Source organism: Dermochelys coriacea, chromosome 10 (assembly GCF_009764565.3).
Source record: "Dermochelys coriacea isolate rDerCor1 chromosome 10, rDerCor1.pri.v4, whole genome shotgun sequence".
NCBI classification, from domain to species: domain Eukaryota; kingdom Metazoa; phylum Chordata; order Testudines; family Dermochelyidae; genus Dermochelys; species Dermochelys coriacea.
In genome coordinates, this window is record NC_050077.1 from 40053690 (window position 1) to 40111310 (window position 57621).

Sequence of the window (57621 nt, forward strand, 5' to 3'; positions counted from 1 at the left end):
TTCTAAGTGAACGTTATAGTCGTGCTTGGGACCATGACTGGCTTGTAGCCAATGCAGCACCATCTGCCTGAGTCTGCAGGTAGCTGGGAGGGGTAAACTCCTCTGTGCAACTCTTTAGGGTGTTAACAGCTTCTGGGGCATGGCAGTGAAGGGACTCCTTTTGCTGCCCTGGCTCTCCTGAAGGGAGTGTGGGGAACCATCACTCCAAGTGGGGGGTGGAGTCCAAGGGGGCCTAGGGCCCCAGCTTGTTTTCATGTGTCCCTGGTGGCACACGCAAAGGGTGAGGGGTCAGCATGCTCTTCTGGCAGGGTTAGTAGGCCCTGAACAATCACCCCTCCCCCTGGGACACCCATGGCCCCTCAGACCCAGAAGGCAAGTGGGGGTGGGGCTGATGACTGCCCTCCCCATGGAGCCCCGGGGTGTGATGTTTTCCCCTTCTCCCCGACTCCTCTGTTGCATAGTGAGGGAGTGGCGACAGCCCAGGATACTTCCCTTCAGCCTCAGCCATCACACCTGAATCGAGAATTCCCTGTTTATTCCATAAGCCATGGCTGGGTATTTTCCCATGGGACCTCTCCAAGGGATGTCAGATCCACCCCACCTCACACTTTAACTGTAGCCTGCAGCTGGTAATTCATGGCGGTGTCAGGATTTCAGTCAGCTTTACTGCTGCCAAGGGGGCGGATCCTGCTCTCATGTCCACCAGCCGAGGGTGTGCTGTCCTTAGCGCTCTCATCCTCACCCCCTGAGCCACAGCCAGAGGGAAGGGTCATTTTAGAGAGATCTTTATTGTACTCTGTATGTTTCAGTAACTTAGTTCTGAAAATAATAATGTGAGGTGGATACAGCGATATTGCTCTAGCTCCTATGGTGATAGTGTTAGAAAAACACACTGGGAAAGAGATCTTTAAGTATCTGAGAAACAGCTGTACAGTACCCTGACCTTTCCCTGTAGAACAGCTGGATTGTTCTTAGATGCCTGGGACACCAGGGGCTATCGCCTATATCCTGGTCCGCCCGTGCCCCCAGTACATGTGACAAAGCTCTGATGTCACATCCATGGCAGTACAGCTCAGTTACTCACTCTCCCTCATCTTATCTTCCCATCTCTCTTCCTCCCCATGCACTGTGGGGGGGGTCTCTGCTTTGCCCCATTTGGACATGAGCATGAAGAGAAGATTGAGGGTCTGGGCTGTGATTTTCCTCTTACTTTTACAGTGGTGTAACTCAGTGGGGCAGGTTCTCAGCTGATGCTAGATCTCCACAGAGCTTTGACAATTTACACCAGCTAAGGATCTGGCCCATTGACTTCAGTGGAAAAAGTGAGTCAAGGATCAGTCAGTTACATGGATAATTGAGGCATCATGTGTAGGACAGGAGGATAATTGTGATTGAAGGGCCCAGTCCTGCAAAGTGCTGAGCACTCCCTGCAATACACTGAGCATCCTTGACTCAGATTCTAGCAGGATTGGGCCTTTTGGGGAAACAAAAGGACTAGAAGTGTGGAAAAGCTTTGGAATACTCATGCATGCACCTCGATCTAAAGGTCAGTGCTGGAAGCCCAGCCTCTGCCTCAGCTCAACCATACGCTCATCCTCTGCCACCTACAAAGCATAGAATCATAGAATATCAGGGTTGGAAGAGCCCTCAGGAGGTCATCTAGTCCAACCCCCTGCTCAAAGCAGGACCAACCCCAACTAAATCATCCCTGCTGGGACTTTGTCATGTCTGCCTCTGAGTCACCATCTAGTGGTGTGAACTGCACCAGATACCCCTGTCCCTTGTGCAATCCAAAGAGATCATCAGAATGAAGTCTCAGGGCAGCAAAAAGGGGATAGAACACTAGCTGAGGACCAGCTAAAGGAGTTTGCTGTGGGTGGGTCCATCCTTCCTTTCCCTTTTCCCATAGATCATGATCATCTATTTATAGTCATCTCAGCTGGCTGCTCCCCCAGGGACTAGCATGGTTCTCCATTCAGCCATTCACCCTTAGGTTCTTATTTATTAATATGAAGATGGTTTTCTAGAATCATAGGAATGTAGGGCTGGAGCAGACCTTGCGGTCATTAAGTCCAACCCCTTGCACTGAGATCAAGTAAACCTAGACCATCCCTGACAGGGTTTGTCCAACCTGAGCTTAAAAACCTCCAATGATGGGAATTCCACAACCTCCCTTGGAAGCCTGTTCCAGAACTTAACTCCCCTTATAGCTAAAAGTCTTCCCTTATGTCTAACCTAAATCTCCCTTGCTGCAGATTAAGCCCATTGCTTACTGCCCTACCTTCCGAAGACATGGAGAACAATTGATCATCATCCTCTTTATAACAGCTCTTAACCTATTTGAAAGGCCCTGCTTTGAGCAGGGAGTTGGACTAGATGACCTCCTGAGGTCTCTTCCAACCCTTATATTCTATGATTCTATGAAAACTGTTATCAATTCTCACCCCCGCTCAATATTTTTTTCTCATGCCCAGGTTTTTTTACCTTTCTGCATAGGGTAGGTTTGCTAAACCTTTGATCATTTTAGTTGCTCTGCTCTGGACTCTCCAATTTGTCCGCATCTTTCCTAAAGTGTGGTGTCCAGAACTGGACACAGTGCTCCAGCTGTGGCCTCCCCAGTGCTGAGTAGAGCAGGGCAATTACCTCTCGTGCCTTGCACATGACACTCCTGTTTGTCCACCCCAGAATGATGTTAGACTTTTCACAACTGCATCACACTGTTGACTCATATTCAATTTGTGATCCACTATAACTCCCAGACCCTTTTCAGCAATATGACTGTCTAGCTAGTTATTCCCCACTTTGTAGTTGTGCATTCGATTTTTCCTTCCTAAGTGAAGTACTTTGCACTTGTTTTTATTGAATTTCATCTTGTTGATTTCAGGACATTTCTCTAATTTTTCAAGGTAGTTTTGAATTCTAACCCTGCCTTCCCAAATGCTTGCAACATCTCTGAGCTTTGTTTCATCTGCAGATTTTATAAGTGTCCTCTTCACTCCCATTATCCATCACTAATGAAAATATTGAATAGTAGTGAATCCAAGACTGGCCTCTGCAAGACTGACCACTGCAGGGGCGTCACTAAACATGCTGCCCAGTTTGACAGTGAACCATTGATAATTCCTCTTTGAGAATGATCTTTCAACCAGTTGTGCACCCCCCATATAGTAATTTTATCTAGACCATATTTGGTTATGAGAATGTCACGTGGGATGGTGTCAAAAGCCGAACTAAAATCAAGATATATCATGTCTACTGCTCCCCCATCCATCTACTAGGCCAGTAACCCTCTTAAAGAATGAAATTAGGTTGGTTTGGCATGATTTGTTCTTGGTGAAACCATGAGGGCTATTCCTTACAATCATATTATCTTCTAGGAGCTAACAAAATGATTGGGTAATAATTTGAAAGGAAGAACCTGATTGGCTGGTGAAGGTGCCAGCTGTTCAGCCATCTGGTATTACCATTCAGAGGTGGACTTAGCTGCCCTAATGAAGGTAGATGAAAGGATGCTTTTGGCTTCTATCTGAACCAAACCTCTGGATCTGTTCCAGGGTTCACCCATCATTGCACACTGGACAGCTAATAAAAAATAGAGGGTCTTTTTAGTTTAAAGCTGGGGTCATGCCAGATATGGGTTATTGCACCAGTGTTGCCATTAATCCTGAAACTGCACATTCATACCAAAGATGAATTGAAATCAACCCCTGCCTACAGATCTAAACACCTTAGACTTGGAGGTGGGATTGGGATCCTGGATCAGGTTTCCCAGCTTGCTTGTTTAATACAGTTGAACCAAACACTTGTTTCTGAATGCCACCAAACTAGGGGTGAAGGAAGGTTTGAAAGTCAAACCTGGCTTCTGCATCTCAGCCCCAGCTTTGATTAGTGCCTCAGACAGCTCCCAGCAGCTCAGTGCATGCGTGACACTATGTCAATATAAATGATACAGAAATACAGAGAAACCCTTTGGCATTTTCCTTAACAATAAAGGAAAACAACTAAACAGAGCATGCAAGCCCAGAGACGTGACTCCACAAGAGTGTCTCCATCACTGCTCCCCATCCCTGCAGGAACACGGTAAATGATCACAAGCTTTTCTCCAGCCTGGGAGGAATTGGCTTGGGCTTCCTTGATGCAGTGTTTGGCTCCAAGCTTGCTGGTTGCGAGGTTGTTTCTGAGCAGATCTTCTGCTGGGTTTTCTGAATTGGCCAATGCCACGTTGACTGAGACCTTGCGAGTACCAACCTCATTGGTGGCCAGGCAGGTGTAGGTCCCTTCCTCGCGCTTGCTCAGGTGGGGAATGACCAGGGTGCCGTTCGCGTAGACCAGGAAGCGCTCTGCACTCTGCTTGGAGCCCCCAGCAGACAGGTCATTCCTATCTCTTTCCACATTGGGCCCATTTATCTCTGTTCCTTGGATGGAGGTCTGGATCTCCCACCTAATCTCTGGTTGGGGGTTGCCTGTGACGCTGCAGTGCAGCATGAGCAGGAGCCCATCATACAGTATGGTGTTGTCCAGGTTGGGGTGGTAGGTCAGCTGTACAGAGGGAGGTGCGCACTGAAGGTTAGTGATCCTCCCCAGGGGGACACCTCTGAGGCTTTCCGGGGCTGCACAGCTGATGGAGTCCCTTTTGGGGATGGAGATCAGGGTGTTCTCAGCCCAGCTCTTCAGCCACAGAAGCCTGCAGGTGCAGTTCAATGGGTTGTTGTAGATCTGCAACTGAGACAGTGAACTCATGGCATCAAAAGTGCCCTGGGCAATGGTGGTGAACTTGTTGTCATTGATCCACAGGGACCTCAGGTCTTTCAGGGTGTGGAAGGCCTCCCAGGGCAGATTCACAAGCTGGTTGTTATTCATCTTCAGCAGCTGCAGAGTGCTGAGGTTGTACAGATCCCCCCAGGGGAAGTCTGCAAGCTGGTTATGGCTGAGGTCTATGTTTTTCAAATGCAGCAGCCTGGTGAAGGTGCCTTCCTCAATGGCGCAGATTTCGTTGTGCGCCAGCCACAGCGACTGTACCTGGGTGATCTCCAAAAAGGAGCTCTGCTGTAGGGAGGTGATCTTGTTGGCCGACAGGGTGAGGGTGGTCACGTTGGAGGGCAGCCCCGTGGGGACCCCCTGCAGATCTCTGTAAGCACATTCTGCTAGTTGGCGGCCATATTTTTTTTCTACACAAGTGCAGGGCTCCGGGCAGCCCTGGCTCATCCCAAAGAAAGTTGCAATCCATAGGCAGAGAAATGGACCCATCATTTCTTCTGTGGATAAAGAGACCAAGATTGGCACAAATTATTTTGCTTGCATCTTTTCTCTGAGACATCACTGCTTCTGTCCTCTGGGCTGCAGCTTGGTTTTTATTTAGCCAATCAACCCAAGGAACAGCAGATGATTACAGTACCACACATGGCTAGTTATAATGTTTAAATGATAAATGTGATGAAAAGAAGATTTAAATCTGATCTGAATAAGATATTTACATTCTAACAATAATAGAGCCTTAGAAGCCAATGACAGATCCTTAGAATCCATACATACTGTAGCTCCTAAGTAACTTTGAAGATGTGAGCCTTTATGTTGGCACAGCCCTAACACAAGGGGGCCTGGATCTCAGCTAGTCCCCTAGCTGCCACTGAAGTACAAATAGTTAATAATACATAGAGCAAAATCAGCTCAGATTTCCCTCTTCTCCAGTTTCGCAAGCAGACTCAGATCTTTTTATCTACAGGCAGTTTTAGCAGCTACCTTCTTTCCCTCTCCCTATCATTTAAAAGCAGATTTTTGTGGGCAATATGCAATGTCATGATTACTGTAAGGTTTGCAAAATAATGTTGGACAATGCAAAAGATAGGGCCAATTTGCCAAACTGTGAGACAGCATGAAACCAAGAAAGCATAAGATTCAATGGGTATTATCACAAGATGGGTGCGAGGACTTTGGCTTCAGTCTGGCTGTCTCTGTCTGTCAGAGAGAGAAACGTGAAAGAACAGTAAAGATTTCACACTAATCTGATGGCATTTTTTGCTCTAGTCGATGCGATTCTGAGCCTGGCAGAAGGTCTGGATGCAGAGGCTCTGACTACAGTAGGAACTAGGCTGTGACTCTTCCCCACATACACACTCTCATGCTAGCTCTCATGGAGCTAGCACAAGTATAAATAACAGCGTCGCCATGGTGGCACAGGTAGCAGATATGGAAGCATGGCTTAGCCGCACTGAATACGTACCCACCAGTTTCAGTCAGGTTTGTACCTGGCATGGCTCAACCCGTGGCTCTGCTGCCACTCCCCATGCTACCGCACTCTGCTGCTATTTCTACTCATGCCAGCTAGATGAGTGCCAGTGTGAGCATGACTACACAAGTAGGGGAATCCCACCATTAGCTGGTTGTGTACATGTTGCAGCGCCCCAGCTAACCGAAGTGCCCCTACATAATGAAGTGAAATTTCTACCAGAGATGGGCAGAAAATTTTTCTCAAAACAGTTTTTCCATGAAAATTGTCCTTTTTATCTAAATGTATATATTTAAAAAAAGGGATTTTGATGACATTTGTTTAGGAAAATCCCCAAAACAAAACATTTTGATGAAGCTCTTACATAGCACTTTTCATCAGTAGGTCTCAAAGTGCTTTACAAAGGAGGTCAGTGTTATTATCCCCATTTTGCAGCTGGGAAAACTGAGGCATGGGGAGGGGCCATGACTTGCCCAAGGTCAACCTGCAGGCTTGGAGCATGTTACAACACTTTCAGTATGAAATGTTTTGATTTTTCATTCAAAATTACTTTTTGACATTAGAGTCTTGTTTTTTTGTATAAAATAACATTTTAAACAGTTGAAATTGGAATGAAATGACTTTGGTATGAGTCATTTCATAGGAAATTTCTTCTATTAGGGTTTTTTTATTCCATTTCAGAAGGGAAAAGATTTCGACATTGTGGAATTTCCCACAAAATGGAAAACCCAGTCCTTCCCCTCCTCCCCACCACTGGTTACACACTGGTAACTAACTGGTAACTAAAATATGAAAGACAATTAAACTAGCAAGGCTCTGTAGCAGTACAAGCCGTTGCCATTTTGAATCATTTCTTTAAAAATAAAAACACTGCCTGAACAAAAATCAGCACTAAATGCGTCATTTTACTATACACAGCAACCGCTAATCAGGGCCACACCAGGGTCCATGAGCAGAAGAGACTTGTGAATGGGTGTTCTGCCATTGCTGGCTTATGGACTCCTTGGGTCACCTTCTGCACACAAGCATTAGGGTACTCAGGCCAGAACTGCTGCAGTAACAAAGTAGCAGATGCAATGATCTTCTGCTCAAACACCCTGCTCCCCCGCACAGTGTGATTTAGTCCCAGTGAATCTGTGCCGGGTGTGGCCCCTCCACTCTCCAGGGCGCTGCATACCAGCACAGAGAGTTAGCGTGGAGCTCCCTACATAGCCTCTCCTCTATCTGACCCCCCTGCAGTGGCCTTTCATGCCATGAGGTCTATGTTTTTCAAATGCAGCAGCCTGGTGAAGGTGCCTTCCTCAATGGCGCAGATTTCGTTGTGCGCCAGCCACAGCGACTGTACCTGGGTGATCTCCAGAAAGGAGCTCTGCTGTAGGGAGGTGATCTTGTTGGCCGACAGGGTGATGGTGGTCACGTTGGAGGGCAGCCCCGTGGGGACCCCCTGGAGATCTCCAGGACTGACCCTTTAATTTCTGGTCAACAAAGGGCCCAATCCTGTAGCCTTTTCTGGAACAAAATTAATGTGCACTTCGGCGGGACTGTGGCCTAAGGAAGAATTGTTGGTTCAGGCCTGACTGGGATTCCAAGTCACATGTTCACATATGATAACTAACCTGCCTGTAAATGCTGGTGGGGCTAGGCAGTCTGTTGCGAGGTGTATGTTAGCTCAGGCTGAAGCGCTGCTCAGTTTCTCAGGCTTGGGCTAAGAGTACAACTGGTCACAAACGTTTGTGTTCTGTCTTTGCTTGACTGTCCAGTGTTAGACAGTATATTGCAATCTGCCTAAGAACCTACTAAGTGGGGATGTTCCCAGAGTGTGTGTGGGGTGGGGAGGAGGGGATTGGAAGCAATATTTGGAACATGGCTGCATTGCTTCAAAACCTGGCTTTTGTCTGCTTCCCATTTCCCATCCCCCTTTCCTCTTCCTAGCCTCCCACAGCTCAAGCCTTATGCTTTGCTCAGCTGTTATTAAGAATTGTCTGGATGTTACTGTTGGCATTTGCCTCTGCATTTTTTCTCAGCCCCCTCCCAGCTGCTTGGGCCAAGAAGAATGCTTTCTTCTAACATTCAGTGCATCCACTCCTCTTGCCAGGACATCCTGAGGAGTTTGCTGGTACTTGATAGCAATACAGGTCTCCACCCCACTCAAACACAGATCTGTGCTTTCCTCCCATCAGGTTTTGACAAACATGACTTTTTTTTTTTTTTAATTGAAACATCCATGGCTTCAGTTTCCAGTAAATAAAATCTCCCTGTTCTGCAGGAGAGTCAGAGACCTGGCTTTAAAGCCACAAGGACAATTGATTTCAGGCTATTGTCTGGCCCACATATCGGCTTATCAAAGAGTTCTCAGCTACGCTTGGGCCTCTACCAACATTCCAGCATCAGCCCAAGCAATGTTGCTCAGCAAGTCCCGTGTGTACCACTCGGAAACGATTTTGGAAGCAAGATTTTTCTGCAGATAAATGGGCCAGTGTTGCAGATGATTACCTGGGAAAATAAGGTTAAATGCTAATACTCTTATTTAAATTTAAAGGCTCCCATATTGATCACTCAAAAGGCAGACCGTTACCTCTTTTTGCTGCTTCTCCTTCTGGCTTCCAGAGCAAATCAGTTCAAGGCAAACTCTGTAAACATTGTTCTGGGTCCTGTCAGAGTCATGCAGTCCAAAAATGTTAATAAAAAAAACCCACACAATTCTGCCCTTGCAAAAAAGCGCCGAACAAAGCACAATCACCTTTTGCGGGTTGCATGCCTCAGGGAGAATTGATATTCTTTGCTATTGGTCCTAAAACAGTTGTACCATTATTCCTGGTGTATTTACAAACAACAGAGTTTATTTGCCCAGTGTTGTCTTTGTGGGTATATGGGCAGAGAGGCCTAAAAGCACCTTTAAATGGAAGTGATGTCCTGTGAACCAGTTGAATTCCTGCTCCTCAATTGATTTTTCCTGCAGCTTATGGTGTATAATATTTCAGTGTTCCACCAGGCTCATCCTGAAGACGTAACTGACAACTTATTTGCAGCAGCAAGGACCTGCCTTTCGTAAGTGTCTCTAGAAACTTAAATGGAAAAAGATGCCAAATTATTTTTTTCCCCTCCTCTTCTCTTGTGATACAGCTAGGAATCTCTTAAAGAAACAGTAAATGGCAAAAACAGCTTGTTATGAGAATTCAGGACTCTGAGCCTTTGAGCTGCAATTCCCATTTCCAGGGAGATTTTCAGTTGATTTCTCTCTCTTTCTCTCCCCCTCCCCCACTTTTTTAACAGCACGAACCCCCTTAAAAATCTCTATTTTCCTTGCTCCATGCTCTGCGATCTGAAGGAAAAATAACTCCAGAACTTTTTTTAATAATAACTGATGAAGCAAAACTCTGTTAAATGGTCCATTCCCCTCTCTGAATTCCTAGTGCTAAATAGCTAGTACGGTTCTGCTATGAAATATATAAATTCTCCTCAATGCTTCTGCTACTGATTTAGTGGCCAAAATACCTGAGTCTGAGCCATACTGTCAGCCAGAGGGTAACCCCTTTTCAGATCAGTAGCCAAGAACTCTATACATTAATTTTGAAGAGCTGATGATGTCCATGGAGAAATCTTAGACATGCAGGGTCAAATTTCATGATCTGGCACAATGTAAGTTACATTTCCCTGCAGTGGCTGAGCTCTTTGCACTGAGTGCTGGATTTGCCCTGAAAAAAACCAAGTTGTGGTTCCAACTTCAATCTCCCTTGGGTTTCTTGCCATAGTGTGAGCAATTTTAACTCCCTCTGGGACCCACTTTCATGGAGACAATAAATCAGTGTGCTATCTCAGTTATCCTGTAGAACTCATCACCAAAAGTTATCACTGAGTCCCAAAGTCTGTCAGAATTAAAAAAAAAAAAAGAGTTGGGACATTTTGCATAAGTAGTAATGGGAACAATTGTTAGCTAGGATAAAAATATAAGGGATATAAACCCTCATTCGTCAGTGCATCAGCCAACTATTAACAGCTAGGAGTCAGGAAGAAAGTCCCTCTATGGGCAGGTTATTTCATAATTGTCCACTATGGGTTTTGTTCACCTTCCTTTGAATCATCTGGAAATGATGAAAGACTGGTAATTCACAGATTTTAGCGATTGAAAAGATCTGCTAAATTGCATTCATTCCCAGGAAAGGACAGATTAAAGTCCCATTTTCCTGACTGGAACAGGTCTGAAGTGAAAATGAATCTATGCTGAACTTACACATGACGCTGTACAGCCAAGGTAATAAAAATGTCTCTAATGTACAAAATTCTAGCAAGCAGCCAGGTACAATAAATAAATAATAGCTAGGAGCTTCCATGAGCAATGATGTGTACACCAAAATGGCTGCTATGGCATCACCATGATGTAATTGTTGCAGACAACATAGAAATTCAACAGAGCAGTTAGGGACCCAGTCTTTGTATAACACTCTACCCAGGGTGTAGCAGATAAACATACAAACCCTCCAACATACATCATACTGTGGTGGGGGTGGTGAAACCTTCCTGACCTCAGCCCATTGTTTGCTGTATGCCCTGAAGCATGAGAATTGCTATTTCAATCCTAGCTAATGCAGCCTCAGACACTATTCTTCGTTGAATCAATGTTTAATGTGCCAGAAACCCTTCTGTAACTTTACAGCAAGCCCAAGTCCTACCAGTGTACAAACAAACTGCACTAGAAATGAAGAGGCTTCTTTGAGCCAAAAGCCTCTGTGAAGTCACTGTAACTATAGGAACCAGGGATGTAGAACAAGCAGTAAGGCTTTGGCCAATTTTTGTTTTCACTAGCCAGAGTTGTAGGACTTCGTGGAACAATGCAGCTATTCTGATTGCTGATCCACTTAGGGCCAGATTTGGGCACAGGTCTGGTGTAAACGAAAGGCAAACTTGGCCCATGCTTTCTCAGGTAAACAAGCATATACACAAGCCTCAACAATATACATACATATAAGCTTCAACAATGTTGAAGTTAATCATGTGCTTAAATGCTTTGCTGGATCCGGGCTTAAAACTAGTGCCCATCCACTACTTCATGTGTCCTGATGGAACAAGTGCAGAGACATTGTCTTTAGTGGAGTCAGGCCTATTTACCCCAAGGCTGAATTTGGTTGTTTGAATTTATTGGTGCATAGGACAACAGTAGGTGTAACAAAACTCATCTCTTACACAGCACTTCCCAGCCAACAGTTTCAAATTGCTTAATTACCAGGCTTGAAAGGATTAGATTTTCACTGGTAAATATCAGTAAAAGTCAACTTCACTGTACACACACACACAAATTGAGGAAAAAATGTTTCTATCCACAGTAATCGAAATTTACAGGGAGGCAAAGTATGAAAAATGCTGCATGAGCACTTATTCAAGTTTGATTTAAGGCTATTGACTTTGTATATTTTGACAAGTGATGGTGACAATTTGTGTTTTAACAGTTATGAAGGTTTAACTTTTTGAATCTCTATGTCTATGGTCCTTAAATAATTACTGTATGACCCCCCCATTAGCTTATCCTCCCATAATTTCCTGCAACAGTGAAACTTTAAATTGATAAAAATTGAAAAAAATGCTTAAAAGGCATAATTTTGTGAAAATCTTGACAACTGAAATTGATAAATATGTTTAAAGTTGCACATTGATTTTATCCATCAAATTGATAAAAAAAAAAGTTTACTTCTGCCAAGCCTATTTACACCTGTGGTCCAGGCTAGCCTCCCAATGCAAGTGATGTGGAAAAGGATTTGTATCAAGCTGGCAGAAGGGTAAACTGAGGGAGAGGGCGGTGAAGGGACTTCCCAGAGGTCATACATGGCCTAATTCTGTTCTTAGTTACATCGATGTGAATTGTGAGCGATGCCAGTGCAACCAGTGGAGGGACCAGAGATAGGCCCATTAGTTTACCTTTCTGTTCAAGCCATGACGCTGCTGTGATGATACATGTGAATCACAGCTGAGCTCACAACTGACTCCTTAATCACTGGCCAGGCCAATGGTTGCAGGCTGCGCTGTGAGACATCCCTCTGAAATGAGCCTGCTCCTGATGCAATAGCCATGGGACAGCTCTAGTCTGAGATACTGACTCTGACAGAGGCCTTGTCTATACTAGACAGGGTTTAATGGCATTGCTATCCCAGCAAACCCTCCTAATAAAGCCAAAGCTTATCCAAAAAAGAGGACTTGTGCCAGTGCAGCTTATACACAGGGGCAGTGATGTTGGGGTGGGGAAAGGTAGTCCACTGAAGTGGAAATATTGGGAGGGCTGACATATGTTTCCAGGCCCCCTTGGTGTTTTTTGCACCCATAATGTCTCCCAGACGTGAGAGCAGGACCTGGAGGAGGGGCTGCAGCAGCCACTATGGTGGATGAGTTTGGCATGGCTGCTAGGGAGCAGATAGCAATGTTCTACTTTCCCCACCTTCTAGCCACCACAGGCCCTGGTGGAAACACTTGGCCTGTGGGAGGGAGGGGCAGAAGCACGTGCACCAGCTGCTGGGGTGAGGGACAGGGCAGTAGTTCTTGGGCGAGGGGCAGGGGGCATTAGTGCATAAGGGACCAGTAGCTGAATGTGGGTGGGGAGAGCACAGGGCACTGGGCACCAGCTAGAGAGGAATGGCAATAGGGAATGCCAGGACGCCCCTTCCCAGCCTGGAGCTGGCTGCCAGTCTCAGGAGCTCTCTGTGCTCCCTTAGCCACCCCTCCAGCCTCCCCCATCCCATTCACAGCGAGCTTCCACCTCCCCTTAATGAAATGAGCTGTACCAAGGAAGAGACATTATTGCCTAAATGGTGACCGGGAGCTTGTGATTATTCCACACTCCTAACCAACATGCTGGCAAAACTTTTACATGCAACCCAGGCCATCAGCACTAAGATCTAGTCTGCACTAGAAAGCTGTTCTGCTTTAACTCTCCTGGCACAGTTAAAGGGATGTGCTCCATTCCAGCTGCTCCAGTATAGGGCACTGGAGTGGTGGGGCGAGGGGACGGGAATGGGAACCGGATATAAACGCCCACTCACAGGGACAGGGTTAACAGGAGCCAACTAGCCCATTCTACCACCTGGAGTTGCGGCAGGTGATTAAGGATATGAAACTTCAGAACCAGCCTGTTAAAGGAAGCCTGGAATAGGGAGTTTATACTCTGGGCCTGGCCCCACAAGGAAGAGGGGTGAAGGGCTCCAGGGGGCAGCCAGAAAGGCTGGGGAGCCTCTGAAAGTTAGAGCATTCTGCAGCAGACTAGGGAGATGCTGGACCTCTAGGAGGACAGGATCCTTGGGCCTCCGTCTGAGACACAGCCTGCAGTAGGAAGCAAGTTAAGGAAACAATGCGGGTTTGGAAGGGGTTGATTCCAGCCAATTTATGCAGGTCTTCTGACCTGGCACGTGGAGGAGCAGGTGGGCCTGGCCTCCCCGACTGACCCAGCATGGGGTAGGAAACCTCCCTGAGACAGAGGGAGCAAGGAAAATAGACACTGGGATTTCTACACTACCCAGAAAGAGGTGAGATTCTGACTAGCCAGGCTAGAGTCACAAACCCAAACCACTGTCTGAAGGGGGAAACAGACAGAATCACTGCCCTGTCACACTTGGCTATGGCTGATGAGTTTGCTATGTTATAGGCACTTTGCTACTGGGTGTCACTGCACCCACGCTATGCTAGGTGTTGCACTGGTATACTGATACCAATTTAAACAAACCACCTTGCTAAGTGATAGCGCTAGAGTGGCACAAAAGCTGTGTGTCGCGTAGGCCTCAGACATGTCCTCTAGAGAGCCCTTAGCTAGCTAGGGCCTAATGCTCCTTGTACAGTTGACCCATCAGTGTGAAGTGAGTGCAGAAGCTACTGACTCTGAATGGGGCATTTTACCCCCTCTGCTCTGGTTAGGATGACTAGATATCCCGATTTTATAGGGACAGTCACAATTTTTGGGTCTTTTTCTTATATAGGCTCCTATTACCCCCACTTACCCCATCCCGATTTTTCACACTTGCCGTCTGGTCACCCCAGCTCTGGTACAATTGACACATGAGGGGCAGGGAAGTGGTGTTGCTCTGATGTTCATTTTTAAAACATTCTGAAAATGAGCTACTCCTCCACTATCAATAATCTTCATGTAATAAATAAGAGCTGTTGACTCCCACCTCTGATCGTCCTGCGCTGCAGCCTCCTTTGCCCACTTGTTACATTGCCAAACAAAGGCCGTTCACCATCACCCTGCACCTTTGTGCATTTCCTCACGTTCATCCCCAGCTAGTGTCAGACACCCAGGAGCTGACAGGGCCTGATTCTCATTTTCACTACAGCCCCTTTACAGGAACATGGAAGTCTGGAGGGTCCTTAATTTTCACTCACTGTCTGACCCCCTTTTCTCTGATAGAGCTGTGCACAGGAGCCTTAGTGGAGATGAGCATCAGGCCCTGTCATCTGGAACCAGGGATATTTTACAGTAGCGTAAACAACTACATAATATGCAATCAACCTAGACGCTCCTTCTAGCTTTCTCCCCTGTGCCAATTTCCCCTTTCCTCTCTAGTGTCTGTCTTGGTGGCCTGTGACTCATTGTCCAGCATGACCCATGTTCGCCCTCTATTCCTCTCTCTGCTGCATTCTCCTGGGTCTAGTTTCTGTTTAACCAGCATGCGCCGTTCTCCTCCAGCACATCAGCCTCTGGTTAGTCTGTCTCTGCCTGGCTCCTCTTTTTCTGCCATTACTGGGAAATTGAGGTCAGCCAATCACACCCCTTTTGCTTCCTGCTTCTTCAATTACCTGGCCTCCAGGGCAGTCAGGACTGAAACCAGCTACTCTTGGAGAAGGCTAGTTATCTGTTCCTTGAGAAAGTGAGTCACTCTCTGGTAATGATCAAATGAATCCCCCTTGTTCATAGAACTTTTGCTCAGCTCCTATCCCCTCCCCACCTTCCAGGGGTGTGTGAGCTTGCAGAGAGATCCTCTAGAGAGGAAGGAGGGTTTGAGTAGAATGGCATGGATGGACTTACAGGGCAGATCCTTGGCTGATGTAAATCAGCCTAGCTCTGTTGTAGTTACAGGAGCTACAGCAATTAGATTAAGCTATTGCTGAGGAACTGGTCCACTGAAGACAGTTTATTGATGTGGCAAGTGCATCTCTGTCCATGAGGTATGTCATATCTTTAATACATAGGCACATTGCCTGCATTGTTCAACCCACTTTTTATGCACCCCCTGGGAGAATTTCTACTCTGACATTCACACCTTGGCAATCCAGCTGACTTCAATGGGTTGGACTAGTACAGGTCACTGAGATCAGAAGATGGGGGTATATGTGAGAAGCAGTGTTATCAGCTGGTTGGAGCAGGAAACTGGGGTTCAGGACATAGACCCTCCATTTCAGCAAAACACTTAAGCACGTTTAAGTCCTATAATCAATTGGACCTAACCACATGCTTAAAGTTAAGCATGTGTGTAGGTGCTTTGCTGAACAGGATTGACAGTTGAAACAGGGCTTCAGTTAATAGTTGTGCACCGCTTTCCAATCCTTGCATAGATGGTACTATATAAATGCAAGGTATAATTCTACGCTCTGAAGTCAACTCACCAGCTCAAATCTGTAGTCACTTGGTGCCTCAGTTTCCCCACCTGTGAAAAAGGGATATGTAGTGAAGTGATGATTCACTGGTGTGGCACCTCCTGCTGGTCATTCTGGGAATTAGCTCCTCCAGCCTAGATCACCTTCTGCAGACCGGTGTCTTGCCTGCCACTGGCCCCCCCATGTTCCTCTTGGTACCCCTCTATATCAGGGTTCTGCCCCCAGCAGTAACCAACAATCTGGGTCTCCCCACCCAGGGGAACCCCCAACCCTCTATCCCCACCTTGCCTTAGTGGCTACTGCCAGTCACAATCTAGCCCCCACTCACTGGGGCAGACTACAGATCATTGGCAATGGGGGTTGGACCAGCTGCCTCTACCTACTCCCAGGCTACCCCTCTGTAGCCCCCAGTACCTTTCCTGGCCTTTAGCAAGACCGACAGCCTGGGGGGCTTTCCAGGCTGGAGTTCCCCAGCTCCTCTGGCCTTCCCCCAGCCCTGCTCCACTCTAGATACACTGCTCAGCTCCTAGGCAACCAGGAGTTTTTCTCTCTATTGCTAGAGAGAGACTTTTTGAACTCCTGGCTTACAGCCCTTTTATAGGGCCAGCTGTGGCCTGATTGGGGCGTAGCCCCAACTGTGGCTGTTTCCCCAAATCAACCTAGCCTTTTCTTGCAGCCCCAGCCCTCTTCCAGGGTGGGCTTTAACCCTTTCAGGGCCAGAGTGGGGTGACTACCCCGCTACAGGGTAATAATACCTACCTCACATAGGCTTGTTCTGGAGTTGAATCAATGAATGATAGTAAAGCTGCTATAATAAAAAACACTACCCAAGACAGAAGAAGCATTGATTGTGTACCTTTTGCTGTCTGTGTATTTAGGCTTTGATGGTAAAGATCCCAGGAATCTGAGTGAGAACTATTTCTGAGAGCTCTTTGACCAAGTGTCTGGGGGTAGCACTGAGCATGCTCTTCATTAATATACAAGCCGCAAAGTTATTTTTATGAAAGGATGGGGAAAGAATTAGAGCTGCTTAGTCCCTCTGATGTGTGGGATAGTCTATGCCCCAGGGTGCTTAGAAGCCCTGTGCCTCCCAATCTCATGGGAATACACTATATGCCTTTTTTCATTGGTACAAGATTCAGGAGAAGTTGCATGCTCTGAATAAAAATTAATCTACTACGCTACAGGGCTAAGAAGTACATTACAATTGATAGGATTACCCCGGGGTGAATTTCACCCTTTCTTATTATTCAGCTATAGTACTGTGATAGGATGTCAGACTTTAGCACTAGGACTGGTAGGGATGGGGGCGGGGGATAGCAAACATTTTCACAATATTGAATTTGTTTGGCATTGCAATATTCTGGTCATTTCCATGTAAGACCTTGCAGGGAAATGCAAGGCTATTTTACTGCCACAGGGGGCCTTGTGCTGGAAGCCAGACCAGGTGGGTCTCATTACTTGTAATCAGTGACAGAAAAGAGTTTGTTTCTCCCTCTGGGGAACTAGGGCAAGCAGGGTAGAAACTTTGGGAACAAGCCAAGCTCATCAGAAAGCTTGGGTTAAGGGTTATGAAGGCAAACCCTAGGGAGGGGTTATGTCTTGGTTACTAATCCAGTGTGCATATGTTCAGCCTCAAGGCCACTTGAATTTGCAGTGACTCAAACAACAAGACATGGAGGCCTCTCTTCCAGCAGGCTCCCTATCCGGGGCGGGGTGCAGGGGAGGGAGGAGCAGGGGTGACTACTTTAGAGCTGCATATACCATCTTAATGCCATGTGCAAGGGATTTCTCAGCTTCTTTTGTAAGTCACAGGGAGGGCATGGGGACCAGAACTGCCCACTTTGCTCATGGGGAAATGCCCACAAAAGACTCAAGGCAGTGGAGAATCAGGCCTGGCAAGTTGCATTCCCTCAATTGCATGAGAGATCCACAAATCTCTCTCTCTTGGTGCATCTTTGCTGGGGGGAGGGGGGAGAGGGGAGGAGACTTGGGGGAAGGATTCTTTGCCCTCTTACATACTCTACCTGTCTGCCCTTGGTATTGTGAGGGGAAGATAAACTACAAGGCAAAAGTGCAGTGGACTATTGCGTCCTCTTGTCAATGAAACTCAACAAGCCATTTTATGGCTACTAATGCTGATATTGATCACATCAGTGCAATTCAGGATAGACACATGCAAGGCAGCAGACTAAACATACCGTAGCATGTCGGTGCATCCAAATGATTATACTTTCCCAATGGCTTGGCTCCATTGCTGGATGCTTGCGGGCCTGATCCTTCTTCCACACTGGTGTAAATCAGAACGGAGTCCATGGAAGTCAATGTAGTTACACCAGTGTAAATCCAAGCAGAATTAGGCCCTGGAAGGCTCAAAATAACACTGGAATTTCTTGTTGGTGTCCTTTAGCCAGTAGAATGATGTGAGCTCATCTCTCTATGGGACTGTCTCAGAGACAGACCCTCCATTGCTGTAAATTGGCTGTGCTCCATTGAAATCAATAGAACTATGCTGATTTACATCTGCTGGGGATCTAGCCCTGAAAGGTTAGGGGCCTGATCCAAAGCCCACTGGAGCCAATAGAAAGACTTCCATTGATTTCAACGGGTTTTGGATCAGACCCTCCAATTGTACGCTGCCCATGCTCATGAAGAAATTAAGGAACTGGATGGTGCAGCTGAAAGTCTAATAAATGGATGTGATCATCCCAAATTAGGATGGGATCTAGTAATCTAGAGTCTGATTCTGCTGTCACTTCCACCTGGTACAATTTGGGAATAACTCCACTGAACTCAATGGGGAACCAAGAGGAGAGTCACAACCCCAATGGCAGCAGATGGCTCCAAGTAGCCACTGCAGTTCACATGTTATCGAAAATGGAAACAATCTCTTCCAATTGTTCTGAAGGGGGCAAATCCTCCCCTGGTGTAGATCAGATGTTAAGTCAATGGAGCTACTGTGATTTTCTCCAGCTGAGGATCTGGCCCCCAACTCATAAAAATATCTTCTAGCATTCTTCCCCTGCAGCAGATTCCTTGCTAAGTTCCTTTCAGGAGGTTTCCTTCCTCTTTTTCTTGTCTTTTCCTCTCCACTGCAGGTCAGATTCCAGACCACATTTGGAAAACAGCCCCCTGGTGTCCTTGGCATTAATTTTTGGTATCCTTCAGCAGCAGATGGATTACCTTTAGCAAACAGGACAGCTAAGTGCTTGTTTCCTGCATCCATTCAGCTTCAAGCTAAGGCCTCAGGTTAGCAAAATGCTTTAGCCCGTGTTTAAATCTAAGCACAGGAAGGGCCCCCTGAGCTCAGAGTTAAATCTGTTCTTTGTGGAGCCAGGGGTCATGTCATCATTGCAGAAGCTGCATCATTATTTTTTTAAAAAATCCTCAATCACACTTTATATTAAAATTCCATTGATAAGGAGTTTAACACTGATTCAGAGATGTCATACACATGTCAGAGACAGGAGTATATATGTTGCAGAAGGTTATGAGGACATCAGTCGAAGGGGCTATAGGTGGGTATAAGCAACATGCAGGCCTTTATAACAATTTATAACCATTGACTATTTATTAAAATATCTATTAATAATTTATTAACACTTTATAAACTATTTATAAACAGAGACAATATAAAGAGTGGCTAAATTACCTATGCAATTTGATTATTGCAATAATGATTTTGTATGATCTAAAACTCCATCTTCTGTCATAGCCTTTCCGATCTCTCCCTATTTCTTTCCCTCTCCAAATGGTAATTAATACCCTCCAAAAAGGAAAAGTCTCAGCATAATCCAGCACCAATGAATTTCTCATCATAACTAGATTCCCTGTAGAAACATTAGGGGAAAAAATCTATTACTCCATAATTAATCAGACGTAGAAATGATTGTACTTCCTTATTCTTTGTATGTTTTAAGGCATAAAACTCAATTAAAATGTATTCACAAAAGGAGATTGATCTATACTGGGAATTCTGAATCCCTAATATCTCTTGAAGTGGCAACATCCTAATAGCTTAAAGCAGAGAAAACATTTGGAGCTAATTTCTGGTCTCAGTTACACTGCTGTAAATCAGGATTAACTCCAGTGATTTTAATGAATTTACAGTGGAGTCATTCTGAAGATCAGAGTCTGGACCATATTATTCTTAATTTTAAAGAGATTTAATCCATCCATTCTTTTGTTTTGACTATGTCTTTTATTTTCATAGTGCAGGTTTGCTTTCTTTCAATATAGCAGTCTACAAAAACTTAACGTTGACAAAGGCTGAAATTTTTTTAAAAAAATCATACCTGTGCCTGAAGGGTGTCAAATACAAGTTCCTGAAAATGGTTTATTAACATGCTTTATTCACGGATTTTGCACCTGCTTAGTTATACCAAAAATGAGCATTATTCTAACATATGAATATAGAATATTCTCTCTGTCCTCTGTGTTTGTATGTACAAATATGTATACACATAAACACACATGCATTCCTAGATTCACAGGATTCACAGATTGTGTGTGTGATATTTCTCTCTCCCGCTCTGCTTTTTTGAAATTCTTGGGTCTGTGGTATACATGAGGTCAGACTACATGACCACAATGATCCCTTCTCCTGTTAAAATCTGTGGAACCTATCAATCTATGAATGCAAGTATGTTTATGAGTAGGTATCTATGTGTGTGTGTGTGTACATTCCTACCCATTTAACACACACACACACACACACACAGGCATTAATATATATGTAAGCACACAATCTTCGATATACTTATGTGCAAAAGCATAAGCTGGCTAGCTCTAGATGATAAAGGCAATTTGAAAAAACAAAACAAAAACCCACTGATCTTAGTGTAATTGTTGGATAAAACCATTCGGGTGGGGAAGGTGATTGCAAACACCTCAGTGGGGATGTTAGGCTTTGCTAGCTTCTGAAATGGCCCTGTTTTACATGGAAATTAGTTGCTGTCCTTCGTTCTTACTGGTTGGGCTGCTTTCTTACCCGCCTGTTGATGAAATCGACATGGGCATATGGCTTCTTTTGATCGCCTCTGGGGTCGGTTACACTTCTAAACTGTGGGATTCCGGGATGTCCAACAGTGCCAAGGGGTTAGTGACTCGGGGTTTGGAACAGAGCCTGGCGTTCAGGAATATACCTTGCGGGGCTCGTGTGTCTGAGAGGGTGTGTCTGCCTCAGCGGAAACACCAGGGGAAAGCGCCAGTCCTGTCCCAGGAAGGGCGGGGCGGGTCTAGATCTGGGGTGGGGGGGCTGTTTTCGGAGTCAGGGATTAAATCCACTACTTCCTGAAGATCAGCGAGCCAGGGGCACAGGAAGCTGAAATCTTTACATCGGGGCTCAAATAAAACAGATGGACCAACTCTCCCCAGCCCCACCCCACACCGCACACAGGAGTGCACGGTTCCTTGGGCTTACATAAAATCTTACATACAGAGGCTGTGCATGTGTATATAGACACACCCAGTTATATGCATGTCTGCAAAGTATGCTACAGCGGACCTATGCGTCTATGTACTATATATTGTTAACGTGCGTGTCTAAATAATCATAGCTGCACTCCAAGTATGTACATTGACCTACATACACAAAATGTGGGTACACATAATGTGGGTGTGTAGGTCTACAAACACATGAAAATATAAACATTTATCTTTATTCACAAAGTAATTGTGTGCATATCTGAGCACGCCCACCCAGAGTACATACATTTATTTACAAACGCAAAATATGTATATAAATAATCTGTGTATATGTTCACGCACACAAAGTACATTTACCTTTATTCACTAAGTGGGTGTGGGTGTGTCTATATCTGCACACACAGAGTATATACATTTACCCACACGAACAAATATATAAATAATCTGTGTACATATCCACACACAAGGTACACACATTTACCTTTATTCACAAAGCTGACGTGTATGGGTGTAGATAAATGTGTGTCTATATCTGCACACACACGGAGTATATATATTATCTACAGGAGCAAAACATATATATAAATAATCTTCCTGTGTATACATCCACACCGCGAAAGTACGTGCATTTACCTTATTTCATAAAGTAGATGTATGTTTATAAATAATTGGGGTGTATATTTATCTTCATGAAAAGAAAAGGAGTACTTGTGGCACCTTAGAGACTAACAAATTTATTAGAGCATAAGCTTTCGTGAGCTACAGCTCACTTCATCGGATGCATCCGATGAAGTGAGCTGTAGCTCACGAAAGCTTATGCTCTAATAAATTTGTTAGTCTCTAAGGTGCCACAAGTACTCCTTTTCTTTTTGCGAATACAGACTAACACGGCTGCTACTCTGAAACCTGTGTTTATCTTCATGCACACTCACAGAGTATACACATTTACCTACATAAACAATGTGCCCTATTTGCACACACATCTTCAGACACACACGAAGCACGTATCTCTAGACACACAGTACATAGAATGTTCATGCGGATAGTTTTGAGGGCTGCACATCATCAGTAAAGGGGCCATAGTTAAATATTACTCTGGCCCGTGTGTTGGAGTCAGTCCATCTCTCTCCTCCCGCAGGCACCTACCTTATTTGAACATAGGCGGAGCTGGTGGTGGCCAGTCTAGTTTTATTCTTGCTCCATCCATGAGACAACTGTCTCAATGTTTTCTCTGCATCGTAGACGAATTTAATGTTGGGATAGGGGTTAGGGTTATTTCCTTCCCAGTTATTTGTGTCTCCGTTTTTTTTTTAAATTACTTTGGTGAAACAAAGCAAAACGTGTTATTGGCAATCAAATAAACTCTCCAAATGTCCCTGTGCTTGTAAAGGTAAAGACAGACAAAAGGTACCTGTGAAACAAAGCAGGCTGTTGCTCTGTAATTCAGAAACCTAAGTAACTAATTCTAGAATTCCCTGAAACTGCCACTTATAACGACGACCCCAAATTCTTTAAAGAGAAAGAAAATGGTACAAAACCAAACAAAACCATGGGGGAGGGGGGACACATCCCTCTGGAGAAATTAGAATGATCATAACCACAATTTTAAAAATAACTGAAAAATAAAATCCCAGTTTAAGAAAAAACAGAATATTGTAGGGGAAATAGTTATACTACAACTTTTTAATTAAAACTGAAATATGGATTTGATTTTCCATTAATCTACCCATATCCCCCCCATAAATAATGAACAAAAACTCCATTTTAAATCTGTTTTATTGACTCTTCACATACAGAATCGCTTAGAAAAGGTTCCGGTTCTGTTTGATTTTAAGGTTGCTTTTGAAAGTATTTAACAATCAAATTAGCAAACAATCTTTCTCCGCTTTGGGGACAATTGTGCTCATTTCATTTTGATTTTTGGTGCTTTTTTAATACAGAAGCAAAAAATAAAAAACTCACAGATGCACCTGCTGCATATACATTTCAGATTTTTCTCAATTCCACGGCAAAAGTTACCTATCATTTCCCGTTCACCTTTAAACATCACAGACTCACATCAAGGGTACATACATTTCTCTATAAGAATGCTACTCTATTCAATAAACATCTAGGAAATCTCAGTGAGTCACATGCCTCCCAGAAGGTCTGGGAAAAAGAGACAACAAAGATCAGAGGTGGGGTTATTTCCACATTCCTTCCCCTACCTCTAAAGAAATGAGAAGCACCCACAAGTTAAGAGAGGACCAAGTCACACACATATCTCAAATTCTACAGCACGGCTCTATTAACACTGTCTAGGTAGAGGTGACCCGCTAGATCACCTTGCGTATCTTTGATCTGATGGTCAGGACCGGTGTGGGTTTCAGTTACCCACTCACCCATCCTCCCCATACAGGGATTTGTACATCCCAGCGTGGGAAGGGCACAGCTGTTTGCATTGGAGTGGGACGGGGATGGGAGCTGACTAGCGCAAACACTTGCTGAAACTGACAACACTCACGCTTGAAATTGACAACTGGCCTTGATTAAATTAACTCAGGATATCTTCGGATTTTCTTATGTAAAAGAGGGGGAAATAGTCAATCCATTGTATTTTAATTGTAACAAACCAACATAGCTTTTAAAAAAGACCACAGCCTACGTTTAGGATTAATATGTTGCGAGCAGATGGTGGTGTTATTTTTTTTAAACTTTGTATTTCAAATAATGTGTTAAATACTTTTTTAAGGCCAATTCATTCCACTTATTTTGTTTAAAAAAAATCGACCCCACCCTGAAGTACTTAGTGAGGCCAGAAAAACTGGTTGGGATCTGAATTCTGTTGGGTTTCCCCCCACGCTGGGCTGTTGGCAGAAATGTCTTTGGAAGAATAAAGAAAAGGAGTACTTGTGGCACCTTAGAGACTTTTCTTTTTGCGAATACAGACTAACACGGCTGCTACTCTGAAACCTTTGGAAGAATGTAGCTGATCAACCAGTGAATGGCTCAGGTGCCCCCTCGAGTTTGTATCTTACTGTATTATACAATATACAGGGTGGGGCGGTGGCTGCGGGGTGGCCAGGGGTCGGATCAGCGAGCTGGCTGCCTGTAGTTCCCATTGATCTCTTGGGAGATGTTCACAGCCTCGGCCCCGAGGGGTAGCCTGTCGCTGTATTCGGACCCCACCTCAAACTCCTCTGGGTTGCTTTTGGATTGGGACTCGGCGATGGATTCGGCCACCAGGCTCTCGTCTCGCTCCAGCTCCCTCTCCCCCTCTGCTTCCCGCTCTGCCTCACCTTCCCCCACCTCACTTGGGTTGTAGTTCTTCTCTGACTCCAGGTAAGAGGCCCGCGGGTCAAAGTCGGCTGCCATGTGCTTCTCCATCTGGTCTGGATTCTGGGCCTTCATGATGAGTTTGTAGGTTTTGCCCTGATACTTGGCGAGCAAGTGGCAGCAGGTGGCCCCCAGCAAGGGGATGGTAGCCAGGGCCAGCAAGAAGATGCTGACCACCACGATGATGATGAGGGAGGGGATCTCCTTCTTGGTGGTGAAGACCACTTGCACCTGGCAATCCTCCCCCAGGTAAGTCAGGCAGACCGAGTAGTTGGTGCCAGGGGTCAAGCCCTGGAACCAGTAGGAGTTCACACCTTCCTCGATCCTGGACCACTGCACCATGGAGTGGCCGTGGCCGCTCTCCGCGCACAGGTAGAGCGCCCGCAGGTGGGCTTTTTCCGGTTGTCCGTAGAAGGGGGTGAGCTGCACCTTGGCCTCGTTCTCCGACACATCCAGCGCGATGATGCCCAGGTCGAAGGTGTGCTGCTTCAGCTGGCCACTCTGGTTGAAGGCATGGTTGGAGACGTACTGGGTGTCCACGCTGGAGCCGCAATTCTTCTCGAAAGGGGGCCGCTTGGAGGGGACTTGCTCCAGCCCCGGCGAGTGGGAGCTGTGCCGGGTGGGGCTGAGGGGTTTGGGCCTCTCTTCGGGGCTGAGGACGCTGTTCTTGGAGCCCTTGGGGCCCGGCTTCCTCTCCCCCGGCTGCGCTTTGCCTGCCAGGGGATCCTCCATGGGGCGGGCGGGGTATTTCTGGGCACCGGCCACAGCCACGTTGACCGAGGTCTGGTTGCTGCCCACCTCATTGGTGGCCAAGCAGGTGTAGGTCCCTTCCTCTCGCTTGCTCAGGTGGGGGATGACCAGGGTGCCGTTCCCGTAGACCACGAAGCGCTCTGCACTCTGCTTGGAGCTGCCAACAGGTAGCTCATTCCCAGCCCTCTCCACGCCGGGCCCCTTTATCTCCAGGGCTTGGCTGGCAGTTTGCACCTTCCAGCTGACCTCCGGCTGGGGGCTTCCCCTGGCGCTGCAGTGCAGCAGGAGCATGAAGCCGTCGTAGAGCTCGGTGTTGTCCAAGTTGGGATGGTAGGTCAGCTGTACGGAGGGAGGCACGCACTGCAGGTCTGGGATTCTCCCCAGTGGGACTCCTCGGAGGCTGTCCGGGGCTGCACAGCTGATGGAGTCCTTCTCGGGGATGGAGATCAGGGTGTTCTCAGCCCAGCTCTTCAGCCACAGAAGCCTGCAGGTGCAGTTGAAGGGGTTGTTGTAGATCTGCAAGTGAGACAGGGAAGTCAGCGAATCGAAAGTGCCCTCGGCGATGGTGGTGAATTTGTTGTTGTTGATGCGCAGGGACCTCAGGTCTTTCAGGGTGTGGAAGGCCTCCCAGGGCAGCTTCACCATGTGGTTGTTGTTCATCTTGAGCAGCTGCAGGGCGCTGAGGTTGTACAGATCCCCCCAGGGGAAGTCTACGATCTGGTTGTGGCTGATGTCCAGGTTCTTCAGCTGCACCAGGATGGCGAAGGTGCCCTGCTCGATGGCGCTGATCTCGTTGTGAGCCAGCCACAGCGAGGTGACCTGGGTGACCTCCACGAAGGAGCTCTTCTGCAGGGAGGTGATCTTGTTGGCGGACAGGCTGAGGGTGGTCACGTTGGAGGGCAGCCCCACGGGGACCGCCTGCAGATCTTTGTAAGCGCAGTCTGCGAACTGAAGGGCGTATTTGTCCACACAGGAGCAGGGCTCCGGGCAGCCCTGGCTCAGCCCCAGGAAAGCTGCGATCCATAGCCAGAGCAACGGGTCCATCTTCCTCCTGCAGCCAGAGACAGAGACAGGCAAGATTACGCCACCCGCTCCTAGACTCGGAGACACCGCTGCGCTCTCTGGCTGGGAGCAGCCTGGTCCCTCCGCTTTCCCCTTAGCCCAGAGACAACAGAGAGCAGCGCTCTGCTCCCGACGGAAAATCCAAGGTAGCGAGAGCTCCCTGCTCAGGGGACAGTGCGCTGCACACGCGGACCCCGGGGCACGTGTGATGCGCAAGATAACATCAGCCTAAGCAGTAACACACCCAAACCAGAGATCAGAGCCAACAAATCATTGTTACAATTTGTTTTCTTTCTGCCTGTCTATTTCTCTGTCTGTCTGCCTTTCTTTCATCGGATCGCATGCCGTTTGGAAGTTGCAAGGACTCTATATAACATGTCATTGAGCCACGTTTCCGGCACACCCGAAACTCAGACAGCACCGTGCAGTTTTTATATTGCGTGAAAAATATACATTATCTAGCCTTCCCTTTCAAAAGCCCCGGTATCCCTTCTTAGACTTTCCAGTTGAATTGGTCCTGAAGCTGCGTGGCGCTGAACACCATGAGAAAGCTCACAGGAGAAGAAATACATTCCCCCAAAAGTGCTGTCTTAGATTGATAACAGAACAATTGATGAAGCAATGATTACAAACTTTGACAATAAAAAGCATGCAGCTAGGTCTGTCTTTTGCTGACCACAAATATATGAATATGGAAATATAAATGTATATGTATATAAAAAAACCCTCCTGTGTAAAACCACGGTCAGATTTACCCTAATGATCTGTAGTTTCGCTGGTATTAATTTGAAAACAAACCGTGCCATATAGAGGCTGCAGATTAGAAAGCTAGAGAAACATTAGCATTTCTGCCATGTACCCCTGCTGCTTCCCTGCTTCAAGATGTGAAGACAAACACCCCTCTAGAAACAGACAGATCTAACATTTGGGGCTAAACCCGGGCCCCACTGGAGCCAATGGCACAACTCCCATTGACTGCAAGGGAACACGGATCCTCTCTACCATAGCATCAGAGGAGATCTTGTCCTTTTTCCGACTGCAAAGCTGTTTGTACCTGAGGTCCCTTCTTTGAAATACACGCTGTTAGTCCATCCTGCCATGCCTTTACAACCATGCCACGCGTGGCACACAAAAGCTACCACAATCTGGATAACTGCAGGCACCTCCCAAAGCCAAAAAGGAAAGGGATCCCCTCCAGCTAACGTCCTATGCGCGGGTGAACTTTGCCCAGCCTTACCTGCTCAGCTTGGGAACTGGAGTGTCTCTATGGGGGCAGCTTCCAGGGAAGCACCCAGCTGCAGAAACCAGTCTGAACTCCAGGCATTTAGTTGGGAAATACAAGGAGCCCCAGAGATGGGTGGGCTGCTGCGGATCTGTTGCTCCTGGTGGTGGCTGGCTTTAATTTTGCAATCGCAGAGGCAGCACACATTTTTGGAGCTTTGAGCTGCCCAGGCTGCAAGTCCCACTATCCTGATGACTGATCCCCCCTTGGCCCCCTCCCTTTTTTAATTGCTGCTGGGTTGGAGAGTCAGTGCTCGCGCCCGATGCGCCAGGGAGCGCGCCTAGCCTCTCCCACCTCCTGCATATTCTGAGTGTGTTAAAGCCGCAGGGACTCCCACCAAACCCAATGCAATATTTATCATGTCAATATGTTTCCTCGTACATGTGCCATCTTTCCACTCTCCGCCCTCCTTCCCCCACATTCCATATTTAGTGAATCTATTTGTTGTGCACTAATTGAATGCAAATAGCTTCTAAGCACTTCAGTGTGGAGAGAAACAAAGGAGGGGTCTGGACTAGATTATCTGGGACGAGTCTGCTCTTTTGAAGGGTTTAAACTCTTTTGAAAGAAAAATAAACATGCAGATGATTTGATGCAGCCTCAGTGAGAACCGATCGTGATCAACCTCACCTCCACGCATGTGTTTGCATAAAGTCTTTTAGCTCCATCTCTCTCGACCTGCGTCTGCTAGTCCTTTCCGCCCAGAGCTCGTTCGGTTTTGAACTATATTAAACAAAATACATAATTGATTTTATCAGTAGAATTGATCCCCCTTCTCCAAGTAGTTCTGGAGGCATAGGCAGCATCTGAAAACAAGAAGGAAATGATGCTACCTCCGCTGAACACGTTTTCTAATTCAACGAGGCAAGAGGGAAAACAATAAAACGATTGTTAAGTTTTAACCATTCAGCATGTACACAAATGGATGTTTGAAAAATCAACCCGAAATCATCTAAAATGGTTTGGATCACCATTGTACATATGTAATCAGAGAGTTATAAACTCTCAGATTTATTATGTTAAGGGAGAAATGACCTGATGAAGCAAAACCCACATGCAGGATAGAAATATACATTTTGGTGTACAGTAAGTCCATAAAGAAAAGGAGTACTTGTGGCACCTTAGAGACTAACACATTTATTAGAGCATAAGCTTTCGTGAGCTACAGCTCACTTCATCGGATGCATTTGGTGGAAAAAAAACCCACCAAGTAAGTCCATATAATGTTACTATATAGTAGTAGGTGTAGTCTCCTTTCACGTGTGGGTATGTATTCTTAACTAGATGTGTGTGCAAATACATCCATCCATCAGACGTGGATGTGCACAGGAAAACCCACTATAATATTTTATACACTCACTTATGAACACATACAGGTACATTCATTACATGTTTGTACATCTATATACATAAACATTACACACACACACACACACATATTACACACATGCACACATACACACACTTACTCATGTGCAGGAAATATACACACATTGTATATAGAATATGTGCGACATGTGTCTACACGTTTGGGTGCGGAGGGACCCTCTGTGAATGAATAAGGGTTTATCCAGTTTTGCCTGGTGTCTCTAATAAGATCAATACCCTCTGTCATGCTCATACATATTTGAATGGCCAGGATTTAAATGAATGCCCCCCAAAAGGGGGTGGGGGTATCTGAAAAGAACCTCTGAAAAGGGTACTCTGCTTCGGAAGAAGCTTTTAAAATTAAATATTAACACCCACAGAGCACAGTGCTTTGTTAAACAAACAGCGTGCCCTGAAACTGTTCTAAAACTCATCTTTCCTTCTTTGCTCATCTACACAGACATTTGCACTATTTTAATTAAGCTGATTTACTTAAACCGGTTTAATTCATCTGACATAAATGCCTTCTTAAATTGGTTATCTTGGTTTAGTTTAAACCTGTTTCTAATTTAAGTAAACTAAACCGAAATGAGCCTGGGTTAAACTGAAATAAGATCCACCATTCCACCTGGTTTTTTGCACTGGTTTAATAAAACCGATTAAAATCAAACCTTTAGTTAAACTGGTGTCACCCTGTGTAGGCAAATCCAAATTTGCCTACTTGCTCTGATCCCACTCGGAGGGTCTGCTGTGCTAAAATGCTCAGCATAGTGTCCCAGCTCTCCAGGTTTATTTGCATGCAGCTCCTGGAGGAACAAATCAGCCTGTACAAAGGTGAACGCTATCTGGCGTGATCATGCAAATTTAACCGTATAAAGCCACTGCCAAGGACATCTGTCATTGGCTGGAGTTTGGGGAGAGCAGAGCAGAGAGAGCTGCAGTGGCTAGGGTGGGATTAACGTCAAATCGACAACAGTAAAATAATCTTTGGCAACATAAAGCAAGTATTGGTGCTGGAGCGCTGCTGCCTTTCCGTGCAGATCCCAAAAGTCTGGTGAATCAAAATCCGTTATTGTCTCCTGAGCAAGCCTATAACTTTTGGAAAGAAGGTGAGCTCTTGCCCTGAGGATTGTGCATGGTCCTGTGGTTAAGTAAAGGTGTTGCATAAAGACTCAGAAGAGCTGAGCTCAATTCTTGTCTCTGCCACTGACTCCCTGTGTGACCTTGGGCAAGTTATTTAATTCCCCTTGGCCTCAGTTTCCCCATCTGTACAAAGAAGGTAATAATTCTCTCTTGTCTATTTAGAGTGTAAATCCTTTATCACAGGAACTGTCTGTTTCTATGGGCTTGATCCAATGCCCACCGAAATTGATGGAAAGATTCCTATTGGCTTGGATCATGTCCGATGTGCTTGTACAGCACCGACCGAAGTGAGCCCATTAACAACATGAATAAGAGGATTTAGAGCTTAGAGATGCATTTGCTTAGCATGATGTTGATCCAGATGCTATAGTACACTCTGAGGACTTTAGGGCGAGATGAAGATGATGGATTCAACAGTTTGCCCTGCCTATTACCGGATCTGCCTTTTGGGATCTCATCTGGGGTGAGGCGGTAGAAAAGATGAAATAGACTGGAAAAGCAGGTGAAGAAACTTACTTTGCCGCTGAAAGACGAGTCTAATTATTTAATTGCCTCTGGGCTCCAAAGTCCCAGCCTCCCCTAATCACTCAGGGAAATCTACACTTGTGTATGATGGAGTCTAGAGCTAAGGTGGCTCCAGCTCGGATGTTGCTTTCCTTAACAGTGCAGTGCCTTCTTGTAGGAGAACTGCAGGTCGATTAGGATTAGAAAGGCAAAACTAGGGCTGATTAGCAGCTAGTTAGACAAGGGTTGCTTTCAGTTCCTCTGGTGCTGAGGACATCACTTTTTCTTTAACACTAAACAGCGAAATGCCTCCGTCTCTCAGCTGTTCCGCGGTGCCAGTCAGACGGTTCCTAGCCCCCCGAGCTCTGTCAGCATTAAGGGACCTGCTATTTATTTTTGAAAACAGCTTAATAAAGGAAGCTCTCCGGGCTGTGTTACAAGCTTTTACAAACTATGTCTCCTATTGCTGCTGCTTAAAGCAGGCTGCACCAAAAGGAACCAGCAGACAGCTCCAGCCCGCCACAACACAAGCAGTTGAGGGGTGACCTCAGGACTTCTTTCCTCAACCTGCGGATGATCTTCCTCAACCTTCCTCAACCTGATGAGCCGGTGGTTGAGCTGTCTCTCCGAGAGAGACTCCTCATTATCCCCAGCAGCGTGAAGACCTGATTGTCTCTGTTTTGTCTTAGACTGGTACTCAAGTGGGAAGGAGGGGATGAAAGAGTCCGCGTTACAATGCTTAGTTCTCTGCGATCGCAGCCTGGTACCTGCTGTTACTCATAACAGAGGCTGGGGGAGGTTTTCGGCTAACTAGTGACCTGCTTGAGAAGGAGTGCAACCCATCAATGGTTTGTGTCCAGTCGGCAGGGACCCATTTCACAAGGGGAAGCAGGGGCGTCCATTAGTGTTAATGATCACATCTCACGATGCTAGAGACAGGACATTAAGGGAGCTGGCCCGTGGCTCTGACCCATTCCGGCAATTCCACAAGTGTCTGCAGAAAACGCCGCTGCACCTCCTGGAACAGACATGGCCCTGTCCTTCCAACTGCTGGGCTAGGGGCAGGGAGAGGCAAAGGGCCCAATCCAAAGCCCACTGAAGCCAATGGGAGGTTTTTCACTCATGTCAGAAGCTTGGGTTTGGTCCACGGTGGGTTGGGGGAGGAGGACAAAAGGGGGCGGGGAGGAAGAAAGACCTAGTGGATAAGGCTCTGTCTTGTCACTGAGGAGACCTAGCTTACATTCCTGGCCCCCTCTCTCCTTCTTGTATCTCCCTGCAGATGTCCCCTATGTGTCATTGTCTTATATATTTTGACTGCAAGCTCGTTGGGGGGCAGGGACCATTTATTACTGGGTGTTTGTACAGTACCAAGCACAATGGTTTCCCACTCTCAGCTGGCCCTTGGGTACCATCAGAATATCCATATTATATACAAATGGGTACCTAGATGGATGAGGCATGGGGGGAGGTGGGATAGAAGATGACCAAGACATGGCTGTGTGGGCTGCTGGGACAGTTGGGATTTAATATAGACCGGCAATAGAGGCCTCCCTATGGGATGGGGACCAAGCAGATACCGGACACAGTGTTGGTATATAATACTCTAAATGCTCTTTATTGGTTACAAAACAAACCTTAATCATTCCACATTCACACCCCAAACATACTATAGAATCATAGAATATCAGGGTTGGAAGGGACCTCAGGAGGTCATCTAGTCCAATCCCCTTCTCAAAGCAGGACCAATCCCCAACTAAATCATCCCAGCCAGGGCTTTGTCAAGCCTGACCTTAAAAACCTCAAAGGAAGGAGATTCCACCACCTCCCTAAGTAACACATTCCAGTGCTTCACCACCCTCCTATACCAGATCCCAAAGTCTGTTAGAGAAGGAGATTATTCCATTTGGCATATGCCCTTGGATGGAAGGTGTGGTGGAACTGGATGTAACACTTGATACCTTAGGAAAAACCAACATAGCTTTTAAAAAAGACCACAGCCTACGTTTAGGATTAATATGTTGGGAGCAGATGGTGGAGTTATTTTTTTTAAACTTTGTACTTCAAATAGTGTGTTAAATACTTTTTTTAAGGTCTATTCATGCCACTTATTTTGTTTAAAAAAATCGACCCCACCCTGAAGTACTTAGTGAGGCCAGAAAAACGGGTTGGGATCTGAATTCTGTTGGGTTTCCCCTCACACTGGGCTGTTGGCAGAAATGTCTTTGGAAGGATGTAGCTGATCAACCAGTGAATGGCTCAGGTCCCCCCTCGAGTTTGTATCTTACTGTATTATACAATATACAGGTTGGGGCGATGGCTGCGGGGTGGCCAGAGGTCGGATCAGTGAGCTGGCTGCCTGTAGTTCCCATTGATCTCTTGGGAGATGTTCACAGCCTCGGCCCCGAGGGGCAGCCTGTCGCTGTATTCGGACCCCACCTCAAACTCCTTTGGGTTGATTTTGGATTGGGACTCGGCGATGGATTCGGCCACCAGGCTCTCGTCTCGCTCCAGCTCCCTCTCCCCCTCTGCTTCCCGCTCTGCCTCACCTTCCCTCACCTCACTTGGGTTGTAGTTCTTCTCTGACTCCAGGTAAGAGGCCCGCGGGTCAAAGTCGGCTGCCATGTGCTTCTCCATCTGGTCTGGATTCTGGGCCTTCATGATGAGTTTGTAGGTTTTGCCCTGATACTTGGCGAGCAAGTGGCAGCAGGTGGCCCCCAGCAAGGGGATGGTAGCCAGGGCCAGCAAGAAGATGCTGACCACCACGATGATGATGAGGGAGGGGATCTCCTTCTTGGTGGTGAAGACCACTTGCACCTGGCAATCCTCCCCCAGGTAAGTCAGGCAGACCGAGTAGTTGGTGCCAGGGGTCAAGCCCTGGAACCAGTAGGAGTTCACACCTTCCTCGATCCTGGACCACTGCACCATGGAGTGGCCGTGGCCGCTCTCCGCGCACAGGTAGAGCGCCCGCAGGTGGGCTTTTTCCGGTTGTCCGTAGAAGGGGGTGAGCTGCACCTTGGCCTCGTTCTCCGACACATCCAGCGCGATGATGCCCAGGTCGAAGGTGTGCTGCTTCAGCTGGCCACTCTGGTTGAAGGCATGGTTGGAGACGTACTGGGTGTCCACGCTGGAGCCGCAATTCTTCTCGAAAGGGGGCCGCTTGGAGGGGACTTGCTCCAGCCCCGGCGAGTGGGAGCTGTGCCGGGTGGGGCTGAGGGGTTTGGGCCTCTCTTCGGGGCTGAGGACGCTGTTCTTGGAGCCCTTGGGGCCCGGCTTCCTCTCCCCCGGCTGCGCTTTGCCTGCCAGGGGATCCTCCATGGGGCGGGCGGGGTATTTCTGGGCACCGGCCACAGCCACGTTGACCGAGGTCTGGTTGCTGCCCACCTCATTGGTGGCCAAGCAGGTGTAGGTCCCTTCCTCTCGCTTGCTCAGGTGGGGGATGACCAGGGTGCCGTTCCCGTAGACCACGAAGCGCTCTGCACTCTGCTTGGAGCTGCCAACAGGTAGCTCATTCCCAGCCCTGTCCACGCCGGGCCCCTTTATCTCCAGGGCTTGGCTGGCAGTTTGCACCTTCCAGCTGACCTCCGGCTGGGGGCTTCCCCTGGCGCTGCAGTGCAGCAGGAGCATGAAGCCGTCGTAGAGCTCGGTGTTGTCCAAGTTGGGATGGTAGGTCAGCTGTACGGAGGGAGGCACGCACTGCAGGTCTGGGATTCTCCCCAGTGGGACTCCTCGGAGGCTGTCCGGGGCTGCACAGCTGATGGAGTCCTTCTCGGGGATGGAGATCAGGGTGTTCTCAGCCCAGCTCTTCAGCCACAGAAGCCTGCAGGTGCAGTTGAAGGGGTTGTTGTAGATCTGCAAGTGAGACAGGGAAGTCAGCGAATCGAAAGTGCCCTCGGCGATGGTGGTGAATTTGTTGTTGTTGATGCGCAGGGACCTCAGGTCTTTCAGGGTGTGGAAGGCCTCCCAGGGCAGCTTCACCATGTGGTTGTTGTTCATCTTGAGCAGCTGCAGGGCGCTGAGGTTGTACAGATCCCCCCAGGGGAAGTCTACGATCTGGTTGTGGCTGATGTCCAGGTTCTTCAGCTGCACCAGGATGGCGAAGGTGCCCTGCTCGATGGCGCTGATCTCGTTGTGAGCCAGCCACAGCGAGGTGACCTGGGTGACCTCCACGAAGGAGCTCTTCTGCAGGGAGGTGATCTTGTTGGCGGACAGGCTGAGGGTGGTCACGTTGGAGGGCAGCCCCACGGGGACCGCCTGCAGATCTTTGTAAGCGCAGTCTGCGAACTGAAGGGCGTATTTGTCCACACAGGAGCAGGGCTCCGGGCAGCCCTGGCTCAGCCCCAGGAAAGCTGCGATCCATAGCCAGAGCAACGGGTCCATCTTCCTCCTGCAGCCAGAGACAGAGACAGGCAAGATTACGCCACCCGCTCCTAGACTCGGAGACACCGCTGCGCTCTCTGGCTGGGAGCAGCCTGGTCCCTCCGCTTTCCCCTTAGCCCAGAGACAACAGAGAGCAGCGCTCTGCTCCCGACGGAAAATCCAAGGTAGCGAGAGCTCCCTGCTCAGGGGACAGTGCGCTGCACACGCGGACCCCGGGGCACGTGTGATGCGCAAGATAACATCAGCCTAAGCAGTAACACACCCAAACCAGAGATCAGAGCCAACAAATCATTGTTACAATTTGTTTTCTTTCTGCCTGTCTATTTCTCTGTCTGTCTGCCTTTCTTTCATCGGATCGCATGCCGTTTGGAAGTTGCAAGGACTCTATATAACATGTCATTGAGCCACGTTTCCGGCACACCCGAAACTCAGACAGCACCGTGCAGTTTTTATATTGCGTGAAAAATATACATTATCTAGCCTTCCCTTTCAAAAGCCCCGGTATCCCTTTCTTAGACTTTCCAGTTGAATTGGTCCTGAAGCTGCGTGGCGCTGAACACCATGAGAAAGCTCACAGGAGAAGAAATACATTCCCCCAAAAGTGCTGTCTTAGATTGATAACAGAACAATTGATGAAGCAATGATTACAAACTTTGACAATAAAAAGCATGCAGCTAGGTCTGTCTTTTGCTGACCACAAATATATGAATATGGAAATATAAATGTATATGTATATAAAAAAACCCTCCTGTGTAAAACCACGGTCAGATTTACCCTAATGATCTGTAGTTTCGCTGGTATTAATTTGAAAACAAACCGTGCCATATAGAGGCTGCAGATTAGAAAGCTAGAGAAACATTAGCATTTCTGCCATGTACCCCTGCTGCTTCCCTGCTTCAAGATGTGAAGACAAACACCCCTCTAGAAACAGACAGATCTAACATTTGGGGCTAAACCCGGGCCCCACTGGAGCCAATGGCACAACTCCCATTGACTGCAAGGGAACACGGATCCTCTCTACCATAGCATCAGAGGAGATCTTGTCCTTTTTCCGACTGCAAAGCTGTTTGTACCTGAGGTCCCTTCTTTGAAATACACGCTGTTAGTCCATCCTGCCATGCCTTTACAACCATGCCACGCGTGGCACACAAAAGCTACCACAATCTGGATAACTGCAGGCACCTCCCAAAGCCAAAAAGGAAAGGGATCCCCTCCAGCTAACGTCCTATGCGCGGGTGAACTTTGCCCAGCCTTACCTGCTCAGCTTGGGAACTGGAGTGTCTCTATGGGGGCAGCTTCCAGGGAAGCACCCAGCTGCAGAAACCAGTCTGAACTCCAGGCATTTAGTTGGGAAATACAAGGAGCCCCAGAGATGGGTGGGCTGCTGCGGATCTGTTGCTCCTGGTGGTGGCTGGCTTTAATTTTGCAATCGCAGAGGCAGCACACATTTTTGGAGCTTTGAGCTGCCCAGGCTGCAAGTCCCACTATCCTGATGACTGATCCCCCCTTGGCCCCCTCCCTTTTTTAATTGCTGCTGGGTTGGAGAGTCAGTGCTCGCGCCCGATGCGCCAGGGAGCGCGCCTAGCCTCTCCCACCTCCTGCATATTCTGAGTGTGTTAAAGCCGCAGGGACTCCCACCAAACCCAATGCAATATTTATCATGTCAATATGTTTCCTCGTACATGTGCCATCTTTCCACTCTCCGCCCTCCTTCCCCCACATTCCATATTTAGTGAATCTATTTGTTGTGCACTAATTGAATGCAAATAGCTTCTAAGCACTTCAGTGTGGAGAGAAACAAAGGAGGGGTCTGGACTAGATTATCTGGGACGAGTCTGCTCTTTTGAAGGGTTTAAACTCTTTTGAAAGAAAAATAAACATGCAGATGATTTGATGCAGCCTCAGTGAGAACCGATCGTGATCAACCTCACCTCCACGCATGTGTTTGCATAAAGTCTTTTAGCTCCATCTCTCTCGACCTGCGTCTGCTAGTCCTTTCCGCCCAGAGCTCGTTCGGTTTTGAACTATATTAAACAAAATACATAATTGATTTTATCAGTAGAATTGATCCCCCTTCTCCAAGTAGTTCTGGAGGCATAGGCAGCATCTGAAAACAAGAAGGAAATGATGCTACCTCCGCTGAACACGTTTTCTAATTCAACGAGGCAAGAGGGAAAACAATAAAACGATTGTTAAGTTTTAACCATTCAGCATGTACACAAATGGATGTTTGAAAAATCAACCCGAAATCATCTAAAATGGTTTGGATCACCATTGTACATATGTAATCAGAGAGTTATAAACTCTCAGATTTATTATGTTAAGGGAGAAATGACCTGATGAAGCAAAACCCACATGCAGGATAGAAATATACATTTTGGTGTACAGTAAGTCCATAAAGAAAAGGAGTACTTGTGGCACCTTAGAGACTAACACATTTATTAGAGCATAAGCTTTCGTGAGCTACAGCTCACTTCATCGGATGCATTTGGTGGAAAAAAACCCACCAAGTAAGTCCATATAATGTTACTATATAGTAGTAGGTGTAGTCTCCTTTCACGTGTGGGTATGTATTCTTAACTAGATGTGTGTGCAAATACATCCATCCATCAGACGTGGATGTGCACAGGAAAACCCACTATAATATTTTATACACTCACTTATGAACACATACAGGTACATTCATTACATGTTTGTACATCTATATACATAAACATTACACACACACACACACACATATTACACACATGCACACATACACACACTTACTCATGTGCAGGAAATATACACACATTGTATATAGAATATGTGCGACATGTGTCTACACGTTTGGGTGCGGAGGGACCCTCTGTGAATGAATAAGGGTTTATCCAGTTTTGCCTGGTGTCTCTAATAAGATCAATACCCTCTGTCATGCTTATACATATTTGAATGGCCAGGATTTAAATGAATGCCCCCCAAAAGGGGGTGGGGGTATCTGAAAAGAACCTCTGAAAAGGGTACTCTGCTTCGGAAGAAGCTTTTAAAATTAAATATTAACACCCACAGAGCACAGTGCTTTGTTAAACAAACAGCGTGCCCTGAAACTGTTCTAAAACTCATCTTTCCTTCTTTGCTCATCTACACAGACATTTGCACTATTTTAATTAAGCTGATTTACTTAAACCGGTTTAATTCATCTGACATAAATGCCTTCTTAAATTGGTTATCTTGGTTTAGTTTAAACCTGTTTCTAATTTAAGTAAACTAAACCGAAATGAGCCTGGGTTAAACTGAAATAAGATCCACCATTCCACCTGGTTTTTTGCACTGGTTTAATAAAACCGATTAAAATCAAACCTTTAGTTAAACTGGTGTCACCCTGTGTAGGCAAATCCAAATTTGCCTACTTGCTCTGATCCCACTCGGAGGGTCTGCTGTGCTAAAATGCTCAGCATAGTGTCCCAGCTCTCCAGGTTTATTTGCATGCAGCTCCTGGAGGAACAAATCAGCCTGTACAAAGGTGAACGCTATCTGGCGTGATCATGCAAATTTAACCGTATAAAGCCACTGCCAAGGACATCTGTCATTGGCTGGAGTTTGGGGAGAGCAGAGCAGAGAGAGCTGCAGTGGCTAGGGTGGGATTAACGTCAAATCGACAACAGTAAAATAATCTTTGGCAACATAAAGCAAGTATTGGTGCTGGAGCGCTGCTGCCTTTCCGTGCAGATCCCAAAAGTCTGGTGAATCAAAATCCGTTATTGTCTCCTGAGCAAGCCTATAACTTTTGGAAAGAAGGTGAGCTCTTGCCCTGAGGATTGTGCATGGTCCTGTGGTTAAGTAAAGGTGTTGCATAAAGACTCAGAAGAGCTGAGCTCAATTCTTGTCTCTGCCACTGACTCCCTGTGTGACCTTGGGCAAGTTATTTAATTCCCCTTGGCCTCAGTTTCCCCATCTGTACAAAGAAGGTAATAATTCTCTCTTGTCTATTTAGAGTGTAAATCCTTTATCACAGGAACTGTCTGTTTCTATGGGCTTGATCCAATGCCCACCGAAATTGATGGAAAGATTCCTATTGGCTTGGATCATGTCCGATGTGCTTGTACAGCACCGACCGAAGTGAGCCCATTAACAACATGAATAAGAGGATTTAGAGCTTAGAGATGCATTTGCTTAGCATGATGTTGATCCAGATGCTATAGTACACTCTGAGGACTTTAGGGCGAGATGAAGATGATGGATTCAACAGTTTGCCCTGCCTATTACCGGATCTGCCTTTTGGGATCTCATCTGGGGTGAGGCGGTAGAAAAGATGAAATAGACTGGAAAAGCAGGTGAAGAAACTTACTTTGCCGCTGAAAGACGAGTCTAATTATTTAATTGCCTCTGGGCTCCAAAGTCCCAGCCTCCCCTAATCACTCAGGGAAATCTACACTTGTGTATGATGGAGTCTAGAGCTAAGGTGGCTCCAGCTCGGATGTTGCTTTCCTTAACAGTGCAGTGCCTTCTTGTAGGAGAACTGCAGGTCGATTAGGATTAGAAAGGCAAAACTAGGGCTGATTAGCAGCTAGTTAGACAAGGGTTGCTTTCAGTTCCTCTGGTGCTGAGGACATCACTTTTTCTTTAACACTAAACAGCGAAATGCCTCCGTCTCTCAGCTGTTCCGCGGTGCCAGTCAGACGGTTCCTAGCCCCCCGAGCTCTGTCAGCATTAAGGGACCTGCTATTTATTTTTGAAAACAGCTTAATAAAGGAAGCTCTCCGGGCTGTGTTACAAGCTTTTACAAACTATGTCTCCTATTGCTGCTGCTTAAAGCAGGCTGCACCAAAAGGAACCAGCAGACAGCTCCAGCCCGCCACAACACAAGCAGTTGAGGGGTGACCTCAGGACTTCTTTCCTCAACCTGCGGATGATCTTCCTCAACCTTCCTCAACCTGATGAGCCGGTGGTTGAGCTGTCTCTCCGAGAGAGACTCCTCATTATCCCCAGCAGCGTGAAGACCTGATTGTCTCTGTTTTGTCTTAGACTGGTACTCAAGTGGGAAGGAGGGGATGAAAGAGTCCGCGTTACAATGCTTAGTTCTCTGCGATCGCAGCCTGGTACCTGCTGTTACTCATAACAGAGGCTGGGGGAGGTTTTCGGCTAACTAGTGACCTGCTTGAGAAGGAGTGCAACCCATCAATGGTTTGTGTCCAGTCGGCAGGGACCCATTTCACAAGGGGAAGCAGGGGCGTCCATTAGTGTTAATGATCACATCTCACGATGCTAGAGACAGGACATTAAGGGAGCTGGCCCGTGGCTCTGACCCATTCCGGCAATTCCACAAGTGTCTGCAGAAAACGCCGCTGCACCTCCTGGAACAGACATGGCCCTGTCCTTCCAACTGCTGGGCTAGGGGCAGGGAGAGGCAAAGGGCCCAATCCAAAGCCCACTGAAGCCAATGGGAGGTTTTTCACTCATGTCAGAAGCTTGGGTTTGGTCCACGGTGGGTTGGGGGAGGAGGACAAAAGGGGGCGGGGAGGAAGAAAGACCTAGTGGATAAGGCTCTGTCTTGTCACTGAGGAGACCTAGCTTACATTCCTGGCCCCCTCTCTCCTTCTTGTATCTCCCTGCAGATGTCCCCTATGTGTCATTGTCTTATATATTTTGACTGCAAGCTCGTTGGGGGGCAGGGACCATTTATTACTGGGTGTTTGTACAGTACCAAGCACAATGGTTTCCCACTCTCAGCTGGCCCTTGGGTACCATCAGAATATCCATATTATATACAAATGGGTACCTAGATGGATGAGGCATGGGGGGAGGTGGGATAGAAGATGACCAAGACATGGCTGTGTGGGCTGCTGGGACAGTTGGGATTTAATATAGACCGGCAATAGAGGCCTCCCTATGGGATGGGGACCAAGCAGATACCGGACACAGTGTTGGTATATAATACTCTAAATGCTCTTTATTGGTTACAAAACAAACCTTAATCATTCCACATTCACACCCCAAACATACTATAGAATCATAGAATATCAGGGTTGGAAGGGACCTCAGGAGGTCATCTAGTCCAATCCCCTTCTCAAAGCAGGACCAATCCCCAACTAAATCATCCCAGCCAGGGCTTTGTCAAGCCTGACCTTAAAAACCTCAAAGGAAGGAGATTCCACCACCTCCCTAAGTAACACATTCCAGTGCTTCACCACCCTCCTATACCAGATCCCAAAGTCTGTTAGAGAAGGAGATTATTCCATTTGGCATATGCCCTTGGATGGAAGGTGTGGTGGAACTGGATGTAACACTTGATACCTTAGGAAAAACCAACATAGCTTTTAAAAAAGACCACAGCCTACGTTTAGGATTAATATGTTGGGAGCAGATGGTGGAGTTATTTTTTTTAAACTTTGTACTTCAAATAGTGTGTTAAATACTTTTTTTAAGGTCTATTCATGCCACTTATTTTGTTTAAAAAAATCGACCCCACCCTGAAGTACTTAGTGAGGCCAGAAAAACGGGTTGGGATCTGAATTCTGTTGGGTTTCCCCTCACACTGGGCTGTTGGCAGAAATGTCTTTGGAAGGATGTAGCTGATCAACCAGTGAATGGCTCAGGTCCCCCCTCGAGTTTGTATCTTACTGTATTATACAATATACAGGTTGGGGCGATGGCTGCGGGGTGGCCAGAGGTCGGATCAGTGAGCTGGCTGCCTGTAGTTCCCATTGATCTCTTGGGAGATGTTCACAGCCTCGGCCCCGAGGGGCAGCCTGTCGCTGTATTCGGACCCCACCTCAAACTCCTTTGGGTTGATTTTGGATTGGGACTCGGCGATGGATTCGGCCACCAGGCTCTCGTCTCGCTCCAGCTCCCTCTCCCCCTCTGCTTCCCGCTCTGCCTCACCTTCCCTCACCTCACTTGGGTTGTAGTTCTTCTCTGACTCCAGGTAAGAGGCCCGCGGGTCAAAGTCGGCTGCCATGTGCTTCTCCATCTGGTCTGGATTCTGGGCCTTCATGATGAGTTTTCTCATTACAAGAGAATTTTAAAACTTGCCAGGAAAATTTGTAATGGGAAGTGAGGTAGGCACAGATAATACAAACTGAGAAGAAATGGGGAAACAAAATAGTGAATTAGAGAAAAGAATGATGGGTTGGGAAAAGATTAAAGCAGACAAAGATAAATTAGACCAAGTGATAGGAATGAAACAGTTAATATGAGATTTGACTAAGGAAAAGGAAGAGGAGATCACAAGCTTTTCTCACCACTGGTGCCGGAAAACTATAGCAGCATTGAAAAAGCAAATGAAAATACAGGAGCTGCAAGTTGCTGCTGTGTGTCAAAAAGAGAAATTTGGATTCCAATTATATTTGTTACGGAGAGGACCTGCAAGGGAATCAAGAGAAAAGGGTGGAAATATGGTTTATTGCTTTTATGTTTTTTGAATATTTGTGGAATATAGTTTTGGGGATATGGTTGGGTTTTTATTGTTTTTTAATCAGATATGAGTAAACAAGATTCACCAAGAATCAAGGCAGATGAGCACCCATATAGGAGGGAAGCCCTAACTATTGTGGATCTAACAATCTGATTGGAAGGAGCACAAGTAAACATAAGTGCACAACATCCAGAGTGTATGCCATATGTCTTGCCTCTATTACAAGCGTGGCAACAACAATGGGGAGATGGGACTATATGAAATAAGAGAGGTGTAGGTGAATATATCGTAAGTAGTATTGGAGCTGGAGTTTTAAACTAATTTGATATTGAGACATTACAAGGGAAAATATCAGCTTTGGGTAAGATTTTGGGGGCTATACAGACATGTGCCACAAAATTGTGGTGCATTATTGTAACAAGGGATAAGAAGTGTGGAACTCCAATTGAAACAAGCCCAAGCCTTGAAAACATCTCTAAATGTAAATCTGTTTGATGTAACTGAAATTGAAAATAAAACTGTATTAGCAATATAATACAGATTCAAACCTATGGGTTACAATACATACAGAGAATGGTTAATCTATTAAATAATGGACAATGGTCTTTTGAATGGTTCAAAGATCCTCAGACACGGAATCAACAAATTACAGGATGGAAGAAATATATGGAGTTTAAGGGGATCAAGCCACTCTGAGGGGAGACTGGAAAGGCAGAATGCTGTTATACAACACAGGGAAGCAAAGAAAAGCAGCAATGGCTTGGGTGTTGCCAACAATTATTAATGGAGAGTTATGGGAAATAGAAATAAGTGGGACACACTTGATTAAAGAAGAAGGGGATTATAAATTAGTAGAATTAATGAAACATCATGAAGAGTGGGGAAGAAGCAAATAGGTGTGCCCACAACTAACTTGGTCCCTAGAGGGATGTCATTTGAACCATTCAAGCAGACAATGTACCATGCAATATTTAGCCTCTAATGGCACAAGAATGTTTGGTTTAGGCAATGGGTATATTTGTGTGGTAACCACTGAAAAACATGTATTTTGGGGAAGTACGACAGAAAAAGGCCCAATTGAGTCATGTAACTGTATAATAACAGAGGTCATTGTTAATGGAATTATTTACCAAGGTCCTCTATTTTAAAAAAGGAAATTGTTTGGGAACCAAAGAACTGGTCCTTTGATTTGGGGATACATTGGGAACAATGGGAAAAACTGATTGATGAAAGTGAAAAAAATCAGGCAATATACATAAGATGTATCTAAGTCTGCTCAGCTGGGAAAAATAAACATTTTGATCCACAATGGTCAAATATTAAAATTGGGGAAAGAAGATTGGTAATTGGTAATTTCTCATTGGTATGATGTTTTTAAAGGATGGTCTCCCCGTGTCACAGCTCTTCTAAATTTAATGCTAAATCCTATTGTGATATTATTTGCATTAATGATTTTGTTAACCTTTATTATACTATATTTATACTGCCGAATAAGAAAGTGACAAGAAGTTTTGGAGCAAGTGATATATAAAATTGAATTGCTTGCAAAATTATAAAGTGATACAATAATTAAGGGCATAATCATGTATCAAGAGGGGATAATGTTAATATATATATATATATATATATATATATATATATATCTCAACACCACCCCTAAACACACAGATGAAGAACCGAATTCCACTCTGATTATCGATGCCTCCTCCTTTTGTGGCCCAATCCTGCAGTCTTTGCTCAGGCAAAACCCAGCCTAGGAGTCCAAGGCAGTTTTGTCTATGTAAACAGTGCAGGGGTTGCTCAGGCATACGAGGTTACCAGATCCCCTCTATGGAACTCCTGACCAAGACCCCACCTGTATTTCTTTGGGATGAAATTCACCCCTGTGTGGAAAGCCAGCACTAGACCCAGACACCTATTGCTAGCAGTACATATATTACCATGTGCAACTTTTTACCAAGTACATTGGGCCGGGACTTGGAAAGGTGACACCATGCCCTGCTGATTGGATCCTCAGCAATTTTGCATGGAACTTTCTAGAGGATGAGCTCTGACCAAGATGAAAGTTACCGTAATTCATTGACCCCTTTTCTACCTCCTACTAAGACTTCTTAGTCCATCACGTGACCAGAGACAAGGTGCTGAAATACTGCATCTGTATTTTTCAAGACATGTTCTGGTGACTGTGAGCATGGGACGTGGTGTCCTGATGCTAGAAACAGGTCATGGAAAAGACCTCTTGAACTATCCAAGTGCAGATAGCAGGGTGATTTTTCCTGTTTTTCTAATCCTGATACTCTTATTTCTTTACTTCAGTTCTATGCTGACCTATGGCAAAAGCTCCTCCTGGTGGATGGACTGTGCAATTGCTTCCATATTTTCCTAGCTGCACCTTCAGCTGACCCTGGTATTTTATGGGAGGGGAAAGAAAATCCTTGATGCAGTGAAACTATAAGTATAAAAACATGTGTGTTCAAGCTGTCAACTCATACAGAAAGTCAAAAGGTGAATGTTTGCTGGCAGTGTGATGTGGTGAACAAAACATTAGCCTGGGAGTCAGGAGACCTAGCTACTATTCATGATTCTGCCACGGGCTCACCTTGGGGAATTCACATTGCTACCCTGTGCCTCAGTTTCCCCATTTGTAAAATGAGGATCACGAGGTCCTGCTTTGGGCCATTTTATAAGCTCCTGGGATGGAAAGCTCTGGAGAAATGCCACTGTGATAATTAAAGAGGCTGCACTGACAGCTCGTGGCCCTCCTACTGGAAACATGTCCTGCTTCTGGCAGTCACCTACTGCCTCACCTCCAGGAGCACCCTAGAGTTCTCATCACAGGGAAGCTTTAGAAATACGGTTAGACCAGAGGTTCTCAACCCTGATATTCTATGATTCTATGATTCTATGATTCTTTTGAGAATCTTCACAGGAAACCCATCCCATGTTTCTCCCAGCCCTAACAGAGACCATGGTACAGAGCTTAACATTTTTGATTTTGGACAGTAGAGGGCAGCAGTACACAACTCAATTCATTAGACTTTCACACTGCTGGCCCTGGGTTCTGAGTTCAGGACCTTCCGCTCCAAAACGCACCGGCCACTCGATTAGCTGAAGGAGTCGCTCTGTTATCACACACTGGCTGTGTCCACACTAGGGCGACCAGACAACAAGAGTGAAAAATTGGGACGGGTGTGTGTATGTGTGTGTGTGTGGGGGGGGGTAATTGGGGATTGGTCCTGCTTTGATGGGGATTGGTCCTGCTTTGAGCAGGGGGTTGGACTAGATGACCTCCTGAGGTCTCTTCCAACCCTGATATTCTATGATTCTATGATTCTATGAAACCTGGGGCTTGAGGGCTGCTTGCGGCCCAATCAGCACACAGCTGCAGCCCATGTGACATCCTCAGGGCTATATAGGTAGTACATATATTGTGTGGATGTGGCCCACAATGGTAAATAGGTTGAGAACCACTGATTTCGATGCACACCAAGGGGAAGATGGACTGTGGGCCAGATATCCAGCTGGTGTGAATGGTGCAGCTCTAATGAAATAAGCAGGCTAGATCCCCAGCTGTGTAAATCACTGTGTCCCTGCTAGAATCAATGAGCCAGAGCTATAGGGGATATAAATCAGCATAACTGTGAGGAACGTCAGGGCTAGAACCTGGGTGTGTTGAGTCTCCAGATTAGGCCTGCTTCCACACAGCCAGCTAAGGCCTTTAGGAATAGAAACATTTATCAGGTCATGAGCCCCAGGCTGTGCCACCCACTTGGAGAAGAGGAAGGTGATCAGGAACAGTCAATATAGATTCACCAATGGCAAGTCATGCCTGACAACCTGATTACCTTCTATGATGAGATAACTGACTGTGGATATGGGGAAAGCGGTGGACATCACATACCATGACTTTAGGAAAGCTTTTGATATAGTCTCCCACAGTATTCTTGCCAGCAAGTTAAAGAAGTATGGACTGGATGAATGGATAAGGTGGATAGAAAGCTGGCTAGATCATCAGGCTTAACGGGTAGTGATCAATGGCTCGATGTCTAGTTGGCAGCTGGTATCAAGTGGAGTGCTCCAGGGGTCTGTCCTGGGGCTGGTTTTGTTCAACATCTTCATTAATGATCTGGATAACAGGATGGATTGCACCCTCAGCAAGTTTGTGGATGACAGTAAGCTGGGGGGAGAGGCAGATAGGGTTCAGAATGACCTAGACAAATTGAAGGATTGGGCTAAAAGAAATCTGATGAGGTTCAACAGAGACAAGTGCAGAGTCTTCCATTTAGAAAGGAAGAATCCCATGCACTGCTACAGGCTTAGGACTGACTGGCTAAGTGGCTAAGTTCTGCAGAAAAGGACCTGGGGATTACAGTGGACGAGAAGCTGGATATGAGTCAACAGTGTGCCCTTGTTGCCAAGAAGGCTAACGGCATGTTGAGCTGCATTAGTAGGAGCGTTGCCAGTAGATCTAGGGAAGTGATTATTCCCATCTATTCGGCACTGGTGAGGCTACACCTGGAGTATTGCATTTAATTTTGGGCCCCCCACTACAGAAAGGATGTGGACAAATTGGAGAGAGTCCAGCGGAGGGCAACAAAAATGATTTGAGGAACTCGGGTTATTTAGTTTGCAGAAGAGAAGAGTGAGGGGAGATTTGATAGTAGCTTTCAACTACCTGAAGGGGGGTTCCAAAGCAGATGAAGCTAGGCTGTTCTCAGGGTGGTGGATGACAGAACAAGGAGCAATTGTCTCAAGTTGCAGTGGGGGAGGTCTAGGTTGGATATTAGGAAACACTATTTCACTAGGAGGGTGGTAAAGCACTGCAATGGGTTACCTAGGGACATGGTGGAATCACCATCCTGAGAAGTTTTTAGGCCCGGCTTGACAAAGCTCTGGCTGGGATGATTTAGTTGGTGTTGGTCCTGCTTTGAGCAGGGGGTTGGACTAGATGACCGCCTAAGGTCTCTTCCAACCCTAATCTTCTATGATTCTATGAAGTTGGAAACACCCACACCAAGCCTTTCAGGTACAATAATGAAGAAGCAAGATAGTGCTAATGGTCCATCAACAAAGACAATGGACCATGGAAGATCTTATGGATGCTTAAATCAGCCTATGGGCAATGGCTGCCATGATTCATTGGGAGCCTGCAAGGGCTTGTGACCAGATCACATGACACTGAACTCCATTTTGGTACCTGCACTTTTCTACAAACTGAGCTGGGAACACAGGACTTCCCACCCTATGGAAAAACTATAGAAGGGGGAAGTGACTTCACGACTAGGACTAACTCCCCTTCAAGACAACACCTGAAAACATTTGTGGAACAAAGACTGAACTGGGGAAGGGGGTCCCAGGTGGGAAAGAAGAAAGCCCTTCCTGTGTAAGGAAGCTAAAGCCTGCTTGTATCATCAGTCAGGCTGAGATATTGCTGATTTAAATCCTGTCTAATGTGTTTAAACCTTACATTGTGATTTTGTTTAATTTCCTAGGTAACCTGTTTTGATCTGTTTGCTATCACTTATAATCAGTTAAAATCTATTTTTCTGTAGTTAATAAACTTGTGTTTTATCTTACTCAGTGTGTTATTGAATGAAGTGTTAGGGAATCTTATCTCTGGTAACAAAGGCTGTTGCATATCTTCCCCACATTGAGGGGGGAGCAGACTATTTAATGAGATTGTATCATACAGATTTCTGTGCAGTACATGGTGGTATAATTCTGGGTTTATACTCCAGTAGGGGCGCAAGGCTAGGGAGCTGGGAACTTGGCTGGTGCCTCCATTGTGAATCCATGAGTGGCTTAGGTAAAGCACTCAGGTGACTCAGTTGGGTGTGTGGCACCACCTGCTGTTGCGCTGGGTGATACCCAGCCCCCTCCAGGCCCTGTTGTGAGGCACACCAGTAGAGCAGGGTGGGAGAGGCCAGCGCAGCTGAATGGTTTGGGGGTACAGTGGTTCCCACAGCTTCCAGGTTTTACCCCAGGAGGTACATCCTGTCACACTCACCTCCTCCAGATATCCTGCAGCTAACGGGGCGTCTGCTCAGAATTACGTTTGGTAGCGAATTCTAGTCGGGTATCAGCATAATTTTAATTAGAAATATAATCCTTCCAGTTAAACATTTACTGGGCTATGTGAGCCAGATTCTTGTAATTGACATGTGGGTGATTATGGGTGATTGACACGTCCCGGCGTCCAATCCCATCAAAGTCACAGCATGTAAATTAGCACAAAATCTGGCCCTTTGGCTCTAATTATTTTTTTTGAAAAATCCATTTTCATAAGTACAGAGGATTTGAGCTTTCTTGCTTAGGCTCCCATAGTACTTTGCTCTGGGCTAACACAGAGGCATTTTATGAATGGTTTAAATTAAGCAATGCATTATTAATAACCAATCAGATGAGAAGCATATTACATGTGATTTCATGAGATTAATTTAATGCAGCAAAGCTATTCATTGCTCTAAAAAGCCAGGGTGACTCCTTCTGTTATTTCTAAGATAATTGTGAATTTGTGCACATTTCTCATTGTGACCACTTGGGGAAAAAATGTAGGTCCAGATACTCAGTTAGTGTAAACTGTTGTAGTTCTACAGAGCTATGCTTCTTTCCATTGGTTGAGGCTTTGGTCCACAGTCCTTTGTAGCTCCCTACCTAAGCGTGCCTTAAGTTCTGTAGCTTTGAATATTATTTACTTCAAAAATGCAATCTTCAGTAAAAATCCTGCATCAGTGCAATGTTACGTTCCTCAGATAAGCATTCAGAATCCAGCAGCACCCAATTTTAATTTTTGTGCATGTAACCTTAACTCTGCACCTTTGTATGGCTGTGCATGATAGCACACATTCTTCTGCCCATGACAAAGACTGTGCATTTGCTTTTCATGCATATTTTAATACAGTGATTTTTCAGCCTGGGATCTGCAGATGCCTGGGGGTCTGCAGACTGTTTAAGATTTCCAGAGGGGTCCACACCTCCATTTGAAATTGTTTAGGGGTCCACAAATAAAAAAAGTGGACAAACCACTGTTTTAGTGCATTTACTGTGCATGGAAACAGCTCATCTTAAGTGGATAATATTGGAGCCTTGTGACATTCTATACCTTGGGGGAGCATGTTGTAACTCCCATATACCTCATTTTCATATAATTGTGATCTTATGTATAGTGACAGAATCAGGCCAGATAGCTACAGGAGAGTGTTCCTACTGGGATACGGGAAGTGTTCCTATTGGGATCCACTGCTAAAGGATCCCCCCCACAGCCTAAGAAGGGGATCCACAGGACCTGGAAACCAAATGAGTAAGGGGGACAACTAATGAAATAACAGCGACAGGAGTGTGGTCAAAGGGTCAAATGAAGGGAACAAGGTGGGGACACCGAGCAGAGAACCCTGGACAGCACCCACTCCTCCTCAAAGGCATCAGGGGAGTCACTGGATGCTGCCCAGGGGAACTCTGCCCAGATACGTGAACGGACGGAGGATCGGAAATAGGCCATACAGTCACAGGAGACTCCATCAGCCAACCTCCTCACGCTGGTTTTACAGATGGCCACTTTAGTCAGGGCTAGGAGGAGGTTGACCAGGAGATCTTGTGACTTTGTGGGGCCAGGGAGTGCATAGAGAGGGAGGTGAGGGGAAAAAAGTGCAGCCAGAAATGTAACAAAATATTGGTGAGGAGCCGGAATAGGGGCTGCAGCCTGGCACACTCCAAGTATATGTGTGCCAGGGTTTCCCTCATTCCACAAAAGGGGAAGTGTCTGGGATAGTGGTGAACTGCGCCAAGTACATGCCCTTGCTCACAGCTCCGTGAAGGAGCCACCAACTGAAATCCCCAGCAGGCCTTGGGACCAAGGTGGAGTATAGGCTGGCCCACCAGAGCTCCTCACTCTCCAGAGGTGGCAGGAGGTCCCGCCATTTTGTATCGGGGTGGGATGCAAGGGTGAGGACGTGAAGGGTGTGGAGCACGAGCGTGTATAGATGTTTCCTTGGCACAGTCTGGAAGCGGACAAGCTGCAGATCGTGTAGCCAGCTCACGGTGAAGGGGCGGGGGGAGTGGGTGGTTGGGTCCACGGGCAGGGGTCCAATGAAAAGATGCGGAGGGCCTGGGGTGGAGGGTGGGCAGGGCATGCCTTCATGCAGGACCCAGTTGAGGTAAACCCAAGCAGCGGGTGGCAAAGCGGCCCTCACCTCCTGAATTATGCGCCGGGGACTATGAGAACTGGAGAGCCCCATGCACTGAGAGAGTGTCAGAGGATCCAGCCAGTCTCCCCGTCGTAGTTCAGGAGGTCTCCGAGTCTTGTGACTTCTGCCAGGATCTACCTCTGGTGGACCAAGGGGGACTCCGCCACCTGCATGCGGAGCTGGGGGTTGCATAGGAGGGGGTCCAAGAGGAGATCTGCCCCCACTGTGGCCACCACGGACCTGGTCGCTGAGAACAGTTACCAGATCCAGAGGAGGTCCTGGTAGAAGACTGGCAGCCCGGAGGGGGTCTCACGGAAGACCTCTTGGATGGAGATAAAGGAGCTGCCGGTTGTATCGGAGTCCTTGGAAGCGGTGCAGGAAGGCGTGCGCCAGTATGCTCCACGCCGGACTACCTGCACCATAAAGGAGTCTCTGCAGGGCCTGGAGGCAGAAGACATGGACCTGAGTGTGCAGACACTTCAGGCCCTGCCCTCCCTCCTCCAGGGGTTGATGGAGAATCCCTGCAGGGACCTAGTGCACTCCTGACCAAAAGAACTCCAGAATCAATGTCCGGAGGTTGACCAGGAAACCCGGGGATGGGACAGGGTGTTGAGTCGGTACCAGAGCATGGACAGGACTAGTTGATTAAGCACCAGCACTCTCCCTCGAAGGGAGAGGCACCGGAGTAGTCCTGTCCATTTCTGGAGTCGCTCTATCACCCTGCCCTCTAAATTGCGGCAAGTATCCGGCAGAGGGGGATGCGTAGCAGAAAGGTAAACGCCGAGATAGAGCAGCCATATGGCCTGAAGTGCGGGTGGGAGGGAGTTTGCCAGCCAGCCGTCCCCGACCACCAGGCCAGAGCTCTTGACCCAGTTGAGCCAGACAGCGGAGGCTGCTGAATAGATGGCCTGGCAAGCCTCCACACACGCCAAGTCGCCCAGGTCCTGGACCACAAGGAGCATGTCGTCGGCGTACACCGACAGGACCAGCCGTAGCTCCGGCTCCTGCAGCACCAACCCTGTCAACCTCCTGCAGAGGAGACAGAGGAAGGGCTCGATCAACAGAGCGTACAGCTGGTCCAAGAGGGGGCACCCCTGCCGTACTCCTTGCCCGAAGCTGACCGGTTCGGTCAGGGTCCAGTTGAGCCTGACCAGACACTCTGCGGAGGTGTACAGCGCCCAGAGAAAACCCACAAACTGGGGTCCGAAGCCAAACACTTGCAGAGTGCTCAGGAGATACCCATGATCCACCCTGTCGAATGCCTTCTCCTGATCTAAGGATAGGAAGGCGTACAACAGATCATCCCTACACCCGAGTTCCAAAAGGTCCCGTACCAGATATAGGTTGTTGAGGATGCTGCGGCCCAGGACGGTGTAGGTCTGGTCTGGGTGGACCATGTCCGCCAGCATGGACCCTAGCTGCAGCGAGATTGCTTTTGCCACGACTTTGTAGTCCGTGCTGAGGAGCGAGACGGGACGCCAATTTCGTAAATCGCGGAGGTCCCCCTTCTTCGGCAATAAAGCGAGCATGGCTTGCCTGCACGACAGAGGGAGGACCCCGCTCTGCAAAGACTCGGCCCAGATGCTGACTAGATCTGGGCCGAGGACGTCCCAGAACACGTGGTAGAACTCCATGGTTAGCCCGTCCATGCCCGGAGATTTATTGGTGGGCATACGACGGAGGGCTTCCGAGAACTTGGCCAGAGTGAGAGGCAGCTCTAGCCGGTCTCGGTCTCCCACGCTGACTGTCGGGAGTCCGTCCCACAGCACTCTGCAAGCGTTAGGATCGGTCGGATCTGGAGAGAAAAGGCTTGGGTAGAAGGCTCTCACCCTCCCGCACATCTCCACTGGATCCGTGAGGGGGGTGCCGTCTTTTGCCAGAAGGCAGATGACATGTTTCTTGGCCCTCCTCTTTTTCTCCAGGGCATAGAAGAAGCGGGAGCCACAATCCATCTCCCGAAGGAGACGGATGTGGGATCGAACAAAGGCACCCTGGGCCCGATAGTCCTCGAGGGCCCAGAGCTCCTCTCTCTTCTCCTGGCACGCTCCGCAGAGGGGTGGATCCTCGGGGCTGGCAGCCAGACCTCTCCAGGTCTAAGACCTCCCGTTCCAACTGCTCTATCGCTGCATCCCTCCGTCGGCTGGCGTCCCGAGTGTAGTCACGGCAGAAGAGCCGGGCGTGCGCATCTTCCCTAGGTCCCACCACTGCCGCGCCAAGGGAAAGGCACGCCGCTGCCCTCGCCAGGCCAGCCAGAACTCCCGGAAGGATGCCACGAAGCCCACATCCTCCAGCAAGCTGTTGTTGAAATGCCAATAGGCCGGCCCCGGCCTCTCTGCGCAGAGGGAGGCCATCACGGTGGCTAAATGATGGTCAGAAAATGGGGCCGGCCGGATGCTGGAGGACTGGGCTCATGAAAGATGGAAGAGTGATAAATAAATGCGGTCCAACCTGTAGTGGCTTGACCGATGGGCCTCCACCCCGACAAAGGTGAATGTGGAAGTGTCATCCGGGTGGTGGTTGCGCCAGACGTCCACCAGCGAGTGGTGATCGAGGAACTCCTGGAGGACGGCGGCGGTGGCTGGGCTCTGCTCAGTCCCCGAGCAGTCCCACTCCTCGAGGGTGATGTTAAAGTCCCCTCCCAGGACAAGGCACTCATGAGGATCCAAGGTGCCGAGGAAGGCGGACGCCTGCTGATAGAATTGCAGCCGCTCCGGGCTCGCTGCTGGGGCATAGATGTTGACGAGGTTGACTACCAGCCCCTCCATGCGGACCCAGAGGTGCAGCAGGCGTCCCGGCCCAGACTTGGCGACCCCCAGCACCTCGGGCCATAGGTCGGAGGAGAACAGGGTCACCACTCCAGCCATACGAACTGTGAGATGGCTAAAGTAGACCCTGTTCCTGCAATCCAGCCGCCAGCTGTCTTCGGCGGTCGGATCCGTATGGGTCTCCTGCAGGAAAACCACAGAGTACCCCCCTTCCCAAAGGAAGGAGAGCACCTGGGACCTGCGGAGACCCATCCTACAGCTGCGGGTGTTCAATGTTGCGATGGTAAGAGGTGCCATGAGGAGGGCTGGGGGGGATCCTCGCTGGCAGGGACGCTCGCGGCTCCCAACGGGCCACGCAGCAGTCCGTGACCTACCCCGTAGGTGAGTAAGGAGTCACGGAAGAGGCGGACCCACTGGTAGGCCGCGGCGCCCTGCCTCCCGGTCCTTTTACCCTCCCCCATGAGGGCCCTTGTGGCCCGGAGGATTTGATGAAAGTCCCCCCATCGCGGGAGAGCAAGCTGTACTTTGGTGCGGGAGCCACAGACTTCTTCTAAAAACTCCCGCAATTCTTCTCACAGCTCATGGGGGGCTGGAGTTACGGTCTCCTGGTTACTCTCCGACGGGGCCCTTGGTACAGCCCCGTGGCCCACTGAGACGGGCAAACAGGGTGCGGACCCCAACCGGGGCTCCTGATGGGTTGGCGCCATTAGGCCCGCCTCGAACCCTGGGGCGATAGGGGGCGGCGGAGGGCGGATAGCAGCCCCTGGTGAGTCGGGATGGGTAAACACAAAGGCCGCTCCCTGGGAGTCATCGATTGGAAAAGGGAAGGAGACAGCTCCAGGGGCGGCAATAACATCTCGGGAAGTGGACAGGATAGGGACAGGGGCAGGGGCAGGGTTAGAGGTGAGATTCTGGGCAGTGAGAGGGCTCTCAGTGATGCTGGGCGCAGGCTTTATGGTTGATTTGGCAGCCATGGCATCAGGAGGTGGACTCTCTTCTGTAGGGCCCCCTCCTGGGAAGGAGGTCGAATGCTCCTCACCAACGAGGGGTGCCCCTGGTGGCTCAGGTCCCAGCCGCATGGCACTGGCCATCGCCTCAACAGGCTTGGTGGCCCTCAGCGGGGTGCCATCTGCAGCCGGGTTGATGGAGGAGTCCTGGGGCTCCTCAGAAGTGGGAGCAGAAGCAACGGTTAGGGGGAGGGTGCATGGGGAAAGGGGGCCTGGAGTGAAGTCACCCAGATCGAAGCCTGCTTGCATAGGGTCGTCCTCCCCCTGGGTGACCGGGATCAGACCCAGGGCCTCGATCTCCTCATATATGGACGGGAAATCATTTTCCGCCACCCCGGGATTCTCCCCGCCGGCACCGGATGTGGTGGTCGCCTCGGGGCACATTGAGGTTTCAGTTGGCACCAGGGCAGGGTGGGCTTCCTCGGGGGCCTCGGAGGGGAGGGACTCCTGTGGAGGGGAGATACTGCCTTCCAGTGTTGCCACATCTTCCCCAGCCGGCACCGGTGGATGGAACACACCAGTGGGTAAAGCGGAAGGCTCGGCATCAGTGCCCCCCTTCCTGGTCTTCCACGGGGCCTCCGCATCAGATGGGAGGAGCAGAGATTGAGACTTCCGCTTGCCCCGCTTCCCCTGGACTAGGGCCCAGCCCTCCATGGTATCATCTGGGGGCTGGCTAGCAGGGGTCAGGTCAGGGGGCAGAGGCGATGGCTCAGGGACTCGAGGGGATAACAGTGGGGCAGAACAAGGGAGGGAAGATTCCCCTTGGGGCGGACCCTCTCCCATGCTTGGCAGTGTCCCTGCCGCACCCTACTCCACAGGCCCCGCCAGATTGCAAGCAGCGGGGGCGGGACTCACCCGCTCGTCTGGACATAGTTGGGGAGGTGCCCCTTGGGCCCGAGTGGGAGTAATGGTGGACTGGGAAGGAGGAGGGGTGGTTTTGGGCACCAGACAGCCAGGGGCACCGGCGATGACGGGGCCGGTGCCCTGCCGGGGCTCGGGGTTCCCCGATGCCCCTCCTTGTCGGGCCAGGGGGCAGTCCCTCCGGACATGCCCCATCGCCCAGCAGAGGTAGCTCCAGGCCTCCCCCATGGAGTAGTGCACCCGGTAACGGGTCCCCTGGTAGGGGACTAGGAAGGACCCCTCGAGCGCCTCTCCATCACGTACCGCCAGCGGCAGTTGAAGCTACACTTGCCAGCGGAACGAGAGGATGTGACAGAGGGCGGGGTCTTTGCAGCCCAACAGGAGAGGGCTGATGACAGTGATGGGCTTCTCCAAGGTAGAGAGGGCGGGTAACAGGCGGCATCAGGAAGAAAGGGAGGGACGGAGGTCAGGACCAGGCAGACACCCAGGTCCTCTAGTGGCTCTAAGGGGACGAACACGCCCCCTCCTGCCAGGTCCTCCTCCACCGCCTCCCGGGCAGCGGCCTCCGATGCTAAGAAGACAATCTTGCCATACATTTTGGAGGCCGCCATAATGGCCGTGGGCCCACCACCCTCGCCAACGCCCGCATGTAGGTCTCCACGTGGGGCGAGGGAGGGGAACCAGGAGGCAACGGACACCGTGCTTCCTGGTCATGGTGGGAAAGGGGCCCCGGCCGCTATAGATGGTAGCGGAGGCGGTGGGCGGGAGAGATGATGTAGCGGCAGGCGGGGGGGCTGCCGCCACCGGGGCGTACACCTTGGGGGCCGGGGGAGGGACACCCGCAGAGCTGGTGGAGGGAACAGTGGGGAGGGATGCCCCAACTGGTGGTGGGGCCGGGGCATTGGGGGCAGCCCCTGCCATGGAGGGCCTGGTCTTTTTAGCGGGGCCCTTCCCCTTCTTCTTACCCTGGCTTTTCCCGTCGTCTAGGGGGGCTCCCCCCGAATCTGAGGGGGTGAGAGTCGTGGCAGCAGTGGAGGTCACCCCGGTGCCCGTCGTTGCTGGTGCCCAGTGGGGGTGGTGGCAGATGGTTCGAAGGCGGAGGTAGAGGCTTGCGGGGGTGATGGAGGGGCAGGCGGGGGAGGGGTAGCCAGGGCTGCTGGGGGGGCCCACCTGTCTCTTCCCCCAGCATCGTGAGCAGGGAGGGAAAGGGAGATACCAGAAGAAGGAGGGGAAAGGGGAAGCAGGTCGACCACTCCTCCCCGCTAGGCTGCAGGCAGGGGAGGAGGATGCCAAAAGGGGTGGGCTGGATGTGGGGGCAATCAGGGGTTAGGGGTCAGTCACCGACACAGGGTGGAATTCCGGCTCCTCTAGCTGCACTAGGGGAGAGGGGATGCAGTAACATTGGGGGTGCAGTGAAGAGGGTTGAAACTAAAATGGGGAGTTGCACAAATGCATGGGAGGGGGCATGGGCACACGGAGCAAGGGGATAAGTGGGCTGGAGGTAGGGCAGGGAAACCAAGGGGCTAGCTTCAGAGTCTGGGGCAGGGCAAACAAACAGAGGCTGCAGGAGGAAATGGGTGGGGCAGGCAAACAAACTGAAGGTAGTAAGCGGGGGCTGGGCATAAAGGGGGGCAAAAGCTGAAAAGGGCAAATGGGGCAGGTTGGCAAGGGCAAAGCTGTGATGTAGGCAGTCCTCTGTATAGATGTTTCCTTGGCGTGGTCTGAAAACGGACCGGCTGCAACTTGTGTAGCTGGCTCACAGTGAAGGGGCAGGGGGGCCGGTCGGGTCCACGGAGTAGGGGCCCAATGAAAAGGTCCGGAGGGCCTGGCGTGGAGGGTGGGCAGGGCATGCCCTCCCTTAGGACCCGGTCGAGGAAAATTCGAGCAGGCGGTCCCCGCCCAGGACCAGGCACTCGCAAGGATCCAAGGTGCCGAGGAAGGCGGATGCCTGCTGAAAGAAACGCAGCCGCTCCGGGCCCGATGTCGGGGCATAGATGTTGACAAGATTAACCACGAGCCCCTCCATACGGACCCGGAGGTGCAGCAGGCGGCCCGGCACAGCCTCAGCAACCCCCAGCACCTCGGGCCATAGGTCGGGGGAGAACAGGGTCGCCACTCCAGCCATATGAGCTGTGAGATGGCTAAAGTAGAGCCTGTTCCCCCAATCCAGCCACCAGGTGTCTTCGATGGTCAGAAGAGTATGGGTCTCCTGCAGGAAAACCACAGAGTACCCGCCCTCCCAAAGGAAGGAGAGCACCTGGGACCTGCAGAGACCCATCCTACAGCCACGGGTGTTCAACGTTGCGATGGTAAGAGGTGTCATAAGGAGGGCTGCGGGGGATCCTCCCTGGCAGGGATGCTCGTGGCTCCCAACGGGCCGCGCAACAG

General features: G+C 48.2%; 3 protein-coding genes across 10 annotated transcripts; all 3 read right to left on the bottom strand.

The window, feature by feature from the left end:
* Positions 1–769: 769 nt before the first annotated feature.
* ISLR (immunoglobulin superfamily containing leucine rich repeat) lies at positions 770–16369 on the bottom strand. Of its 4 annotated transcripts, none has more exons than XM_038420886.1 (4): positions 16211–16369; positions 15806–15846; positions 8802–9291; positions 770–5255 (listed from the first exon to the last, which is right to left on the bottom strand). In XM_038420886.1, the coding sequence occupies exon 4, from the start codon at positions 5248–5250 to the stop codon at positions 3982–3984; it is 1269 nt and encodes a 422-aa protein (XP_038276814.1). In that variant the 5' UTR covers positions 5251–5255; positions 8802–9291; positions 15806–15846; positions 16211–16369; the 3' UTR covers positions 770–3981. The 4 variants fall into 4 exon arrangements, 3 of the variants coding, with proteins under 3 accessions (XP_038276814.1, XP_038276811.1, XP_038276813.1); XM_038420883.1 differs by having other exon boundaries at positions 9120–9291; positions 16211–16364; XR_006274720.1 differs by lacking the exon at positions 770–5255 and adding an exon at positions 8422–8719 and having other exon boundaries at positions 16211–16364.
* A 6612-nt stretch (positions 16370–22981) lies between these two features.
* LOC119862990 (immunoglobulin superfamily containing leucine-rich repeat protein 2-like) lies at positions 22982–28352 on the bottom strand. Of its 3 annotated transcripts, none has more exons than XR_006274721.1 (3): positions 28263–28352; positions 24176–26339; positions 22982–24085 (listed from the first exon to the last, which is right to left on the bottom strand). XR_006274721.1 is itself a non-coding variant. In XM_043493740.1 (2 exons), the coding sequence occupies exons 1-2, from the start codon at positions 28298–28300 to the stop codon at positions 24296–24298; spliced, it is 2082 nt and encodes a 693-aa protein (XP_043349675.1). In that variant the 5' UTR covers positions 28301–28352; the 3' UTR covers positions 22982–24295. The 3 variants fall into 3 exon arrangements, 1 of the variants encoding a protein (XP_043349675.1); XR_006274722.1 differs by lacking the exon at positions 28263–28352 and adding an exon at positions 27588–27742; XM_043493740.1 differs by having other exon boundaries at positions 22982–26339.
* A 4293-nt stretch (positions 28353–32645) lies between these two features.
* On the bottom strand, positions 32646–37048 carry ISLR2 (immunoglobulin superfamily containing leucine rich repeat 2). Of its 3 annotated transcripts, none has more exons than XM_038420612.2 (2): positions 36956–37048; positions 32646–35031 (listed from the first exon to the last, which is right to left on the bottom strand). In XM_038420612.2, the coding sequence occupies exons 1-2, from the start codon at positions 36991–36993 to the stop codon at positions 32988–32990; spliced, it is 2082 nt and encodes a 693-aa protein (XP_038276540.1). In that variant the 5' UTR covers positions 36994–37048; the 3' UTR covers positions 32646–32987. The 3 variants fall into 3 exon arrangements, with proteins under 3 accessions (XP_038276540.1, XP_043349676.1, XP_038276541.1); XM_043493741.1 differs by lacking the exon at positions 36956–37048 and adding an exon at positions 35842–35864; XM_038420613.2 differs by lacking the exon at positions 36956–37048 and adding an exon at positions 36281–36559 and having other exon boundaries at positions 32647–35031.
* Positions 37049–57621: the final 20573 nt, after the last annotated feature.

Coding starts and splice junctions, on each gene's coding strand:
- ISLR (XM_038420886.1), bottom strand. CDS start 5,250: ATGATGGGTCCATTTCTCTGCCTATGGATTGCAACTTTCTTTGGGATG.
- LOC119862990 (XM_043493740.1), bottom strand. CDS start 28,300: ATGGAGCTAAAAGACTTTATGCAAACACATGCGTGGAG. Junction 26,340..28,262: donor ATGCAAACACATGCGTGGAG/GTGAGGTTGATC, acceptor CTCTGGCTGCAG/GAGGAAGATGGACCCGTTGC.
- ISLR2 (XM_038420612.2), bottom strand. CDS start 36,993: ATGGAGCTAAAAGACTTTATGCAAACACATGCGTGGAG. Junction 35,032..36,955: donor ATGCAAACACATGCGTGGAG/GTGAGGTTGATC, acceptor CTCTGGCTGCAG/GAGGAAGATGGACCCGTTGC.